General features: G+C 40.3%; 1 protein-coding gene across 2 annotated transcripts; it reads left to right on the top strand.

Moving 5' to 3' along the window:
* Positions 1-389: 389 nt before the first annotated feature.
* Positions 390-51631, top strand: cnnm4b (cyclin and CBS domain divalent metal cation transport mediator 4b). Of its 2 annotated transcripts, XM_086315331.1 has the most exons (8): positions 390-1835; positions 19175-19318; positions 19777-19911; positions 21921-22090; positions 34095-34191; positions 39338-39400; positions 44780-44958; positions 47242-51631. In XM_086315331.1, exons 1-8 carry the CDS (start codon positions 434-436, stop codon positions 47497-47499), a joined length of 2448 nt encoding a protein of 815 aa, XP_086171457.1. In that variant the 5' UTR covers positions 390-433; the 3' UTR covers positions 47500-51631. The 2 variants fall into 2 exon arrangements, with proteins under 2 accessions (XP_086171457.1, XP_086171458.1); XM_086315332.1 differs by lacking the exon at positions 39338-39400 and having other exon boundaries at positions 47242-51630.
* Positions 51632-59552: the final 7921 nt, after the last annotated feature.

Raw genomic sequence — 59552 nt, 5'->3', positions numbered from 1 at the left:
ATAAAAATGAAGTTAAAGACCACGTTAATTACTTTGTAACACTGTTTATCTTTTTTCACAATAATTAAGTTTTATTTATATATATATATATATATATATATATATATATATATATATATATATATATATATATATATGTAATCGTTGTGGGAAAATATCATAAAAGGTGATTATTGGATGACTTGTGTATTTAAAATTTGTTTATCGTGAATGTTTATCATTCATGCGTTGATTTTCGTCTGCTCCCACACGGTCCACCTTTAAAAGAAATTTCGTCAGTCGACCTTAAAAAAATGAAACTGTTGGGGCTCGGCCCAAGTTTTAGTGACGTAAACGCTTCCGATTGGGTGATATTTATATGTAAATTTGGAGGCGGGCTTGTGGAAACGAGTAGGTGACGTCAGTTCGCCTGTTGGCAGAGAGCGAAACAAACATGGCGATGGATTCGAGTGGCTGGGGATTTACGTTAACTTTATTCGTGTTTTCATACGTTTTTGCGACGAGGCTGGTTGAAGCTTCGGTTTCAGACTCGAGGGAAACCACGCGGATACTCGGCATGAGGCTAGAGAAGAGCGACAAGCCAGCCGAGACCACCGAAAGGGGAGATATTCAGGTGACCGAGGGGAGCGACATCTCCTTAAGGGTCTACGGGCTCCACTTGTTCCCCAACAGCTCGGATATCATCGGGTTCGGTAAACTGTTCGTCAGTAATAAAGAAGATGATGATTTCTCAGATAAATGGTTAAACAGGACTTGTCCCAAAGATCAGAATGATATTGATGTTAGGGGACCCATGAAGGTAAACGACGAAAACACCTCAGGGACAGTCTCCCTCAGCATCAAGCAGCTCCGTAAGAATGAGATGGTGAAAGTGTTCGGCTTGTGCGTCCTGGACGCCCGGGATCAGAAGTGGTACCTGATGGACGAAGAAGACGGCAGGCTGCGCGTGGTGGAAGCGAAGAAGTCCCTCCTGCCCATCTGGCTGCAGATTATCCTCATCTGCTTCCTGCTGGTGCTGTCCGGTATGTTCAGCGGGCTCAACCTGGGACTGATGGCGCTGGATCCGATGGAATTGCGCATCGTGCAGAACTGCGGCACAGAGAAGGAGAAGAAGTACGCGCGGAAGATCGAGCCCATTCGTAGGAAGGGCAACTACCTGTTGTGCTCACTGCTGCTCGGTAATGTCCTGGTCAACACTACGCTCACCATCCTCCTGGACGACCTCACCAAGTCCGGGGTCGGAGCAGTCGTCGCCTCCACTGTCGGCATCGTAATATTTGGCGAGATTGTCCCCCAGGCTCTTTGCTCCCGACACGGATTAGCAGTCGGGGCGAACACCATCGTCCTCACCAAGCTTTTCATGCTGTTGACTTTCCCTCTGTCCTGGCCCATTAGCAAACTCCTCGACTGCGTGCTGGGCCAGGAGATCGGCACCGTGTACAACAGAGAGAAGCTAGTGGAGATGTTAAAAGTCACCGAGCCCTACAATGACCTGGTGAAAGAGGAGCTGAACATGATCCAAGGAGCGCTGGAGCTCCGGACTAAAACAGTGGAGGATGTCATGACGCCAATCAACAACTGCTTCATGATCCACAGCGACGCTGTGTTGGACTTCAACACCATGTCCGAGATCATGGAGAGCGGCTACACCAGGATACCCGTGTACGAAGACGAGCGCTCCAACATCGTGGACATCCTCTTCGTCAAGGATCTGGCCTTCGTGGACCCAGACGACTGCACCACCTTGAAGACCATCACCAAATTCTACAACCATCCGGTCCACTTCGTCTTCCACGACACCAAGCTGGACGCCATGCTGGAGGAGTTCAAAAAAGGTTTGTGGAAATCTTGGTGCTGGTGATATGGTGTGATAACGCAGGAGTGAAACCTGTGATTTGGTTCAGCAGTGTACGGTGCCAGCAAATGTTTCTGGTACAGCTTCATCCACTTCTTAGGTGCATGGAGGAGACGATGAAGTAATCAGAGCTCCAGCAATGTTTTCGCTTATAAGACCTCTGAAAGCCACATGCTGAAAAATGCAGTAGTCAAGCTGGTGTTTTGGCATCTTCAAGTCAAAGTCAGGGGAATCTGTACCCACAGAGTCAGGGGTTAAGTTTGCTCTCAAAAATATGACTGGTCGTTTTTTCAACTCTTTTCAGTAGAAGTGTGACACTGGTTATTTAAACCTTTCCCTTTATCAAATCGCTTAATTTAAGAGTAAATGAAAGTTTAATTCCTGAGATATATCCTACCTGCACCACAACTCCTGCATGTGGGTCAAGTATTTTGTCTAGAGATGGTCTCTCAGTGGTAGATGCCCTTTTTCTTGAAAAACGTATTCGTTCAAGTTTATCAAAGTGTCGTCTTAATCATTTGCTATATCTGTCTAACAGAAGGTTGTTGTGAGGTTCCATAAGTAGGTTTATTTCTCGAAGTAGTTGTAGTTCTCTTGATCACTTGACAGACAGAAAGTTCTCTGTTGAAAGCTAGGCAGGTTTGTGTTTTGAGATACCATAACACTTCCCAGTTTTACTTCTCTCTTTTGCCTCACACACACACACACACACACACACACACACACACACACACACACACACACACACACACACACACACAGGCTCACGTGTTCACACTCGCTCTCAGGACGATTTACAAACACTGACGCTATCTCCCGCTGCAGTATATTTTTCCTTCCTCAGGCTTCTCATCTGAAGGTCAAAGACACAGACACACACACATACACACTGGCTTACTGTGTCTAAATCTTGTAGTATCATTAATATCCTGTCATTGGACTTTGTCGGCATGTTGTCTCTTTCACTGTAACAATTCATTTAGCTCTAATCAAGTGTTGGAAATTGAGTTTTGAGTTGCTGTAGTGGTGCATAGTGCTGTGTGATATTTGGCCAAGATGTATCTGCAGCTCATCGAAGTGAGCTCGGCTGGCAAGGTGGGAGGCTATGGTAATAAACTGCAGTGCATACAAAAACACACACACTGTAAATCTAGGTGCTTACAGTGTTGAAATCTTGACAGAGAGATTTTCTTTAAGTAATTTTGACAATATGAGAAGTTTGTGTGTTTAAAGTCTTCAGTTTGAAGGTTACAGTGGAGAAAATGTTCGGGCCTCTCGTTGCTGCTATGAGTCATAGTTGACTCCAGTACCGGTACTTATTATTTTTGCTCTTCTTTATTTCTCCCTCTATTGTGACAGAAAAAATAACCATACATTAAAATAGATTTCAAAGACTTTGATCTCTTCTCTTTATCACGCCATCTTGTGATTAAAAATTTGAGCCAGAGCAGAACTGATGTAACACAACAGATAAACATCTGTTTATGACATCTGTACAAGTCGTCTTATATGCTGACAAGCTGATGAGATTTAGCAAGGGCAATAAATTTGTGCATCTTTTTCTCTCGCCCCCGCTAGTTTCGGCAGATGGCCACCTTTCTGTTAGGTTTCATTTTTTCTCCCTGCTCTTGCTAAGTGCTTGCTCATGTGAGGTGGACGGATTGCTGGGGCTTCCGTCTATAACCTTCTATGATCTTCACCTAATCCTAAAAAGTGCCCTGAAATAACTGTTGCGGATTTTTGGGGGAACTTGACTAAACCTGTGCAGAGTTGAATGCTGGAACAAAAGAAACACAGCAGTCTGACCTTAAGGTTAATCATCTTTTTAACACAATTAGAAACACTTATAAATTAACTGGAGTATTGTTTTTTTTTTAACCACATTAAAATGTTAAGTCAAATAAGTATTGCTCTGCCAAGCAAACGTTATAGTCAGTGTAATTTAATTAAGGACATAATTTGAAAGACTCTCAGCAGAAAGTTAAACCAAGTACTTTCAAATGTCATGCCTTTTATGTAGATTAGCCTGCTGTGAGTAAGACTCAGTGCTAGTCACTGCATTTCTCCTTGATGACATCCTAGTCATGCAATGTGGAGGGGCCAGGATTTGCATGTAGGTTGTTGGGAAAGAGGCTTTTTTCACACAAACTTCAGCCAGTGTAGAGAAAATCTGGGTTAGACATTCTTTGAAGCTGCTCTTTCCCCACACGTAACACAAAACCTTCAGGTGCATTCTCACTACTGTTTGGTTTATGCTAGAATGTCTCCTAGAAAGAGTATCTAGGTGGCAGGGCACTTGATGCCCATCATCCTCTTTGTTCTTATATCAGAAGCTGGCCGTATAATGTCTGCTCTGACTAAGCTGAACATTCGGTTCTCACATCTGCTTTTCTGGGAAATGCAGAGAAACTTTCAGGGCTGCGGTCCACCTTGATGTGGTGAGCGATTTGTTCCATAAAACCTAGTGAAATTTGTCTGTAGTCACGAAGAACCATATCATTTCTGAATCTGTACTTTGGGTCAGTTGGAGTGGGGGTTCACAGTGGGATTCACGGAAACAGCTGAAATGCATACCTAGCTGTTCTGTTATGGTTTCAGCTAATTCAAGACAGGCAGCACAAGTAATGTTATTTACAGGAGATGATAATCTGTGGTCTGAGAGCTGCTGTTATGCGAGTTGATGTTATCTATTTCCGCTAACACATATCTGTTTGTTTTTATATGACTATTGGTATGAAAGCTGGACAGTTATAAAAAAAAACAAACCCTCAAACGTTCTTTAAAACTGTTTTTAACAGTAAGGGATGATTTAATATTTGCTATGTTGACATTCTTGCAAATACTGCAAAAACACTGCAGAGTCTGAACATACCTCAGAGTATTACCTTTACCATGTCAGCCTTCACGCTGTGACTGAGGAGCCTATGTTCAGGCTGTGGTGGACGGCTTTAACGTGGTTATAGTATGTGCAGGCTTAATTTCCTGTGCACCCCCTGCTTCTCCTGTGACCCGGCTCCCTGCCTGCAACTCGAGTTCCTCTCACTGCAGCTCGGCATCAGTTACCACAGCGATGGCATCCTGCAGCTTCGAAGCGCACACACAGATTTTTCACAGGGTTTTGCTCCACGTAATCAAAACCACTGAATTTACATTTTGATTTTAGAGTTTGGCTATTAAGTCATAGTCAAGACTGTTTTGAATAGATACCAGTGTCTGTTACACACTCACACACACACAGGAAATGAGTGTGTGTGTTATTCCCACTAGCCTTTTCTGTCAACATGACGTGACATTTCAGATGGACTATGAAGTGACCTTATTAGATGAGATCAAATTTTAATGACATACAAAAGCAGACATTTGTTTCCCTAGTAGCATTTTCCAGTTTCCCGTGGGAGATTTCTGAGGTACTCGCAGGTCGGATGAGATTAATAATCTCTCTAGTGAGTTCTAGATCTACACCGAGGTCTCCTGTCAGCTGTGTGCCTGGAAAATCTCCACAGTGGAAGGTGCCCATAAGACATTCTGATTAGATGCTCCAGCCACCTCAGCAGGCTGCCTTTGACACAAAGGAAAGGTAGCTCTCCTCTGAGCTTCTGGATATCTGGAGATCCTGGTATCTCAGGAGACAAGGATTGCACTCACTTATTTTACATAGCCCAGCCGTCCTATAGAAGAAACTAGTTGCTTCTGTGATAATTAACTACTACAGACATAAGTCCGAACACTCACTGGTAAATTAAAACCTCTCATATAAGTTTATGGAACATGGTTAAAGGCCATACTTCTATTACTCGTTCCTCTATAATTTAATGAAAAGGTGATGGTAAAATGGCCTTGCTTGTGGCTCTTGTGTAATTGGCTTAGTGCACACTGGACATCAGGCAAAATTTAGAAAGCACACAAACACAAGTGAACCGCGAATTTCCTGGAGATCCACGTGCACTCTGTCAACAGACTCTCACATGTTGTAATTCGTGTATTTTATTGGCTTGCATTTTGCCCCTGAGGAGTTGTCTTTTGAAAATGCCATTAGGATTAAGTGACAAATGCTTTAGAAAATCTTTATTAGGAATACTAATCTTGTCACAATGAAGGATCGCCACAAGCAATATCATCATGCACGAAGTTGTCATTTTAAGTATGAAGTGAGTTTACTAGTAAAATCATTATATTTTGATACTTGAATTAAGCAAAATGATCTTTATAACCATCCAGTGAAGTAACGGCACTGTGGAAGATTGATTGTGTGTAATTTATGACATATAGATTGTTGCCATCTAACCACAAGCTCAGTGATGCAAAATCTCCACCCAGTAACCACAATAGCATTACTTTGTGGGGGTTTTTCTTGTTTTGTTTGCATGTCTGGAGACAGATTTTTGTCAGTGCAATAGTGTCTAGTAGTGTGTAACTGTGCAATATAACTCAAGTTAGCCTCCTACAAAAGCACAGACCTGTTTTTCCAGATGTTGTCCAGGGTTCTTGTGTGAAATGCCTCTGGTCTCAGGTGTGTACAATAATTCAAAGCCAGATAAAGGTTTGAGTTTGAAGATGGGTGTGGCTGGACACACGAATGCAGAGTAAAGGGAACCTGTATGTCCGTCCTATGTTCTCTTTACTGTATTTGTAATTCTTTGATGTTTTCTGACTTGTGTATAAACCTATAGTATTTTTAACGATGGGTATGATCTTGAGTCTCTGGTGCTTTTGTTGGTGGTTGTCAAGGCCGTCCACATTGTCTGCAGTTTATCGGCGTTCGGGCACTTATCTGCCCCTCCCACCCACCCTGTTATTGTGTGCTCTGGTTTAATGACCGTTTGTCTGTTAGGCTGTGGGTATATTTCCAAAACAGATTAAAAATGAGATTTTATGGGCCATGTAGTGGTTAGAGTTTGGTGTAAATGAAGGATTTCTAAAATAAATTCATAAGATTAGCTTGAAATTCAAACCCTGTGAGGTGAGTACTTTTAGAACAGCTGACAGCTTTCTCCACCTCATTTGGACATAACAAGAAAATCGAAACTTCAGAAGTTTGTGATGGTGGGTTTGCACTGTTTGTTTACTTTTTTTTTTAAAATCCGTGAATTACTCGGGTAACTAAAAAAATTAAGAAATAATTAAGTAAGAAAACTATTGGCAAATAAGGATGTAGTTAAAAGCCACAGATGTCTGTATGCGTTTCTAACATCCACTGTATAAAAACATTGGATTTAATATGAAAGGCACTGATGATGTTCCATATGTGCACATAGTTTCAACCACCTGACAGCACGAGCAGCTCCTGGGACCACTGCGTTTGGGTCAAAGCCATGAAAAAGAAACAAAGTGCTGCCGATAAAAAGAACAGGGCCAAGGACTCTTATTACACTGCATTACATTCTCACATGAATGCAGTAAACAACATGAATGTCAGGTTCACTTTTCTAGCAGGCGGTTTGTTTGCTTTGCAGACAGCTCAGCGTGAAATTAAGAACTGCACGCTGAGTCCACGCTGACCCTCGTGGTCCCTCGCAGAGGGGCGAGGAGGATATTTGTTTTCTTTTTTGTTTAATCTAAACTTAACTGTTGGCTTTGACGTGCCCTGACACATCAGCCTCTTAACTTCTGTGCCTGTGAAGCAAGCACAGATACACTCGTGCTGGTGCTTGTGATACTCCCTGCACATTTGCACAGACATGGATATACAGTTGTGATCAAAGACATACACACATCACGGGGTGTTCAACAAATCCTTCTTAAGATGGCAAAGAGAAACTATTAGTTGTAATCAATCATGATCACTAATGAAAAGTAAATAGGTCTTGGCCTTGTATAGTTAAAAGACCTTGTAGAACCTTCAGCACCATTTAAAAAGGATTTAAGTGAGTGCATGTATGTAATCGAGCCTGTACGTATGCTTTTGATGCTGTGTGGATTAGAGAAAGTCTGAAATAGCTGTGAACATGAGCCCGGGAACCTGCAGTATTTACAGCTTCTATTTGAGCCTCTAAGGAATGTTTTATGATGTTGAGTAAAAGATTACCCAATCTCAACATGATAGGGCTGTCAGAACAAACCTATGTCCCCACTCCTGTTTTTATGGTGGGTGTGTCTCTCGTCTCCCGCTTTCTCGCTCTGTGCCCCCCCCCCCCCCCCCCCCCCCATCACTGCCTCCAGTTCTTTCCAGTTTCCTAGTTTTTGCCTCTTCCCATCTGTCCTTGTTTTTTTTGTTTTGACTTTCTAGAGAGGAAGAGTTCCTGTAACTCCTGGTAGAGATTGGGTTTACTGGAATACAAATAGTGTTATGGTTCTAGAAAAATGTGCAGTTTTGTAGAAAGCGGTTGCCAGGTTGTGCAATGACTGTTAGTTACAACTAAAAGCTGGAATTGTACAGATAACTGAACCTTGTACAGACATTCACACAAAAAAAATTGGTTTTTAATTAAATGCTGTTTATGAATCACTTTGAAGTTGGACCTACTTACTGCCCTTGCATTCGTTTTGCTTTATGTGTTGTAAAAATATTATTGTCTTCTCCCACTCTTTTTATAACATAACAAAACAAACTTTAATCTTACATTATATTCATATTTTTCTTTTATTGCTAAATGTCACGTCTATAAATATGTGAATAGTCCACTTTAATGGAATGCATTTATATAGCGCTTTTCTAGGCACCCAAAGCTCTTTACAATTCCACGATTCATTCACTCTCACATTCACACACTGATCCAGGCAAACTACAGTTGTAGCCACAGCTGCCCTGGGGCAGACTGACAGAAGCGAGGCTGCCATATCGCGCCATCGACCCCTCTGGCCAACACCAGTAGGCGGTAGGGTAAAGTGTCTTGCCCAAGAACTCAACGACCAGGACAGAGAGAGCTGGGGGATCGAACTGGCAACCTTCCGGTTACAGATGAGCTTCCCAACCACCTGAACCACGGTCGCCTCCCCTTTAAGACACCTACATATTTTACAGTCACAGCCAAAAGTTTTGAAAAATGAGTTTGCTGCTTCAGTGTTTTTAGATCTTTATGTTGGTTGTTTCTGTGATGTATCATGGTTAATTACACGCACTTTATAAGTCCTAAAGGCTTTTATTGACAATTACATCCCGTCTATGCAAAGAGTCAATATTTGCAGTGTTGCTCCTTCTTTTTCAAGACCTCTTCAAATCGCAATGGCATGCTGTCAGTCAACTTCTGGACCAAATCCTGACTAATGGCAACCCATTCTTTTTTTAATAATCAATGGTTGGAGTTTGACAGAATTATTGGGTTTTTGTTTGTCCACTTGCCTCTTGAGCATTGACCACAAGTTCTCAATTGGATTAAGGTCTGTGGAGTTTCCTAGCCATGGACCTGAAATATCAATGTTTTGTTCCCCAAGCCACTTGGTTATCACTTTAGCCTTATGGCACGGTGCTGGAAAAGGCATTGTTCTTCACCAAACTGTTCTTGGATGGTTTGAAGAAGTTGCTGTCGGAGGATGTTTTGGTAGCATTCTGTATTCATGGCTGTGTTCGTTGGTAAAATTGTGAGTGAGCCCACTCTGTTTGATTAGAAGCAGCCCTACAAATGGGATGCTTTACTATTTGCATGAGACAGGACTGATGGCAGCACTCACCTTTTCTTCTCCGGACAGTCCTTTATGCACTTACCCCAAACAATTGGAAAGGGGCTTCATCAGAGAAAATGACTTTAACCCATTAGCAGTCCACTCGCTGTATTTTTTGCAGAGTACTAGTCTTTCCCTGATGTTTCTTTGTTGTTGTTGTTGTTTTTTTCCACAGCGGTGGATGCTCACATTAAACGTGGTCAAGGTTTCAAATGATCGGGTCAGTGTTTGTGTCAGCAATCCTAATGAGCCAAAAGCTCAGGCTTCAGACTACTCTAATCACTGTTTTAGATTTCAAGCTAGTTTTTCCCGTACTCCTGTCTCTGTATGATGTCACAGAGAAAAGGATATGCCGCAAATGTCAGTCTCAGACAAACCACAATCTTCCTGTTCAAATCTTATCTTTGAATCATGCAAGTGATCAGAAAAAAGCCGGCCTAAAGGAAGGGGTGGCCTTAAACGGAGATGAGCTGCGGCACTGTTTGCCTCTTTGCACCTGATTTCCACTAGCGACAGCTGCGACCTCCAGTAACAACTCACAAACTTCTCAGCAAATACTTTTTTTTTTTTTCCATAGAAACCAGTGTTTCATTTACTGGTCTCTAGGCCTTTTTAATGGTTCTCTGACAGGGCTCGTTTCAGGTAGTGAGCGAACAGACCAGTTGCCCCAAATCCATTGAAAATAAAAAATGAAGTCCCCTTAAATAAAGAATTATTTTGAACTGTACCGTGTATTTTGAATTTCCCCTATAAATCTGTAAAGGTCCTGTTATTATTTGGTGGCTGCACATACTGTTCTGTCTTTTGTAAGAAAAAAGAGCACCTTTTCTTTTTCTGCTAGCCAGAGCTCACCATTTTTTATTTATTTATTTTTTGGTAAGTGTGCATGCTTGGCACTTGTCCATGTACACACACAGACCTGATTGCAGTTTGCAAATGGGTATGTGCAAGGTGGTGGTTTCTTGCGGTTGCCCGCTAAATGGGTTCCTTTGGTAAGATAAATATTGTTATTTATCCAGGATTTTGTGTCTTTTTAACATGGCAGTAATGGAGGATTACTGGTGTCGAAGCCAAACAAGTTCACACTGTAATGCTGAGGTTTACAAAACCATCTTTAGCTTCTGAAGTCTGTATATTTGGCCATGTTAGAGTTTTTGGACAAAATATTTACCTACCAACTAACTACCCAGCTGGCGCTCAACTGCAGTCTCCAGTCCTGTCATTTTTTTTAACAGGTAGTTGTGCCTGTATTCATCTGTTAACAAATATTTGGCTTTCTATTTTTAAGAGACAGACCCTCAGGTGTTCTGCTGAGTCACAGAGCGTAAATGCACACAAGCACACACAGCGACGCATCGAATTTGACTCGCTCACACGCTTGTCAGCTGACTTTAGTGTCTACAGTGACTGAATATCATTTATGGGGGATTAAACCCACGTGAATGATGGGTCTACAGCCATTTTATGGCTCTCTCCATAAAAGGTTGCTTAATCGAAAAGACAGTCAGCCATCCAGACGTGAAAATATTTGATCTGTTAAATGGGTTCAGTGGAAGATGAATTCAAAACCCGTCCTTACATTACATTTTCTATTTTTAGGCTATGATGCTAAGCATATTTCTCTCATAGAGCAGTGTTCCCATTATGAAAGAGACCAAGTTCTTACACATCTATAAGGTCAAAACGTCATGAACACTTTTGAACAAATCCTTGTCTGTGCTGGCTTAAAATTGACATGGAGAGTTCCTTCTTGTACTTGGGAGCAGCAGTCATAACAAACTTACTACAACACGATAAGCGTTATCAATGTACTGCATTAAAATTGTCACTATTTGCAGCGGGAGACAGAAGTGGCAGGGAACTTGTGGAGAACCTTTGTTTTGTCTAATCAGCACTTATGCAATCAACAGAGTTTCTCTGTTCTTATCAGCCATCCCCGTCTTTCTCTCTTCCTGTCTTGTCCCTGTGGCTGTGGCTTGAGGTGCTGACAGTGCGACTCCAAGTTGGTGTATATGTTTTGTGCACGTGCGCGTGTAAGTGTGTCACATCAACACTTCCCGGCTTACTGCCAAAATGATATCAGTCAGCACGAAGAAAGAGCAACTCAGCAGAATTGTATTGTGTCTCAAACATAGCCACACATGATTGCTTTGTCTGTCAGTTCAAATTACCCGTAAGTGATATAGCATGTAAAATAAACACAACATTGTCATTCCTGACATGTTTTGGATGAGAAGAGTGAAGGTTTTGGTTTTGGATTACACCGGCTTGTTTGTATTTGGGAGTTTTTTGGCATGTTATAAGTTCATGTGCAGTTTGGCCTCGAGGGCCGGTGTCCTGCAGGTTTTAGATGTGTCCTTGACCCAACACAGCTGGTTTAAATGGCTAAATTAGCTCCTCAACATGTCTTGAAGTTCTCCAGAGGCCTGGTAATGAACTAATCGTTTGATTCAGGTGTGTTGACCCAGGGTTAGATATAAAACCCGCAGGACACCGGTCCTTGAGGCCTGGAGTTGCCAGCCCCTGGTCTAGTCCCGCTCAAGCTGGTTGCTGAGAAGATGCTGTCCAAATCTCTAATCAGTTTTGGACATTCTCACCCATTACATCACTCTGTGAACACCAAAAGAAGCTGTTTCAGTCACAGACACCTACTTTGTGCCCACTGTCATTACGCCCACGTATCACGTCCCTGAAGGGGCTTTCAGACTGGATGCTAAAATGTCACCTTTGCACTCTGAAAATTATTATTTTCAAAGGCTTGTGCCAAGCAAGGTGTAAACATGTTGTTTCGTGAGGTTCGGGAACTCGTATGGATCAGGATTCGCATAACTTGAGCTTAGACAACTTAAGAATGAATCCTCCGTAGTCAACAGGAACATCCAGGGCATCCAGCCGACAGCAGGCAGGGGGGACAAAATATATACTATATGTGCGAGGTGGATTCTCATGCTAAGCACAGCCAAACATTCAAATGATGAGCTCAACATATCTTCATATAATCCCTATTCTGCTCTAATTTTTGGTTTCAGACAGATGTTCACAGATGTTTGATGTTGGAGAAAGGGGTTAATGCATAACACACCTTCAGCTCTGCCAATTGGAACAAAGTTGGCTGAAAGGGAGGGTGGGAGGCAGGAGAATGATTTCATTCAGACAATGAATGAAGTGAGGGTACCATCAAGTTCATGTTTGAGATAAATAGGGGTTATATTTTGAACTGTGAGCCATGCAAAAACTACTCAAGTAGAGTCTATGAATAAAAGCTTGAAGTGAGCTTAATAGATCTCTCGTTCAAGGCAGGATGGTGGAGAGTGGACAGGGAAACTGGGAAAGAGAGGTGGGGAAAGACATGGAGTAAAGCTATTAAAACGTATTAATTAAGATAATGAGCAGGAGAATTATAGTGCGGTGAGCCCAGTGATGAGAGGCGATACATGTATCGTGTCTGAAAGCAGTTAACATGTCATTCTATTTTTTATTTTTCATAAGTAATTTGTCTCAACACTTGGTCATATTTTTAAATAATCTTCTACACTACAGTACTTAAAAGCCATTTGTGTTTATTACCAGATTAAATTGTTTTACTGTGCGAAGCACTCTTAATATTCACTGCATTTCATTGTAATTTTGCTGCTTAAAGTAGAAATGCTCAGGAGGGTGAATAAAGTAGATTCTGTCTCTCTGTCGAGGGTTTTGTTTATAAAAGAATCCGCTATGCTCAGCAGCCATTACTTTCCAGCCCTGCTGTTCCCTAAGATCACAGTAGCTCTATCTGCACGGGGTTCCAGTTTTAACTGGAAAAACGGGTTTGAAGAGTTTGACCTGTCCCACATAACGAGCAAGTGTATGCATGTGTGAATGTGCGTACATGCGTCTGCTGCCGTCCGGGTTTGTTTCAGCCTCTCACAGTGGATATGTTTTGAAGTTGTTGGCTGTGGTCCTGCTGATATGTGGTGGGGTGTGTTTTGTGTGTGGGTAGAATAAGTGTGGCATTCCTTTCTCATTGCTCTCCCCCTCATCTTTTTGTCACCAATATTTCATGTCAACAAGCAGGCCTGGTTCACAGGCTGGTGACATAGAAGCTTGAGGGCAGAGAAACGAACTACACTGTCATCTGACCTGCTGGGACTGTGTGTGTGTGTGTGTGTGTGTGTGTGTGTGAACGGCATTGATACATTCAGTTTAATTAGTGATCTATCAAACTGATAAGAGCAAACTAATTTTCAGATGTCGTATGAAAATAGAGCAGCTGCATTAAACACTTTGGTACTAAATGCTGTGGAAGTGCTCCACAAAAAAGGGAGAAGCTGCAGTTAATAGTTGAGCAGAGCTCAGTTCTTATGGTAAAGGTCAGATTGTTTCTCAGTTCCTGTTTTAGCAAGCTCTCCTCCTGTGCTTTCGCATGCTTTGCTTACTTTATCTGCAGTTCTAGAGAATGTCTGTGATTAATGTTTTTTCTCAGGCTCAAAAAGAATTTACACCATCTGGCTGTGGTGGGTTTTTTGGAGGGTACAGATTTATCAAAACAGTCTCCTGCTTTGTAGCCTGCAGTCGTCCTATTCAAATGACTGAGGACATATTATGTTCTAGCCGTTTTTTTTTTTTTTTTATTGTTTTCTCTTTTTTTTAATAACGAGGTTCATCCGTTTAGTGCTGCAAGTAAATGGCATTTTCAAAGCCACTGGACAAGCTGAAAATAAAAGCTGCAGACACACTTGTTCTTTGTGAGAAAGAATTCACTGTCTTGTCTATTGGATTATTTTCTTTGAACAGGCCATTTGGTGGGTGACATTCACTTACCAGCACTTAACTTTAACCACACAAACAAGGTCTCCACAACACAGCACTGGCTAGACATTTACTTAACTGCATTTTATAAGCTAACCATTGTGATTTCTCAGGGTAGGGTAAATCACTAAATTAGCAAAGTTAAAGACAAAACGTCCAGAAAAACCAACCTGGGCTGGTAGCTGATATATTTGTACAGTTGTCCAATAAATATTGCATAGATTTGAACAGTACTGACACTTTTTTATCGATATTGCATAAGAAATTACCTTGTTACCTGTAATAGCTGAGTGCTAAATCTGTTTAGTCACTTGTAAATCACTGAATTCAGAGTTTGTTCTCTGCCACCCCATTTTCACATGTCCAAGACTATGAGAAACTCAGTTAACCTCAGTTTTTCCCATGGTTGTTGTATTATTTATTCAATTCAATTTTAATTTAGTTTAATTTAATTTGTATAGTACCAAATCACAACAACAATTGCTTCACGGCAGTTCATATTGTAAGGTGCAATATAACCCTAAAATAATACAGGAAAGACTATAACAATCAGATTAAGAGCATCGCTTGACAACAGTTGGAAGGAAAAACTCCCTTTTAACAGGAAGAAATTTCTGGCTGTATTTTCACTTTTACTAAATAAAATAATTTAAGTCATTTTTTGGGGGGGGGGGGGAGTCAAAGTCTAAAGTTTTTAAGTTGTCAAAGTCAAGGAGCTCCTAAGGTGTCAACTATCACTTCAATGTAACAGTGTCTCTGTGTAAAACAATGACAGAGGGATGGATTTTTATTAGAAACACTCTGCTGCCATTTCTGATTCACCATTTGATAAGTGAGATCTGAGTGTTTTTGTGGGAGCCTGAGGTGAGAATGCTGCTCTGTTATCCTCTTTTTTTTTTTTTTTTTTTTTTTGTGACAGATCTCAAAAGAAGATCAGCTGGGCAGACAGATGGTACGGATAGTAGCTACGTGTGTTTATTTTTTTAACCGTAGCCTCAGCTCACACAGCTCAGATAATGAATGCATTAAGCAGCCAGTGTTCGGATGAACCTCCTTGTGTGCAAAGTTTTTCGTGTCTGTTAATATCTGTAGACTCTCCAGTGACTCTCAAGTAACTGGGGCTAAGTGTATCTCCTGGGGTCCTACTTCCTCTGAAATATTGACTTGCCAATACAGTGTGGGGTCACACACACACACACACACACACACACACACACACACACACACACACACACACACAGAAACATACACACACACACGGAGCATCTTTTTCCATTACAGTGCTTCTGTTTTCATTGCTGCAGTGATCTTCTGTGGAAAGAGCAATAATCAGCTAAAGAATGTATACTTCTCAAATACCCAAACCACTCTGTTACCAACATTTTTTCCACTCATATTTCGGGATAGTTTCACAGAGAACAGTTATAGATAATATGGTGGTCTCTGCAGCTCTGAGTGAGCACAGAAGCCCCGCCCATCACCTCTTCAAATCTTCTGTTTTCAAGGGGCAGCCAGTCAGAAGAGAGTTGATGTAAAAAAAAGGGGGGGGGAACCAAGGTCCACTGTAGGATGGATAAGGATAATACTGAACTGTAGATCATGCAGATCGACTCAAGCACAGTCCAGTAATTGATACAGGGCTAAATATAAAGCGATTAGCTTATCTTTTCTATTGAGGTTTCTTAAAACTATAAAACACTACTGAGTTTGTTATTTTAATTAGAGGTTGGCTAAAATGTTAATTACTAAAGAAAAGATACAACTGAAGTGCTGAAGTAGGTAGGATAGCTACTTTTGAAGTTAGTTAAGCTGCTCTCATATTACCTCAAACTCAAAGTTTTATGGCTTCTTTTTCTTTCAGTCATAACACTTTTTTGTTTCTTTCATTTTCCCATACAGTTGAGAAAATGTAATCAGGAAGAATTTGCGTGGGAAACCCACAAAAGGGAACATATAAAATATTGTGATAGATAAATGATGACTCAAGATGAGATCCTGCCAAGATGAGAACTGCTTGCAATTTCTGTGAGCTGACATTGAACAATGTCTTCTGTCTCTCACCCCAACCGGTCTCCACCCCTCCCTGAGCCTGGTTCTGCCGGAGGTTTCTTCCTGTTAAAAGGGAGTTTTTCCTTCCCACTGTCGCCAAAGTCCTTGCTCATAGGGGGTCATATGATTGTTGGGTTGTTCTCTGTATCTATTATTGTAGAATCTACTGTACAATATAAAGCGCATTGCGGTGACTGTTGTTGTGATTTGGCGCTATATAAATAAAACTGAATTGAATTGAATGTTGAGCTTCCTCATGAACATCCAAAATAAGTAGACAGACATCATCCACCCACCCCTACTTGCCATGTCTTCATATCAATGACTTTTACTGTAAAGCCGGCCTAGTGGGACACATTCTTCAAAGCTCCTTTATTTTTAATCGTGAGTTAAAACCAGGCAAGGTCAAAGCTGAGACTGTGAAGTGTGTGTCAGTGTGCCAGCAGCATCCATTTTGCAGGACAAACAGCAAGGACATGCTCCCGGAGAGGAAAATCCCAGTGCCTTTGGTCTACATTTAATCGCTGGTCATTTGTAAATTCCATTCATCACACGCTTCCCAACAAAGACCACTGATGGACCTGTGTGGTTTCTCGCATTCAGAGCCTCTTCTAGTGTTTCATCCTTTATCACAGCTTAAAAGCTTGAAGTTATGTGAAAAATGTGAATAAATGTTGTATTTATAGTGTAGCAGATGGTTATTTAAATGTTATTTAACTGACCGTAAAGATAGCTCGCCTTTTATTTAGGAATTAAATTGTCAGAGTTGTTGGCCAGCAGCTCAGATCTAATCTCTTAATGGCTTGTGTGTGTATGACTGTGTGAGAGATGGAGTACTGCAAACTAGCAATTTGCATGTCAATCTCTATGTTATATATGCAAGAAAAATAAGGATTTGAGTCCAACTTTGACATAACACATCTCTATCCAGTTGTTATTAAACACATTGGATTTGAAGTTATGTGGGGTGGAAAAGTAAGTTAAATGGTAAATGGACTGATTCTTATATAGCGCTTTTCTACTCTTCCGGAGTACTCAAAGCACTCTACATAACATGCCACATTCACCCAATCACACCCATTCTCACAAGCACTTTCTCTATACATAGTGTTTTCTAAGTACATTCACACACATCCACACCGAAGGATACTTGACATGCAGACTGGAGGAGCCAGGGATCGAACCACCAACCTTCTGATCAAAACTTTTATTTATCTATTTTTTACCAGCATAACAGAAAGGAGAAATTTATGACAATTCACCCCAACAAAATTGTTTCATCTGTATTTATGGGATGTCTTGAGGGCCCTCTTCAGGTTGTTGCGTCACAGCTGGGTACAGTCAGGACTCTAGCTGTTCAAAAACATTTATTGCAGGCTTGGCCAAATCAAGGCTTCAAAGGCCGGTGTCCTGCGGGTTTTAGATCTCACGCTAGGTCAGCACACCTGAGTCAAATGATTAGTTCATTATCAGGCCTCTGGAGAACTTCTAGACATGTTGAGGAGCTAATTTAGCCATTTAAATCAGCTGTGTTGGATCAAGGAAACATCTTAAACCTGCAGGACACCGGCCCTCGAGGCCTGGAGTTCCCCCACCCCTGTTATTGGTTTATTTATGTGCTTTTTGTCTTGTAGCATTAGCTTCTCCCCCTCTTCATTTTATTGAACTGACCAATCAATGGAAAGAATAAACTTTGTCAGCCATCAGAGTTTGTATGCCTTTATTTGAATAAAGGCTCGAGTTTGTCAGTCATTGAGACTTTTCCTGCCAATTTTGGTTCTTCTGGGTAGAGTCAAGGAATTTACCCACTTGGGGACCATTGCTACTATTCTCTGATGCTTCTCTGTCAGGGTGGTGAATAATTCAGAGCTTCCCAAGGCTTGTTTGGCACTGCTGCCAACCAGTGACCATCTGCACTGTGACGGGTTCTTCATTTTAGGAGTTGAGCAGGGGACACATGTCTCATTGTGTACGTGTGTTCTTATGTTGTACAGTAACATTCATGACCAAAGTCCGGACCTAACTTTAACTGCAATGACCTGTACACATTAACAAGCTATTTGTGGTGCAAGAGAAAGGTGTGGGTCAAGGAGTTCATGTTAGAAAAAAGTTGTTATCAGATAGGAATACTCCGAAATGATTGCCTTGATAGCGAGACTCTGACGGGCTTTTATGTTGCAAGATAAAGCTAGACGTTGTGTCGCAAATATGTTTGTTTTTTTTCACCCTCAATAACTATGACTGAAAAAAAACAATTAATACAATAATAAAATAAAATATTGATATTTTATATTGCATGATCGTTTAAAAGAGCATGAATGAACCAGTGAGCATGCATATTCTTTTTAGAGGTTAGATAGAGCTGAAACAATATTTAGCTGTTAACCTGAATTTATTATGTCAGCATTACTAAGGCATAACTACATTGTTGACATCATAACTAGATTTTCACTTTATTACCTATCTCTGTTTATGGTGCAGTTTATCGAGTGCCAAATCAAACTATCCTCCCTCATCTTTTTTTGCTCTGTTTACAGAAGAAACCAAACATCATGGGATCATAAACAGTGAGAAAGGAATTTCGAGTAAAACATGTGTGGTACTAATACTGTCTGTAATATTTTAAATCATTGCATCATAGGTAAAAGAGCTCCATGCACCTCTTTGTTGCAACTCTCCTACTCCTACTCTCCTGCTACTCTATAATTAAATTCATATAAGTTTTTAATCAGTTACAATAGGACATTTAGAAGATTAATGAGGGAAGATGTTTTATCCCTATTCTTACAACCCTTCTTCTTGTGGATTTAATTATAATGCCTTACAGAATGGTTAAAGTAATCCTCTGATAATCCAACTAATGAGGCTCATTCTCTGATTTAGGAAAATCCCACCTGGCCATTGTCCAGAAGGTGAACAACGAGGGGGAAGGAGATCCTTTCTACGAAGTGTTGGGGTTGGTCACCCTGGAAGACGTCATAGAGGAGATTATCAAATCAGAAATTCTGGATGAATCCGACCTTTACAGTGAGTTTGCTTTTGTTTGTCTTCCTTTATCACTTTATACTAAATTTGTCTTAACTTTCAGTTTAAGTAACACTATTAAATCTTTGAAGTATTACTGTTCAACCTTTGGGATGAATACCTGACAAATGTCAGGTTTCTGTTAACTGAATGAAGTGTAAATTTCACACACGTGTAGATATCCATATTTAGTATACACATTCAGTAATGCGCATACACTCTTATATTGTACATATATTTATTGATATAATTCTCAGATTTACCCGTTCTTATACTTTGCCTGTTCTTATGTTATTGTATTTTTACACACCTCTGTTGCATGTGAAGCTTGCACACAAGAATTTCAGTCGCATGTACTGTACCAGTGTACCTGCACATGTGATGTGACAATAAAAGTGATTTGATTTGATCATTAATAAATGTTGCTTCTTCTGTTTTTGATTTTTTTTTGCTCTTCTTAGCTGATAATCGCACGAGGAAAAAGGTGGCACCCAACAAAAACAAGAGAGACTTCTCTGCCTTTAAACATGAGAGTGAATCTAAGGTGAAGATCTCTCCTCAGCTGCTGCTGGCTGCCCATCGTTTCCTGGCTACAGGTGAGAAAGGAAGTGTGGAAACAGGAAATGACACACATTCACTGTCAGTAATCGCAGTGTTACGTGTACTCAGTAGATTTATGGTAGGCTTCCTTCATTTTGATGGATGTGTTTCAAAAAAACCATCATAATGTAACTTTATTTTATTTTATCATATGAAATGCACAAAAAACACCTTTGGGATGTCGGTAAGTGAAGGATTCTGTCATGTGACCATCTGACAGGAAAGACAGGTCTATGCATGCAGTGATGAGTGATTTATTTACTTTTAGGATCTATTTAAGACCGATCAACATGTCTGCCTGTGCCTGCCATCAACTCTGGACAGACTCTAGCCAGCTGCATGTAATGCTACCAATGACACACATCTCTTGAGAAGTCGTAGGAATCTATCTGCTAAGTGTGTGTTAGCTGATATGAAGCAGTGGCTAACTGCATCGGGCAGTTAGCCACTGCATCTGGCAGTTAGCCACTGCTAGCATGACATAGCACTTCCTTCCCTGGCACACACTGTGGTATTCACGTCTGCTTTGTCTGGAGGCATAACGTCAGTGTCTGCTGACTTAGTTTCTGTTTTCTTTCTGAGGATCTTGGTCTAATGTTGCTTTTTTGATTCATCAAACAGGAATAGTTTTTTTGTTGTTCCATTTATCTCTGTAATGTGTTAAAGTTTCCATGTTTATTTGGTCCTTCTTTGTTATGTTCACATTAATGATTCTTTCCCAGCAGATTTGAGAACATGTCTCTAATGCCTTTGTGCACTGCTGCATTCCTGCAGTATGACTGATGGTCGACAGACACATTTCAGACAGTAGAACGTGCATTATCACATAAATGCTTCCGTGTGGGTTTAAGGACTAATAACTGTTAGCTTCACCAGTCTTGACGACTTTGCTTTTTGGGGTTTTTTTAAGGATATTAAAAGCCATTAATAGTAGACATAAAATTTAAAAGCTACACCTTTGATTTACGAAATCATTGAAAACACTGAATCCCAGCAACAGCAACAATACAGATGAACACTCTGACTAACTATGTAAACCATAGTGAAAGGAGGTTGTTTGCCTTTCCGATGATGAATTCCAACATTGGCAATATACAGTATGCCTCACTTCTCAGTGTGCAGTGACCATGGCTTTGTTTGCAGTTTGGGTGGGGACCAAAGCACTTACAGCTGAGCTCTGATTGCAACAGCCTGACGGTTGAGAAATCCATGTAAACCAAATATATTTCAACAGTTCTTCTTCTTTCTCATTTACTTAAAAAAAAAAAAAAAAAAAAAAGGAATGCCAAAAAACAAACAAACAAGGACACCATGCATTAAACATCTCTGCAGCGTTTTTGCTCAATAAACACTTCAACCAAGTGTTTAGTTATCAAAACAATGTATTATTTTTATAAAACTTTATTTATTTTTCATTGAAAAAGTGTTTCAATTGTAGTTAATTCAACTATTCAAAAGCTAACATTATTTTAAAAACAATCCTTTGACAAAAATGTGTCGCAAAAACAAATCTTATTAGATTGTTGGACCATGAACAAAATGTAATTATCAATTCGTCCTTACCTGAATAATCTTTAAACCTTACAGCTGTCACCAGGCGTTAAGAGCCACACATGGGTAACACAATAGTGTCATATTGTGTTTGTTTGTCTGCAGTTTCAGAATTGTTGATTTTCATTTAAGTACATCTGGATCCTTTAATTGAATAGTTGGTGGCCTACCTACTGACAACGTAACATATGATGCACCTTAAACTCAGCTTGAGTAACCTGTGTTTTCATTATGTTTATGCTGGACTGTAAATTATAGGTTGGCCTAACATGTGGATGAAATTAACCAACACTGTTTAATTTCATGTTTACTATTTTAAGAAATGCCTTGGTCTGTTTTGGTCAGACTATATACTTAAGAGTACTTACATTTAAAAAAAAAAAAAAAGTGTCCTTTAGTCTTCACTAATAAATGGTGTAAAATATCTGTTGTTCTGCTTTTTCTCTTTCGGCAGAGGTGAGCTTGTTCAACCCATCTCAGATTTCAGACAAGGTGCTGCTGCGAATCCTGCGTCACCCCGATGTGATCCAGGAGATCAAGTTCAATGAGAACGATAAGCGGTCGTCCCATCACTACATCTACCAAAGGGGCAAGCCGGTCGACTACTTCATTCTCATCCTGCAGGTACTCAGTGATTCAGGGAAATACATGTGTATTTGACTCCTTTGTTGCTTCAGGCTAGATTTGGAAAAATGGTTGGTCCGAATCCAAAAATCTGTAGTTGCTCACTCTGCTGTCAGATATTTGCTTTGAACTCTTCATTGACAGCACAGCACCAGGATTTTTTTGCATTTTGTTTAGCTGTTGTGTCAGAAAGACCTTAGAAGTACCTGTTGCTGAAGGAAACTGTGGTGTTCGATATGACAAGAGTTTTATCAGCAGATAGCATTTGTTGAATGAAAATATTGTATATCTTTACTTGATTAACAATTAAATTAATTATTAATGATGATTAATTAAGCTAGCTGTTCATCTCTGTAGTTAGGCATAGAAGAAAAGATTTTTGCCCAAAGCTTTAAATATGCTTTTACCGTTTAACATTTAAGCAACATCTTCACATCAGTGGCGGGAAAAAGAAACTCAGCAGAGACATATGATTCGCTTACCTAGGCATAAGCTGCTACGTTCATGGCACACCTGCAGTAACAGGAGATGAAACATGAACCGCACAGTTGAAAACTTCAAATTTCTCCGATGCTTTTCATCCAGATTTTTCATGAAATATTTCAGCCTGTGTTTCATGCTTCTATTTATCAAGAAAAGACTTGTTACTCTTGTGGCAAAAGGTATAGTAGTATAGGGAATGAAAAGAAATTTGCACCCAAAAGTACTGGGCCACACGCCTCTTACCAATAGCAATAGCAATTTGTGTTTTCAGTCTCATTGCCATAGATCTGTAAAATCAAGTACCTTTCCATTCAGTCTGCTTCAATTAACATTTGTTTCAATTCAAGCTTGGTACTGTAATAAGATGGCACTGTGGCAACAAGGGAGCTTGTGAAATTCCTACTCTCCTAAATAATTTATTGTTGACTTCAACTGGTGTGGTTCCAAAGTGGAAGCATTTAGGGACAGAGCAGGGTTGCCAAATGTTGAGGATTCATCATTTACACTGCAGAGTCTCAAACCTCCTCTGGTGTTAACATTAGCCCACATGCTTCATTTCTGGATTTCCTGTAGGTGTAATGTTTAGATGACTCTGTACTTTTATCCACAGTGGGAATGTGTTGCCATATTGCCGTCTGTAATTCAGTAGTAATTATAAATAGTGACCTAATAATCAGGTTTGATTGATTAAAAGGGTGAAAAGAAGATTTCACAGTGCAGTGACCTCGGACAGACAAGCGGTGCCGGTAGTAGGGCTGCATTGGGGTCCTAGACTACATGCATTATATGCCTGGAGGAACTGATTACATCACAAACTCGCTGCTGTCAGATTGCTTCAATACACCAATCCCAAAACTGACATAGACACAACCATTTTCATCTTGAAAACCACCTCCTTCTACACGTCCATACTGTAGCGCACAAAAAAGTAACTTGCCCTGATTTTGCACATCTGCTGCACTCACTCTGTGTACATATAGACGTGCACTCAAATCCCAAAGGGTGGGAAAACTACGCTTCATTGTCTTAATGTCACTCTTTCACACACACATATTTCCCAGAGATCGTTTATGTCATTGTTCCCAAACAGTCATTAGCAGGGTTCACTAATCCGGAGATCTATTTCAGCTTTCTCCCCTCCATTCTCCTCTGTGAGATTTTCCCGGTGGGAGGCCGGATACTGTAGCTTTTGTGGACCCCACATGTGGAATAAGTCGGTGGCATTTACTGTAAGCATGCGGGGCTTACAATTTTCCACCTCTGGTTTCTGCATAGAAAGATACCACAGAAGCCTCTAACTAGGGACCAAGCAGTAATGCTGAACCCACAGTACACAGTACAGTACTTTTCTGATGTGTGCAAACACAAAACAGAGATTTGTGAAGTTTGATGGGTTGCCTCAAGTTACCAAAAAAAAAGAAAATCCAGGGATATGGATTTGGAAAGAGCTGAGATTACTTAACCTACAACATCCACACTAAAACATGGGCAGGTGCAAGCAAAAGAAAAAAAATGGCTTGCACTCGCCGGGGTTCCGCTTTAATTTATTTATTGCCCAAATAAGACTGCAACACATTGTGACACATCGGACTTTCCTGGCTCGAGCCCTCATTAAGCAATACAGAGTACATAACACCAGATTCTATAGTTGATCCCATACACACTATATAAAAGCGGGACATAGGAGATCGCCCACCGATCTGTGTAGTCTCATTTTGAAGTCTTGAGCTGCCATAATGGTTTTCTAAAACCAGATGCAGCAAGCGAGAAGTTGGTCTGATTGAGAAACCAAGGATATTACGTGCTCATGTGGTCATGACTTGCCAGTCTCAGCGTAGGTCTGGCCTAAAGCATGCTGTGCTTTATTGTCTACTTTGCTCTAAATGGGACCAAAGTTTAGAAAATGAACATTGTGCTATACTAAATAAGACTTGCAACTAACATTTGAGACTTCAAACTCATGAGAATGTTTTACTGAGATTATAAAGCAAGTGAGAGACAGTCGTTTTCCCTTTTACAATCTGACATGTCTTTGCAACTTGAGAAGGAGGTTAATACGATTCTGCATTTGTTTTGTTTTTTTAACACCCCCCCCCCCCCCCCCCCCCCCCTTAAATAATGTGTGCCTTTTAGCTTGTTTCAGTCACAAGGCTGTAAAATAAAGTCAGTACCAGAAACTGCAGTTCCCTTAATGGCCACTTGAAGCGAGCCCTAAATGCGAGGTCCCATTGACTGCAATATTGAAATAGGTCGTCCATGAAGTTTGCTTTTGTGTGTAAAATTCTACTATTTTATTATTGTTCTTCAGCAGTTCATACGACTTATTGACCAAGCCCACTCGCCTTAGCTGATAACCATCTTCTTATCCAAATATGGTCTTTTCTGACTTCAAAATGCAGAGTCCAAAGACGGTTTGGGACGTCTTTAGATAAGGGGAGAAATACTTTCAATAAATCTCTGCTTGTTTTCATAGATTGACTCACTGCACATACTTTGAACTGTATGTTTATATGCAGACGTAATTTTTTTTACTCTTATGTTTACATCAACATCCAGTGTGCGGTTGACTCGTGAGAATAAAAAACCTCAGATATGATAATTCGCTGCACTTGTTCCACTCCTTTTATAGGGTCCACATGATTACTTTGCATATGTGTGTGTTTTCCTGGCAGTGATCCTTGCTGTCAGCAGACAGCCTATTTGTTTATGACCCGAGTGATTTATGCGTCTATAAAGATGCTTAGTGATTCTCACAAAACAGTCAGTATCGCAGCCCGAGTCCAACTTCTGTTGTGTTCACAGGGTTCACTCAGCTTTAGGAGATGTGCAGGCATCATCTGAACATTTTTAGATGGTGTTTTATTTCAAGTATAAATTTTCCTGTTATGTTTTGATGTTGTACAAGAGGTTTGATCATTTTATTTTTGAGAAATCTCTGTTATGCATTTGTTTCGTGGACAAAGTAGTTTCTGAAGTGCTGTACACGCAGTACATTCCAGGGTAATTACATCACATCATTATTAGAGAGAAGCTCCTTCCTGTTGTGAACAAGAGATGGAAAAATGGAGTCCTGTGAGAATAAGAAATATTCCTACACTTAAAAGGAGGCAATCTTTGTGTGTGAGTGTGTGTGTGAGAGAGCGAGAGATGGAGCCTACACCATCGACACGTTAGGCTGGGGTTGAGCTTCTTGTTAGTTGACACTGACTCACACTGTTAAATCCCACTGAGGAAATGTTTGTGTGTGTGTGAGTCAATCAGTTTGCACAAACTGTTGGAGGAAACTGTTCAGTTTGACATCAGCAGTTCATTTTATGACAAACACATGCTCGCAAACCACTAAACACAAGAGGCTGGCAGGACATACTAGGCCTCGCACGTGAAAGCTCACAACCACAGTCTCCCTCTTACACACACACACACACACACACACATACACACACACACACACACCACAATCAATGTCAGGTGGTGCATGTGTGTGTATGTGTGTGGTTTGAGGCAGAGCCCCTGCAGGCTTTGTTATAAGTTATTAACAAACCGGTGACAGTGAATCCTCAGACCTCTGCAGGGGCTCTACTGAGCTTCACACAAATGCAACCTACACAGCAGGAAGGATCCTCAGACAGTGTGGGTCCTTATCACCTCAATGTGCCTCTGAATCTATTTTCCAGAGTTGTAATAGTCACACAGAATGGCATTTACCTTTCTTTGTGACTGCAACACACAATTCCATCCCTCCTGTAAGGGATGCCTTCTTGTTTGTGACTAGATGGCTGCAATATTGTTTATTGGTTTTCTCTCTTGTGGGAGACATTATGTTATCCCAGATAGGGCGGTTCGATATAACGATATATATCGGATGACGATATAAAAACATCTATTGTTTCATTTTACGCTATCGTTTGTTTTGTGGTGTCGCAAAATAAACTGTTTATGGCAATATTTTTTGATCATTTTGATGGTCGCTGTAGTGGCTATATTAATGTCCTAAAGTTCTCTCTTTCTCTTATATTTAATATAACCACACTACAGATGGACAAGCGCCTGTTTTTATGCGTTGTCGTTAGCAACAACGATGGTAAAACCATCGCGTGTCCACTTGTTTAGTTTCCACATAAACCTTTCACAATAAAGCTCAAGAGACTTTTCAAAATAAACTGAATCATGTGAACTAGTATGCAGAGTATTGACGGATGAGAAGCAAAAAAGACCGTCAGGTGCTAAAAAATAAACCTTAGACTCAAACGTTAGAACAGGCTTTTCCCCGCAGCACGCCGTGCAATAAATACTCACAAAGAAAACGGCGGCCTTTACAACTTATGTCTAAAAATATATATTTTCACGCTACTCCAGGTACACCACGCCCAGCTGGAAACACTTCACGCAAGTCGAGCTGCCTGAGATTCACAGAATTTACAGAAAATGTTAAATTTTTGTGATTTATATCTTGTTATCGGGACGATAGATGTCTTATATCTGGATATGAGATTTTGGTCATATCGCACAGCCCTAATCCCAGAGTGTAAAAGTAGGAGTGAGGGTGGAGATGGCAGCAATGATTTTCCTTGACTATAAGAAACAAAAGCAGGTAGTACAAAAATAAGAGCTAATTAGAAATAAACTGTTGATATACTTCATATTAGGTTTTAATAAATATTCTGCTCTACGAGGGTTGTCTCCTGTGGAACTGGCTCCAGATTTGGGTTCAGGAGGCCTCTCTATTTGAAGATTAGGCTTGAAACTTTCATTTTTGATTAAGCTTACAGTTAGAGCTGCATTGGGTGACTTCTGCCACCCAATGCAGCCACCCTCTGTTACACTGCTATAGACTTAGTTGCTGCGGGGCTTCCCCTGATTTCTGATAAAACGCTTCCGGTCGCCGTGTGTGTATCTGAAACTGCTTCTCTTTCCTGAACCTTAAATATGTCACAGCAGATGGCTGCCTTTCCCTGAGCCCCTCCTGTCTGTCCTCTAAGGTCCTCAAAATGTTTCTTTAGTGACATCAGGTCCTCATTTCAACTCTGTGCCAGGACATCCTCTCTCACCTTGCTCTCTTAAACCTCTTAACCTCTGCTGTCATACTTTCACTGACTCCTCCTTTCTTTTTGAAGTCCTGCTTCCTTGACACTGCCATTGCTATGCTTTGTCACTGAAGTGTTTAGCAGTCGCAGCACAACATAAATGATCATTCAAGTTCACAAAGATCGGTTTGATGCATAAGCTGTCGTTACTGACAAATATCACAGTGCTGATGAGTCCTAACGTGGCCGCTTGAACTTTGGCCAAGACCCACCTACAGTTCAGCAAAAACACACAACCAGAAAACACACCTTCGTTGAACTTTAAGCTGAATAGCTGAACAGCTCAAAGTTAGTTAGAAATGAGCACGAGATGTGTTGCTCTGAGGTTTATTACCACCCTTACCCAAATTGTGGTGTACTAACACATTGTGTTGTGGGTCTCTTTCTTCTGCAGTAAGGCCCATATGATGTGTATGTTTATGAATTATGGCCTGTGAGAGCTCCATGTAGTGACAATTGTTTCTGTTGTCCTTTTGGAAGGACAGGCTCCGTCTCTGAGACAAAGAGAAGTGTGTAACTGTTATAGGACACTTTTTTTTTTTTAAATTTTTCCTTTTTTCCTCTCAAGTATCACTCGTCAGTCATTCAGGAACTGTGTGTGAAGAAAATTTTAATCAAAGTGGTTTTCATGTATTTGGTGAAAGGACAAGGTGCTAAATATTAACTAGAAAACAAATGAACATAAAAATTAATCATTGTTAAAACGTCGCTTTTCACGAATACTGGATCAGACATTCTAAATTCTGAAGATTATTCCAAACTTTCCTTGAATGGTGATCTTCAGTGAAGTTCCTTTTAGCCTGAGATGGGCCTTAATTTTCAGCTAGTTGCTGGCTGAAAATGTACTAGCTGTTTGAAACTAATATTTAGGGGAGAAATATTCAAAGCCAATCTTTTCAGCCTTTTTTGCAGGTCTGCTAAATATACACGTGTTTTATGCATAATTCCTTCATCCACAGCTTGACCGCAATTTCCAGTTTGACTTCTACTAGATTTTTAAATAAAGGTTTAAATAATCGTTTGCTTCACACAGTAACATGGTCATTTTTTACAGTTTTGGTTATTTAAAAAAAGATGATCGGCATGAAAGTGTTTCTGTGCTGCATTCATTTTTACAGTTAGACTCTTAAATGTTTCCCTTGTGTTTTAAAGCAGTGCACCTGCCTACTCCTTGAGCCTTTCTTAAGAGTCCTCGAGCAATGAAGCACGTCAGAAAGAAAACATTTTGTGCAACAGGGCAGATAAGACTGATTCACCTGTGTCAAAGAATTTGATTTATGGAAGTCCAGTGAGTATCAAGATATGTAAGAGATAAACACCAGAGAGAATATAGTTCCTAATAGTACAGAGTCCTCACAACAACATTTAAAGATTTTTTTTTTTTTTTTTCTGGAAATATAATGTTACTGCTCTTAAAATGTATTCTCAGTGGTTTGATCACCACGAGGCTAGTGTCACTTATGGTTCTCACTCACTTTGTTTTGGGCAGACTAGAGCAGAAAGTCTGAGCTTTTATCTCATACAGGAGCTTAAGAGGGTTTCGTAATTAAGGTTTGAGACAGTTTTTACTGCAGATCTGACTGAGACTTTTAAGAAAGACTTTCTTCTCATATCCCAAATCTGAAAAAAATGACTTTGATACCTAATAAACCAGCACTGGTGGACGGCTAATGAAAGTGCTCTGCTTTCATGATGTTTTCATGTCATGACTGTGCTTTTGCTTAACGTCGGTCAGTGCAGATCCAGGAAAACGGGTCTGATCAGAGCACCGGCAGACTTTACACCTCTCGCGTTTGTCCTCTGCCTCCCTCTGTTTCTATTCTTTCTCTCCTCCCTCCCACGTTAACCTCCATTTAAATTAAACACCAACCGTCCAGCAGCGTGTGTGGCTTATGTCGCTCGGAGTCAAGCTTCAGCATGTTTCTATGTGTGTTTCTTTTTTGTTTGTTTGGTTTGGTTTTGTTTTTAGCATGCATATGTTTCAAGCTCACTATTTGACCTTTGCCAGTATTCACATACACACAGACATGACTAACATGCCAGGAGATGATTGACATCTTTCACAGCTCTGATATACTTGTAAGAGGCAAAACGCTGGTGGCAGAGCAGGTTTAACAATTTCATTAGCAGTCATAGAAGGAAGTCTCGCTACTGTAAACCTTGTATACTTGTGGGGCAACGGTAGAGGAGTTGTTCGAGGGATGTCGAATCTTCCTGGTGGTTGTTTGTTTTCTTTTCTGCTTTGCCAGTAAAGGAGAACAGTTAGAGGAGGCTTGCAGCGAATGTCTGCTCGTCTTTCAGTAGCGGGTTGTCCTTGATTAAGGCATTCGACCTCCGATTACTCTGCAGGAGCCTGTGGGTGCAGTGAGCAGGTGTGAATGATTCTAACCAGACAAATTTGGACCAAGACATTTTGCCAAAGGGAGTCGTGCCAAGTCAACGTAGCCTTCAAAATAAAGCTAAAATGAAAATTCGCCCACTGAGAGGAAGGATTGTCCTGATTTGGGAAATGTAGTTTGATTTTGCCCCCATCCACCCAAAACATGTTCTTGAAATACAAATTTAATCTAAAAGGTCAAATAGCATTACATGTTAATGTTGGCTTGTAAACTGTAGCATGCAGCCATGTGGGAGTATCCAGGACAAGCCTGAAGGTGTGACTGTACCTGAATACCAGTCACCAAAACATGTTTAACATTTGCACAGCCATTTGATCTGACTTTTGACTTCTCCCTTATTCACAAGGAGTCGCCACAGCAGGTAGTGCTGCATATTTAATTCTCTGCTAATGCAGCCCTAAATGGATTCATGTCTCCTCCTGGGATCGAACACGTGATCTTTCATTTGTTAGATGCACTAGTGCAAAACTATAATTTGTAGGTTTTTTTTTAATCACAACTCTCACTGGAATACACTCAGACAGGTCACTGTCAGGACACCCCCACTTCAAATACAAATACATTTTCTTTAAATGAAACTTTACCAACACCCTCATTCAGTATATAGAATAAGCTTAAAGCAAATAAAACATAATGATTCAAATAACCGTTACAACTGCTGCTTGTCTTTGGCATCCATGAATTGTCACATTTCTTTTTAAGCCATGTGTTTCTTTTGAGAATCACTTGTACTCTGTTGTTGTACTTTACTCTGTGTAGAACTGAAAAATACATGAGTCTGGCAAAAAAAAAAAGGGGGGGGGGGGGGGGGAGCTGTGATTTTACACTGTAAAAAGTAGCTTCCCATTCTTAGCTGTGTCCCAATTCCTTCCAAGGACCCGTCCTTCGCGGTCTACGTGGGCCTTTGATGAGCGAATAGGTCGGAAGTGCAAAGCTGTGAAATGGGACCGTCTAGCCTTCAGATTTGCGTCACCAGCTGTGTCTGTGGACTTTAATAAACTCAGCCGTCTGCTCCTTGCTCCGTAATATATAACAGGACACTGGAGCAAATTCTCGACCATCTCGCACTTCTGTTTAATCAGTTTTCTGTTTGACGTTTATTCAGCTGTGCGAAAACTATCACCGTCATCTCTTTGTGCTCAAATCTGCTAATCTGCTGGCACTATTTGCAGTTATCCCCAGTAGGGTGATAATTGGTTCACTTTTGTATGACATATGATGGCGTGATGGTTAAAAGCTACACTTCAGAAAAGCGTCTGCCAATTAAAAAGTCGCACATTGTCTCTGGGATGGGGAAAGGATAAAAATGCTGTGCAGTTTCAGATAAAGAGGAACCTCGAGGCACCCTGTGCTGCAGTTAGCAAGCAAACAAAGTGTCAAATAATTAATCACCTGACAGGTCAGCAGATGATTGGTCATTGTTTATTGTCCTTTAGATGTTACCCCCTCTGCACCCTCAGTTCGTCAGCTCGCTGTATAACACACAGTTTCACAGGAATACACATCAGCACCATATGTAACGAATTTAACCCAGTTAACCTCAAATCGTGTGTGTGTGTGTGTGTGTGTGTGTGTGTGTGTGTGTCTTACTGTTACTGTTTTCTTTCTCTCATCTGTGTTTATGTTAATCAGCGTTTTTATCCATTCAATCACCAGATTAATCATTTAATTATTTGCAGATCAAATAAAGAATTGGCACAGCAATGATGAAATAGTCTTTTTTTTTTGAGAGCAAACAGAGTATTTTAGGAAGAGCGAGACCTCAAAAAGGTAAACAAGACTAAATATGGATACACGAATCAGGTTGTATGTGGTTGGTGTCCTAATTGTTTCTAGAGTGTTAGGCTGTGGTGTAGATTTCTGTTCTGATCACTTTTGACATCAGTTGTGAAATGCTTCAGACCGATGTTGTAAGTTTAATTCACCAGAGAGTTTGCGATCGAAACCGCCCACCTGCTAACTCCAGTGACGGATACACTCTCTCTCCCTCTCATCTCTTGTAACAACAAAGCCAGGTTTCTAAATTGGCACGCGCCCTAAAATAGCACAATGGATGGTTATATCAGACTAATTGTGTTTGTTGGCTGCTCGTGGTGAACCAGGAGGTCTTAAAGGGAAATCCACAGATAATTAAGTTAAAACAATCATTTCTGATTGTTAAGTTTTTATGATTTTGATTGCTGAGTTATTAATCTGTGTCTGCAGGTTTTACATGCTGATGATATGCATTTCTATCCACATAAATCCTTAATAAACTCCTGAAACATGAATGCAAACCTGCATTTTTAGAGCAGTGCTTACCTTCTGTTTTTGGTAAAGTTGACACTTTATTAATGTCATTTCAACATTAAACTGAAATATTAGCCAAAGACATAAAATATTTTATGGCTGCTGTGTTTGGAAGCTTTAAAATCTGCACAAAAATTCCAAATTAGGTTTAATCAACACTTAACAGCAAGCTCATTCAGATGTTAGAATTTAAGTCCTAAGCTAATTGTCCTGCTGTATTTGTCACTGCTGTAAGCACGGCCCACCCTCTGTCCTGTGCCCATCTCCTTCTTTTGTTGTCCTTTTATTTTACCACCTGTTATGTTTTCATCAGCTCAGTCCATTTGCAGCGGGGTGGGAGGATGGAGTGAAGGAGGGATGGCAGCATGGATTAACTGTGCTGTGTTGTTGCTGCAGTTCACACATTCCAGCAGGACGATCCGGGCCAACAGCCTCCAACACAGAGGCCTCCTTAACCCCCTTCTGTCCTGTCCTCTGTCCTCTTATCCCTCCATCTCCCTCTGTGTGCCCCTAATCTCTCTTCCATATCTCTTTACAAAGAAACTTGTGCTACTCTAACTCCCCTTTCTCTCCATTGCATCACATCCTCCCTCTGCAGACAGCAGCACTGCCAGATGTGTATCATGTTTCACAGTGTTTATTGACGTCTGATCAAGCCCAGAGTAAACCTATTTCTTCCCACAAGTGATGCAAAACATCTCCCGAGTATGGTCACTAATAACTGCTATATGGTTTTTTCACCTGCTATTGCACCGCCCTCTAGAGGCCAATTTGTATAATTTCACAGAAAAGAAAAGAAAGGTCAGGGCTGCTCAGCAGAAATTATGATCTTCCAGTGCTTTAGGACTTAATTAGGGGAAAGGATTGACTGATTTAACAGAAAGTAAATCAGTATCTCCAGTAATATTTTTAATCAAAATGACCAAACATAGCCAGTGAGTCTGTTTTTAAATATCAGGAATTCGTCCTTTTTATTGTCATACATGATGGCAAACTGGATAAGGCTTTGAAATACTTGATGGACAAAATCAAAGTAAATTTTTTATTTTTATTTTTAAGGTGCGCCACACACACACCACTGCTGTGTTGTTATATAACCGACACTGGGGTTAGCGTCTTACCCAAGGACACTACAGCATATGCAGGGACTTCAAATTCAAATTTTATTTGTCACATACGCAGTCATACACAGTACTATATGCAGTGAAAATACGATAACAGTGACTTGTTAGCCTGTGATTAGCGAGAACAGGAATAATAGGAAATAAATAAATGCCTTTTAAATAAAAACTCTCTCTCCTTCTCTTTCACACATATGTTTAATCAGTTTGCTGAAAGTTTAGTTCTGTCGTGAGGATATGACCTTGTCTAATACGCACAGCCCCAAAGGATTCACTACAGAACATTTACATGCCTCAAGTCATGAGGCAATTTTAGAGCCACGTTATGTTTCGCTGCATTTATGTCAAAATGAGTAAGGTCTTTTGTATTATTTTGGCATAGAAACATTAGCTTCAGATTAAATGGATAGCTGGAATCTAAGAACATAAATGTTCCGAAATGCTGCGGTCATTTAAATAGAAATAGATATTTTAAATCATCTATTATGTCTGCCTTAATTTTTCATTGGTTCTGAAATATTGCATGTGGCTCAGCACAAGGCTTGAGGATGAGTTTTCAGAGTAAATCCACATGAACAGTTGCAGCCTTAACTGTTAAAAAACATAAACGTCTGTCTTGATTTTGCAGGGTCGAGTGGAGGTGGAGGCTGGAAATGAGAACATGAAGTTTGAGACCGGACCTTTCTCATACTATGGTATCATGGCACTCAGTGCTCCCACACTGGGTGAGTCCAGAACACATTACTGTATTTCACACACACACAAAGAGCATTACACCAATATCTCAGCTGGTACAGACGGACAGCTTTGCAACATTATTATGTGGCCCAGGATTTCTTTTTAGTGCGACACAGCATGTTGCTTATCATATGTAGTATATGATAAGCAAATTAAATACATTTAACAGCTGACTACGTAAAGTTCTATTAGTTAGTAGTATTAGTATTAGTTAAATAGCAAGAAGGAACCACTACAGAGCAAAGTGTAAACATTTACAGGGACAAAAAAGAAAAAGCATCTAAAAGTACACAAAAGTACACAGCACTCTTCTTTGGCCCGTCCCCCAGGTTCCTGAAATTCAGTCTTGTTTTTAAAAAAAAACAAAAAACAAAACATACATATCACCAGTCAGATTCCTGCACTTTATTCCCACCTTGGAGAGGAATTAGAAGTCTTCCAGCTCCACCTGGTGCACAGTTTAAAACATTACAGTTGGCAACTTCAAAGGGCTCGTAAAATACAGTCTGGTGGCAAATTAAAGGAAAAAAATAAACCCGTGAAACTAGAGCGAGGAGAGCTTTTTGGTACCGTGTTTTGTGTTACTGCAAATCACTGACCTTTAACTTACATTGAAACATTTTTAGCTTGATGGGAGTGGTGTCTTCCAGAATCATAGCACCACCAACATCAGGACACTAGAGGTCACTGAATGTTTTGAGTATGAAAATGATCTCAACCAGTGAATCACCTGCAGGTCCCATACGTTAGACAGCAGTCTAAGGGATGCACCAATGTGTGCTGATACCAGTGTTTAAACATCACACCTTGACCAGTGTTGAATGTTATTCCCACGTGACTTTAAGCTCTTTACCGCACAATACTTAAACATAAACAAGCACAACTGATTCAGTAACAGATAAATATGATGGGCTCTCTCATTTGCAGATACCGACTGATATATCAATAAATATGGTGAATATTGGCCAATAACAATATTCTATTGACATTTGGTGCCTCTGGAATCTGTGCCGAAGTCCAGTGAAACTGATCTGGATGCATGAACACAGTTTAAATTGTTTATTATTCAAAAAAAAAGAATGTTATTAAAATTGTTGGCTGGCAGGAGGGAACGTGCAAAGCAGCTTGTCAACCATCATGTGTCACAACAGGAAACTGTACGTGTGCGAGTTTCTATTACTGCTTTTTTTCATGCACACAGTCACAAACGTTTTGTGCTTGAGACATTTTCATCGGATTCACATAATTTGTTCATAAACACTTGGTGCACCTCATAGTAACTTATTACATGTTTCATATTTGAAAAACAAATCTGAAAACTCGCTGTTTGTCATACGTGAACTGCTGGTAAATTAGAAGTAACCATAGGTCACGTACTTCATGTAGCTTAAGCGTTACAAACATGTAATGCACGCTCAGGTTTCTCACATCCCTTTAACAAGAACTATGTCTTCATTGTACCATGTGTTTCTGCACGTATTCAGCATTAAAAAAAACAATGTTCTGGGTTCACGGAGGCCATGGGATATCACATGTATCTGAAAGGAGAAATGACTGCAACAGTGATTGTGAAACAGCTTTGTTGATGACTTTTTTTTTTTTTCCTGTCACGTTTGGCTATTTTGCCATCAGAATTATTGTCTAAAGGCGAAGAAAGATGCCCCACGGATTTACTTTACCAAATGGACCATCCCAGCCTTGCTGTAATGGTCTATTTGATTCACCTTTTATTGTTTATTTTATTTTATTTTCACTTGTTAAATACGGGACCGACTTGACTAGGGAAAAGAAAGGGAAAGAAAAACAGCAGGGAAGAGGGACGGGGATAAAGGGCAAAAAACAAAAACCAACAAAATAAGCAGACAAAAAATACATATATCGATCACCTGGATCACCTGTTGAGAAAGAAAAAAGAGAAAACAAGCAGGAGAAAAAGAGAGCAATACAATAAACAACATCACGATGATCTATGGGAATATGACAGTAAATACTAAATATTAAACATTATTGTGCAGCACGTAAGATCGACAGCGCACAGTGTGCTGTGAGGTAGGAGCCAAAAAGGGTGTAGTTTGTGTGTGTGTGTGTGAGCATCCGTGTGTACACCTGTGAGCATGAGCGCGCCACAGCCCCGTCCTCCGGGGCATGAAGCAGATATGGAGGAGATCAAGACTCCAGACATCCAGAGGCCCCCAGAACACAAGAGACCAAGGAAGACCAACAGAGGGGCAGCCGCGCCACTGTCCCAGAAAGAGCTGAGGAGAGCCCCAGACCCAGGTAGTGTTACCCTTTTCCCTGGGGTGGAGAGAAGCAGACTGCCCCGGCTCGGCAGCAGCGGGGAGGCCCCACTTTCCAGACCCCGATCGGGCGGCCATCTCCTCCTCCTAGCCCCCCTGCTCCGACAGGCCGCAGAGAACGGGGGTGTGTGAAGACTCCAAACCTCCTTCCGCCCGCTCATATGTAGTGTTGATGCATGTGTGTTCTAAGGTGCATTTAAAACCCAGGAGGGCATTGAGCTACCTGCCAGAGAGCAGCAGGTAAGCGCATAGCCCCTCCTGATGTTGTTGATGACTTTTGAACTCTCTCCCTTCTATCATACAGTGTCTCATAAAGTCATGCTTTCAGTTCATTCAAAACTTGTCAAGAACCGTAGTTCAGCAGAGACAATACGCCAAGGTGCACGCAAAATAAACTTTATTTCTAACTAAGCGTGTCCCAGAAGGGTTAAAGGAAAACACGCCGAGTAAATGGGAAACAAAGGGGCCGGGAGATAAGCAACTCGGGAACGCCGTAATCAGGACCATGAGAGCCTGCAACAGAACGAAGAGGGTGACTGGGGAGCAGGGGAATAACAGCATACACAGGGTAGAGTTATTAATCTTACGATCAGGGCTGGGCCGTGGGAACCGGAGGGAGGGGTGAGGGTCCGTGGGAGAGCTGCAGGGAAACAGAGGAGATGATGACCGGTGGTGATCCGAACTCCAGGCGGGCAGGAGGAGGCTCAAAACATGCCGAACGGTTACCTGAGCACACAATGAAAGGATTAGCGTTGTTCAGAGCAATCAGAGTTTCACAACCACCATCACCTGGGCACCAAGTTACCGCTGAAAGGTGACTAACGGACTGACGTGAAGCAGCTGGCTGAGCGGGGTTAAATAGTCCACCTGATGACTTCCTGGAATGGGATGCAGGTGTAGAGTCGACAGCCACACCCGTGGGCATCCCATAAGCTCCTTGGACACCGGGCCGCGGACCATGACAAAACTTCCTTCCTTTCTCTGCCAGTTTTATACACAGTGTCTATTTCTGCTTGTATTCAGTTGCCAGCTTAGTCTTTGCAGCACATCTGTTCAGTATCTGCGGGGAAAATCTTGGTGTGCTCACCTTCGATGCTGGGGTCAGACAAGATATCAGCCTGATAGCAGCTTGATCTGACAGATGTGGGACGTTGCATCAAAAATCTCTCTAGACAACTTACCAGAACCCTTTTTACATAATCCAGGAAAAATACACTCGATCTAAAATACTGCGAGGCTGAACGGGTTCAAACTGAGCTTTTTCAATGTGTTTAGCAGAAAAGCAATATAACAAAAAATGTACATTTATAAAACTTAGATAAAAGAAATTAGCTGGTAATATGCTTTAAGGACTAAAGAAATAAATTCATTCTGATATTAAATGAATTATCATTTAATGTTATACTTTTTTTCCCCCATAACTCTGTTAATATATTGGGACCCAGATGAAGAGATAACACTGTGTTAGTACTGTGTTACTATGATTTAAAAAATGAAGAACTGAAAGTCTTTTGTTTTCATTCCCAACAATAAAAAGTTGTGAGAGAGAATCAGTCAGCTTTCTAAAATCATCATATGCACACACATGAACACACACTGGCATTATGAAAATATTGGACCAGAACACCCCTTCAAAGCGCTACCTCCTCCCTGTATCCTGCAAAAACCATAGCCTTGATTATTTTTCGTCATGTTTTGAATTTGAGTATATTTATCATGACGCTCAAAAGTATTGACAGCTATTGATTACTGAAAAGTGTCAAATGTGAGCACCAAATTAATGCCGGGTTAGATTTACAATGTTTTATTATTTAGTACTTAGTATTATTAAGAAGCTCTATAAAATAAAAATAAACACTGTTTTCAAATGTTGTATTCATTAGTTCTGATCTGATGATCTGACATAAGATTTTCAAGTTGACCGTACCCTAACTGATTCTAATAGATAAAAGCTTTTTGGTGCTCAAATTGGCATGTGAATAAAAGTTAAGCTCCAATTCTGTCTGCTCGCCATTGCACGGAGACTGTATGGACAAAAGCTAAAGGCTACCTAAACATTACACCTATAGGAAGTGCTCAGCCACTGACTGACTGTACAGCTTTTGTGCTGATGTTAATACCAGAGAAAGATGGGAACTGTGTGGTTATTGAGTCAGCAGACCAGTAGCACGTACACACTAATGCTGCGCCGCAGTGTCATGTGGTCTGCCACTTTGTGGCTGATTTGCTGTGGTTCCTTTATCTTCTATTTTGGTAATACCACTTACAGCTGAGAGTGAAATACTCAGAAGCATGGCCCAATACTTGCATCCACATAGTGTAGGCTGTGAAAACCCCAGAGCAGTGATTGAGTTTCCGTGTGTCTAACATTGCCACATTAAATCACAATTTAAATCACAATGAATCAGCATCTAATCTGACATAAATAATCTGATTTCTCTTCTGTATTTCCTTTCAGTTCCATATTCAGAATAAGTGGTTTACTCTCTCGATTGCCTCAGATGGTGAAACATGTGAAATACTTGTATTTTCTTATTTTCCTTTGTCATCTTCTGTCACTCATTTCATCAAATTTCTGATCAATCAGACTTTCAGAAGAAGCTGAGTAACGAGAACCTGAAAATTTCACTTCACCTTCAAACGGTGTAACCCGACGTGTGGTGATTCTTTCAGTGGAGCAGAGTTTCTCCCGGTTTTGCATGTCCTTGTCCAGACTGGAAGCAGATCTGTCTCTCACTGACTGTCCCTCCCTCACCTTCATTCCTCTGCCCCCTCTGTCTCTCCTCATCAATATTACCTCCTCTATCCTTCTTTCCTTCCTTCTCTCCTCTCCCAGTGGCTGCACATCGTCCTCGTCGCCTCTCCTTTAAGAGGTTTTCTCTGTTCTCTCGGTTGCCAGGTAAACGCCGGCATGTCTGGGTCCTTTAACACAAAGGACACATGGGTACTGGGTGGATGGGTAGAGCTTGAGTAGAGGGGGGCACTAGCTTTGACTCTGTTGTACATGTTGGGCGAATTGATGCCGGATCACTAAGAGAAGAGAAATTCTCATGGCAGTGCTCTTTGTGGGTTTAAATAATAGATCACAGATAAGACTTTTCTATACAGTCCTGTAATTTTTGCTCAGTCCTCACCTGTCCTCACATCACCATTTGATTGCCCAAAGGTGCAGCACGTTGAGGTTTCAGCCCACAGATCAGAAGTACAGCGTTAGCTTTCTTCTCTGTGTGATTCAAGGCGGATTTGCCCTTTAAGGAGAGCAAAGATTTAGAGGTTAACAGCTACTTTTTGGCAAAGAAACTCTTTGATCAACCAAAGCAACCTCAGATCAAACTACATCTGTATTTTATTGTTACAATTTTGGGCAATAAATGAGCAGGAGGAAAGAAGAAGATGATAAATCAGTGTTTTCTTAATGTAGGCCAGCATTAAGTTAAATTTACTTCATTATAAACAACTTAATCTCTGTTTAAATTAACTTATTTGTAAAAATCCGTTAAATCTTTTTATTTTTTTCTCTCTCAGCCTGAACAGTGTTGGTTTGTGTTGTTACCACAGCCCACTTTGTGAACTCGAGAATGAGGCAAAGTAGGATTTTTAAATTGATTGAAACCCAGTGAACTCGATGCCCCAGTCAAAAGTCAGGTTTTCTGGTAATCTTGGGAATGCATTAACCGAGGAAGTCATCTTGGATTTTCACATATATTATCATAGGTGAATCTGCTCGGAGGCTAAGGGACAGCACGAGCGACTGCCAGTATTTCTAGAGTGTTATGCATTCATTTAAAAGAAAAAAATGATTTTTTTTAGTACTCATAGCTTTGTTTAGTCACAGTCACATGTGTAACCAAAATGGCAATAACTTACCTTTTGACAACCTCTACACCAAATATTAGCCATAGCTCGTTTTTAACCCCTAAATATTTGAATAGGCTCTGCTTTCAAAAAGCAGCATCAGTTATTTCAATTATATGAAGTGTAAAATAATCCCAAATTGCCTTTTATTTGTCTCAAAAGTGTCTTTAAGGGTGTTTTCAAAAACGTTTTTGGATAGTTTGCTTTAGGCTGTTATCCATGTAAAGTATGTTTAGAGTGTTTTAAACTAGATTGGAGAGACTTGAAGACGGATGATGGAGATGTGGAATATTGTGACTTGGTGGTTAGAGAAAAAGAATGATTTTGGTCTGTACAGTAAGCTAATTTTGCACATTCGTTGATTCATAGTAGCACCGAGGCGATGCAAGTGTGAAACTGGCGTCTGTCGAATTTTTTGAAATAATGAAAGTTGATCAAAGAGTTTATCAACCAGAATGTCAGCACGCATCTTAAACTGGGAGGGAATGCGGGGGGAATAACACGATCACGTGGCATATCTAAAATAAAACTCAGAAGGACGGGACAACATCATGAGATGCACAGAAGGGACATGAATCCCCTCGGGGGTTAAGCTGTCTGCTCTTTGCACACTGCTCCTGATAGCTTCAGATGGGGTTGTCTTCTGTTGGCATCGCATGAGTTTTTACGTATAACTGCTAATGCAATTTAAAAAAGAAAAACACAACGAGCTCCCAAAAGATCGATTCTCTTCATCTGGACGTACTGTTTTCAATGGAGAATGTGGAGCTATTAAGAAGCAGCATGTGAGCCTTTTAATTCAGCTCTTTTTGTTGTCCTTGACCTGACGATGTCACGAAAACACTCGTTTCAAATCGACTAAAGAATATTAATAGCTGTAATAGACTGTAGTGTTTTTAAAGCACAGTAAGAAAAAAAAATTAAAATGGGTGTATGGTGATTGTTATTTAGAATTTGGTCCAATCACTTGTCTGCCTTACTGTTAAAAGCACCGATTCACTGTGCGAGCACTACTTCACAGGTAGAGGGTAGTTCTTTTAAAATTTTCAGAGTTTTGTTCTCAAAGATCCAGTAGGAGACTTTTTGGGGGGTTTGACACAGTGACCAGGGCCCGTATCCCTAAAGAATCTTTGTGCAAAAAGTGGCTCCTAGCGGCCAAATTCTAAGAAAATTCTCAGAGTCATGACGTTTTCTTAGAATTTCCCCTAAAAGTGACACGACAATCCCAGTTAATATAAAAGCTATTCCTCAAGATTCCTAGCGCTTAAAAGGGCTCCTAAGGCAAGATCTGCTAAGAGCAGGGAAGAGGACTTTTAGTGGCTTAGGAGTTCCCCTAAGCAGCTGCACAAAATGGCCAACAGAAGAGGCAGGAGTGATGTCCTGCAAACACTGGACTACAGGGAATTATTGAGATGCTACAGATTGGATCGTGCAGGAATCATGTTTGTGGTGGATCTCCTTAGAGATGCAATTACTTCACCAACTCGACGCCACAACGCTATTACACCGGAGACTAAAGTAATCACAACCCCGAGGTATTTGGCAACCGGGAAAATGCAACAATGCAGCAGTGATGACTTGAGTCTGCAATCACAGACATTGCTAAAAGCTGAGCCATGTTACCCTCGTTAAGACCACACTGGACTTGTAACGTTGTGATTTCTACTTCATTAAGGACAGCCCCTTGAGATAGGCCATCTTGTTTTCAACGGGGTCCATATGGGAGTGAAAGTACAAAATATGCCAGCTAGGATATTTATATGAGCAAATAAGACACGAATCATTATTTGAACAGGGTGTAATGAGTTTAAGTTTTCACATATTTTAGATTCTAATGGCTATAACCCCTACAGCTTACTATTCATTTTCCAGATATTTTCTTGAATGTGAAATATTATTTACAGTTACAGTCAGCATAAGATTAGAGTATATAATATGTTTATTGATTTGAGGGTACATCCTTTGCTCATTATCACCAAAAGCTCATTTCCATCAAACTTGTAGGATCAACCAATCACGGCTTTTGAAATGATGACTCATACCTAGCAACGGGGTCAACCACACCTCCTCACTAAGATAGGATTTTCCATCCATTCCTTGCTCAGAGTTCACTGAAAATGTTCTGGAATCACTTCTAAGCTAAAACTCCTGGCAAGGAATTTTTAGGTTAAGTTAGGAGCTCTCTGAGAGGATTCTCAGAATCTTTAGGGATACGGGCCCAGATCTCACAATAAGGTTTAAAACTTTTATGTTTTTAGTACACGTGGGCACAGTTTTATAACATCAAAGCATCATTAATAACTCAATCCAGACTAAAGAGTGGCTCTGTTCATCCTACCACTGAGCACATTTTGAACACAGTAAGTCAAGAAAAAGGTTAAAAATGACACTTACTTATGTCATTAAATGAGTAATAATGAGTAGAGAGCTATCCCTGTCCCCACACCTCTGAAATGGTTGTAAAACTATGTATGTGCTAGGCAAACAGCATGATTGGTTCATACTTTTCCCATTTAGGCTTTCAATTGTGTCTTTCCAGGGAGGGCCGGGGTATCGCTATCTTTAGCACTTGCGTTTTTAGCTAGCAGAGAGCATATGTATGGGGGAGAAACTTATGACCTCATTAAACACTTTCCTTATGAGCTTCCTGTTTCATTTTCAAGTGTAATTTTATACATTAAGAAAAAAACCATCATGATGTATTTAGGAAAAATTAGACAATAAAGCCGGATATGCTTTATCATTCCTCTCCCTTGAGATAATCAGATCCACTCCTTCATTGTTACATGACAGTTTCACAGAACTAAGATGATGCAAGTTGAGAATTCATAATTCTCACAGATCAATGGGATAATGTCTTTTTTTTTTATAAGGTACTTTTATATGTAAAGAAAGATTTGAAATTAAATAGGGTGCTAACTTGTGAGTGGTTGAGTGTCGTTTTCAGTTGTGGCTGCATAATAAGTTGACAGGATACAACTAAAGAAAGGTTCCCTACTGGATCTTAAAATGATTATTTTAGACAATTATTGTTTCCTGATGAAGTGACATCTAACCACTAACTTAAAAAGTAGCCATAGACAACCAGGATTAACTTTAGAGCTCAATTTCTTGAAAGCTAACACACTTGACATGTCTAGGTAAAACCGTTTCCTATGACTCACTGAGGCCCCCTACTGGAAGACTCACGCCAACTGGTAATAACACACATCTGGTAATGAGCTTGCGTGTGAAGCGCGTGTGTGACACATCCAGGAGTATCATCAGCTGGATGACGTCCGTGAATGTCATCATTGTGATTACACTATGAGTGAGCAGAGGGTGAACATAACAAGTCTGAGGGAAGTGGGAGGTGCATGCTGCATGTTATGGCCATCTAGAGCTAAAATGAGCTGAACTAATGGCTAAGCTGTACTGGTTACATTATGATTGTTATTATGTGTCACTTTATAGAGTTCCGTGGAGGTTATTGTATGTAACTCTATACGTCATATGCTCTTGAGTTGAAATAATGTGTCATTTAATCCATTAGTTTATTATTGATTAGCTCTGACTGGGAGTATTTTATGTTTTTCTCAGTTTTATTTCATTCTAAGTCAAATCTTTTACATTTTTCAATAGGACTTAAATTTCTGTGACTCTCAACCAGTTGCTCTTAGAACTGAAGAAGCTTCTTGGATGAACTGTCTTCAACAAAATTAAAGAAGTCCAGTCATTTTTTTTAATATGTCACACAGAAATATTAATTATTCTAAACACAGAAACCTTTCTTCTATCAAAAATTGAATGTAGGAAAGTTTTGTCCAGGGAGTTTCCACCTGGAAAGTTTTACAATTGTTGACTAACCAGTGAACAGTAAAATTTGAGGTTTTCAGCAGTTTGTTGTGAGTTATCACTTGAAAATGTGACACATATTTAAACATTGACTCACACTTATGTTTAACAGATTACAGCGTCAAATATTGCTTTCAGCTCTCTTAATAAGTCCTTAATAAGTTTGATGGTGCTCTTGGAAAACTTTTAGATGTTGTTGGCTTTGACCACAGCAGGATGCACGTCTTTGCTTCGGTGCTTAGAGTGGATTAAATACCTAAATATTAACTACCTTTTTTCTCCTTTACTTTCATAGGTTTAACTTTATTTCTGTTTAGGTGTTACTGCTGCTATTGCTGTGCATCCATTACACATTGTGTGTCAGTAATCACTCTCACTCGTTAATTATTCTTTATATTAACCTGCATTTGAAGCTACACTGCATCTTGTGCCTCTGAGGTCTCCACCATCAAAGGCTTTGAAACAGTAACATCAAGCCCAACCAACGGCATGGTTGGCCCGATAGGTGTTTATCACACAACCCTGTCTTTAAATGCGTAACAGGACCTGGTGCTATTAACCTTTCCTGCATGTGTGTGGGTGTTTGCAGAGTTTCGTTCACCATCCCATATCAGCGGCTTGAACCGAACAGCCTCGATGAGCGGAGCCGACCGGATGGAGTCACTTTCGGTCAGCGGCAGCAACAGTCAGCTCAACAACAGCATCCCCATGCAGCAGTACATACCAGACTTCTACGTCCGAGCCCTCACTGACCTACAGTTTGCCAAGGTTGTTTTTTGTTTTTTTTTTCTTACCTCCAAATTAACAATCAAGGCCTTTTGTCACCACATAATCTTTCTCCAGGGACTAGAAACCTTTAGGGGAAGTCTTTCCGCCATAAGGACCAGAGTCTAAATTATGTTTTAGAATTCCATTTTTAACTTTTTAACCAGTTCATGGGGAGTGGGTGGAGTGGGTTTGAACAAGCCTTTCCAAAGTTCATGCAGGATTTATGGTCCTGTGTTGGTTACTATCTTTGGCTATCTAAATAGTGGTCATTCAACCAATGCAGTAGCTTCAGAACATGATGGTGCTATGAATATTTATCTCTGTGAAGGTTCTCAGTCATCCGGGTCATCGTAATCTAAGGAGCTTGGGAAGAAAAGCGTGTGGACTTCTTTGAGTTGCTTGAAGACGTTTCACCTCTCATCCGAGAAGCTTCTTCAGTTCTAGGGTCAAATGGTGGAGAGTCCCAAAACTCTTAAACACAAACTTAACAATGTGGTGTATGCTGTACAGTGCAGTGAGGAATGCCCAGACCTCTACATTGGAGAGACCAAACAGCCACTTCATAAACGTATGGCACAACATAGAAGAGCCACCTCCACGGGACAAGACTCGGCAGTCCATCTGCATCTAAAGGACAAAGGTCACTCTTTCGAGGATGCCAGTGTTCACATTTTGGACAGAGAAGACAGATGGTTTGAAAGAGGAGTGAAAGAAGCCATTTATGTCCACTGTGAGCGACCATCTTTGAACAGAGGTGGGGGTTTACGACACCAACTGTCTGCCATCTATGATCCAGTTTTGAGATCCCTTCCCAGACACCTTAACGCCCACTCACATCCTGGACCATCTGACCTCAGGAAATCACGTGATGGGGTGGGGCCAGTTTTCACAATGAGCTCACCTGAAACCCTGGCTGATTGTGACCCACGCCCATTTTCACACCTTGGCTCATGTGATTAGTTAGAGGATCATTAGGGGGTCCATTGTATCTCTCGGTGGGTCACTCCCACAGAGCTTAAATCTGGGACTCTCCACCATTTGACCCTAGAACTGAAGAAGCTTCTCGGATGAGAGGTGAAACGTTTTCAAGCAACTTAAAGAATTCCAGGCGATTTTCTTTCCAAGCTCCTTAGACTATGAATTGTTATCATTCTTACTGGGTGAAAAGCTTGCTGAACGGGAAAAGGGGTTGAAGAGGAAGAAATGCATCAAAATCATATATTAGAAGCAAAGACCGTAACCGCAGTGGACACTTTTAACGGTTGGTTTCGCATCACTGCAAAGAAATATATCATAAATATTTTCTTCTCTGCAGAACAGACCAAGCTAAAGGACCTACACCAATACAGTGAATGAAATGAGCTTATGTTACCAGTTTTTCTGGAGATTTGTGACACTGGTGACGGTAAACAGCTACAATATGTAGACATGGGTCTATGAAGTTCTCAAAAGTATAGGAGCTCTGGGAACAAGTGCTAAAAATAGTTCTGATTTTTATATCAGGTGGCATTTAAAATAAAAATAAGGCTTTGACCTATCAGCGAAGCATTGTACTTGATTTACACTCGCCATTATTGCCTTCACAAACAGATGTGCATGCAAGAAGTGACATCACAGCTGCTGGAATGGTGTCTTTGGTGTCGTTTTTTACTACTTTCACTTCTCATGCTCCTCTCAGTTCTGATTACCTGGTGCAACCGACACAAATGCCTGATTGTGTGGGTCTTTACCAGCATTTCAATGGAGTTCAGAGATTCCCAGTTGATACAGATGGATTTGAGAGTGCAGCTTCCTTTGCAGAAGACTCCAGCAAGTGTGGTGAACGATGGCAGTGCTGTGGTGATGTCCCACAATCAATATAGTGATAGGGAAAAAGTCTAACAGATGGACTGACCAGAAACATACATTTCCTTGCAGCGTCAGGAAAAAACTTTTCATCACACGCAGCAAACAAAGGGAATGATTCACTTTAGCCTCTTTGTCAGTAAAGAAGTACAGAGTTTCCTGGACAAATCACACAGTTACGTGCACTATCCTTACATTGATCCAGTTAGACATCACAGTGACGTTATCCAATTTCTCGTAAAGTCAGACAGAAATTCTGTTTAAAATGCAGGCACACCTTTGGTCTTTAAAATTGAAATTTCCAGGACATACAGTTCTGAAAAGTTCTGTTGGCATGCAGTTTTAAAAGTACTCAGTAACTGATAGAAATACAACTGTGCAGGTCTTTGCTAACATATTAAGAATGATAACTATTCTCATTATCCCTCATTTTTTCAGATCACACGAGCTCAGTACCAGAACGGCCTGATGGCATCTCGCCTGGACAGCACGCCGCAGTCCCCCGAGAGCAGCCACAACACTATTCGTATGGATCAGACGCCTCCCACCACCATCGGTAACACCACCATTACGGACCTGGGAGCAGACTCCACCCCTACGGAGAACGGCCCGGACGAGACGACGCTTCTCCTCCTCAATGAGCAGAACTCGCCACACACAGGCAACCACCACAGCCAGGTGGAGAACAGAATCTGACAGCCTCCACTGGTACCAGCCCTCCATACTCCTACATTGGCCCACGTGCACTACTACGCCCGGTTGTATGCCGAGGAGGGGAGGATTGTGTGTGAGTGTGCGTGTTTGTGTGAGTGGGAATGCAGGCACAAGCTGATGAGGCCCAAAGAGTCAAGCCACGTTCATACTGTGTAAATATGCAAAGATTAAACACACACACACACAATCGCGCACACACACAGAGCAAACACACACTGATGAGCCAAAACATTTTGACTGTGCTTAAAGGATGAACAGGATATTTACGGCCATAATGTTTGGGCTCATCGGTGTACACACACATACCAAAGTCTCCACACCTCTACCGATCGATGGAACTAGTATCGCGTCAGTGTTTGCACATGCCTCTTGATCTGAAGGACCTGTTTGTCTGGACCAGAAAGCTCCTCCATTTCTCGTTCAGAGGTGTTACCGATTATTTAAGTGTGTGTGGTGTAGTGTGTGTGAGAAAGAGTGTGCGTTGCTTCTAAATCACTGTCCCTAATCAGAGACTCAGGGAGACTCCGCCCTCCTCCTCATTTCCGGATGTACGTAAAAGCAAGTGTGGTCGAAAGCCCCAAACCAGCCCATCGCCGCATGTGTAGCAACCTGCATCCCCCTCCTCCATACAGCTAGAGGACAAAGACAACCCGAGCATGTCTGCGGAGTTCACACAAAGTAATACGTGTACCATAGAAATTTATAGTGAGATATTTATTGGGGGGATATTGTGGTTAAATGAGGATGGGGATGGGGTGGATTTCTATCTATAGAGATATATTTTCTCTTCCTTGTTTCCTGCATAGAAACAGCTGGTAGCCCAGAGCCTTTATCCCAGAGTTGTTAAGAGATTTGCCGCTGATAGACCACCAGTCTGTATTGTGAACAAGACAATCAACATGAATATTTTGAATGTGTTAAATTAAATATATAGGGTACGTTAACTGTGGCTGCCCTGCTCTCCAAATGCCATATCTGTGTCACCTTTAATTCTGTTCCTCTGAGGACAGACGTGGAGTTTCTAGATGGGTTGCAGAGACGAAGGCGTTCGAGAGCAAAGAATCCTTTCCTACTTTTTTTTGGGTTTTTTTGTTTTGTTTTGTTTCTAAAGACGATGGGTAGTCTGTGTCTGTGCGTGAGTTTGCGTGTACGAGACCAAAGCTGGCCATCATCTGACTTGTTGGGAGCAGAAACCAAAAGTGAGAAGCTTGATCACCTCCTGACTGGAAAATACTTTAAGAAATCTGAGAGTTTATTTATTGAGTTTAATGTCTGTGTATGCGTGTATATATTCCTGTTGATTTGAAGGGGAGAAAATGCAATTTTATTTCACCGTTTTGGGAGATTTTACATGTTAAAATGTTTCTTTCCATTCAGTGATTATGTTCGGGTTTGCTTTTTGTTTTTAATGTAGGAAAAGGGGGTCACTCTAACATAGTTTTTGTATTTGAGTCTCCAAATGCAACATTAGCCACATTCTGTCCGGTTTTTTTGTTTGTTTGTGTGTTTTTTGGTTATATTTTACCAGTTATATTTTACTGTACGCTCAGACAACGTCTTAAAGAAGAATCTGAAAATCTGTTTTCTGGTGGATTTTTCTTTCCCTGAACTCTAACAGGAGCACAACCGTGTTTCGTGGGTATTTCTTTATTTTGTGATACTCTGCTGCTTTTAAGACACCCGTTGTAGAATTTTATTTACACACTAACAACTACATGTAACAGATGTTCACTTTTTGGTACTTTTTATTAGGCTATACTTAAAAGATGGTCATAGCCTTTAGGTTTGAAACATAAGCCCAATGTGGAAGTGCCTTAATCCTGTGTTCTTTCTAATGGCCAGCAGGGGTGACTTCTCTGGTTGCAAAGAAAATATAATTATATAAAAGTTTATGAGGAAATAAATCTACTTTAAGACCACAGCAAAAAGGTTCCTTTTGAGTTTGCAGTCTGAATTGCAAGTTTTTTATTTAGTATAATTTGATGTTTGTTTAGTAAAACAAGGTCCCAATTAGAGTAAAATTGTGAATGCATTAGCTCATGGCTGTCTTTTGATAAACAGGTTGGCAGTCCTTGGGCTCGCAGTTCCTCCAGTTGTCAACAGTAAAAATAAATGCACAACTTCATTGAAGATGAAGATGATATAAAGTTTATGGTTGCACAGCCTTTACTTTTTCTGTCATCTTTGAGTAGCAAAGATTTTTTTACAAGCAACAAGTTTCCAGCTTTGCTCTAAAAGATGTGACCAAGTCTTCTGGGATATGCAGGACACCAGGAGTATGATACGAAGCAAGCGAAAGGAAAGATGATCACAAGCTGGTGTTAAAAAAAATTGATTTTTCCTTTTATTGTTGCGGTTTTTGAGATCGGGAGCATTAACATAACACCCAGCAGCAAAAATGATTTTGAAATTTGAAGAAATTAGTATTACTACATCTACTACTACTTGTTTTCTGGATGAGGAAATCTGAAACCAAAAGCATTTCCGTTATTGTGGAATTTCCTATCTTGTTGAAGTGAGATGTCAATGAAAGTGAGTTTCAGCAGTGGTGGGAAAGGCCAGAGAGGTCAGTAAATTTCCAAAACTTCAGCAAGTGCAACACATGATTAGAATTTTAGTGTCTTTAGAAAATAAACATTTTTGACGTAGTTACATGTAGTTGACTTAATGTTGTTTCACAAATTATTATTATTTTATTTCTTTCACCAAATACAAAAGTGATCCTCTAACATTTCAATGTTAGATGATGCATTTTATGTCTCAGTTGGCAAACCTACAACTTTTTGCACCAAACCAGGTGCTTTGTGAGTGTGACTTGTATATTTGAATCATTTATTTGGCAGGTTTAATTGCATGTTACTGCCTACCAAAGACTAAAGTACAGCACTGATGCTGCTTATAAAGAGGCTGTGGCTGTTGGCTGGCATCTTCTGTGCAAATATTGCAGCTAAACAGTTTTGGGGAAATGCATTTCAAGCAGGCTGTGAATGTATTTGAGCACATGGAAATATATTTAGAAGGAAAAAAAGTGCTGCTTGAATGAGATTTTTCATCTCTTTTTCACACTTAAAATGCCACTAGATAACGCTAATGGGAAGGATTGTCAATAAATGGTAACTGAAGTCATCTATTTAATTATTCATCAATCAACTATCCAGGTTAGTTGACACCAATTTAAATCAAATATTGAAAGAAAACCAGCAGCCTCTCCAACGCTTTAATGACAAGCCCCAGTGAGTAAACACTAGTTCTACTTTTGAATCTGCATTAGCTTCATGTGCTCATGTTTTACTCCGTTTCCAAGAAATGTTTGTATTTCTTGTCTTTTAGGCAAAAAGTAAGAATTTTGCAAGTGACAAAGATTCAAAGAGTCCATGGTTTTTGTGGTCTAAAAACAGAAGCAACACACAGTTGTGTCACAATGCTGCTGGTAACCCAAATTTCATAATCATATTATCACTGACTTCATCAAGTGACTGCAATAATTTCACTCCCCTGTCCACACAGAAGCTAAAGGACTTTCTCACTGCTGTGTTGGCTTCACTACTTTTTAATGACTGTACTTTTTTGTGTGTTCATTCCTGTTTTTCCTTTTTCTTCCTTGTTTTTTTTACTTAAACACCACAGAGACACACGCAAACACACACTCCTATTTCAAAGGACTGTATTTTTTTCCATGTTCATGTTGGAGTGGCCCCCCATCCCACAACCCCTGCTTTAAATTGTTCTGGGTTTGGATTTATTATGGTGCACGTGAATGTGTTTGTCAGTGCCTATATAATGTGTGTGTGTGTGTGTGTGTGTGTGTGTGTGTGTGTGGGGGGGGGGGTTCTTTTTTTGTACCTCAGAACACTGTTAGTGATTGTGGTAATAAATTTTTTTAATTTTTTTTATTTTTTTTTGTCTCGAGTTAAATTTGGGAACAGAGCGAATGGAGCGACTGGCATTTGGGAAAAAATACTGATTGTCCTTCATTCTCTCTGGCATGCTTTAACTTAAATATAAATAGACACAAGGTGTAAATACTGTTTTATAATTTCTGTCTTAATGAGTTTTGAAAATGAAGAAAGTTATTAATAAACCTGAGATATATTTCTCTACAGAGCTTTGTGATTGCCTTGTTTTGTTTCTGGGGCTGATCTGACATTTTTTTTCCCAATAATGGACACATACAATACTACGCTTTTTAGTCCTCTATACTGTTTAAAGCTATAAATATATTTAATGCAAATCTAATTTTTCACCACTGACTCACAGATTTGACTTCTTGTTTTTGATAAAAACAAAACATTGCCTCAGCAATCAAAAACATATTCCTCTAGCTCAGAGGTTCCCAAAGTGTAGGGCCCGCCCCCTGGGGGGGGGGGGGGGGCGCAGGGGGGCGCAGAGCCATTGCAGGAGGGGCGCAGTATGGGGGGAAAAAAAAGAAAAAAAGAAAATGAATACTTGGACACTGCTAGCATAATTGACAGGTTTTTGACGGGGCTCGCACGCAAACGCAAAGCAGGATATGAAGCATCGCCAAATATGTTTCCAAACCAACTTCATTCTAAGCCAAAGACAAGAAAATATGGTGAAGCTTATCTTCCCTTTGGCTTCACCTGCACAAGTGTCAAGGCAGGTCTCCCCTGCAGAATTGGTTTTCCCTTCGTCGGGAGCAGCGCTGGGCTCTCCAAATAACAAACAGAATCCCACATTCTTGATTTTTAGTTCACAAACACTTCTTGGCTAACTACTCCTGACATTTTGGAGATGTTTGCTCTTTATACAGTAAAGTTACAGCGGGATACAAATAATATCAGGCTGATCCTGCCACAATTTGTCCCGCGGTTCAAATCACGGACAAACAGTATCCCACAGTTGTTTATGTTTTTAAACCCATTTTGCACAGAGAGGCATTTTTTTGAAAAATGTATTGATAGCAATGTTGAATATTAGTTATTAGCCATGAACCATGAAACAATTGGAAGAAAATTCTATTTTTGGAACCTTTTGATCTAATACAAAAAATAAATAAATCTGAAATTGCATAAAGAAGTTCACATTTGTATCGTATTTACTACATCAGGCATTTATTATTTAAAATGCATTGTGCATTTTTTTTTATTTAATTTTTTCAGGGGGAAGAAATCAAACGGATGATGTAGAAGTCTTAAAAACCTGCATTTCAAAAATGATACACTTGGTTTTGAATGGTTGGATTTAAATGGTTAGGATATGGTGCATAATTTTTACAATAATTCCAACTAGTTTTCAGAGTTTTCAGAAGCACAAGTCTGGATTGATCACATCTGCATCTGTAGATGTGATAAATGGGGAAGAGTAGAAACGCAAGGAGAAGAATAAAACCAAAGAGCCCTTTGTGGTATTGGTCACCATGTTTTTTTCTTCTGACTTGGAAAGAAATTAAATGATCATTCGTTGAAGCCACAATAACGCTCAAAAAATCATTTTTTTCCATCACAAACAAAGTTAGACTTTGGTTAGAGTAAAATGCAACTAAAAAAATGTAAAAACAAAGATTTACTTTAATAATTAATCATTTTACATGAGTGAAACTCCACTTTATGCCAATGTAAATACATTTAACTACACAATCCTTGATTGTGTTTCTTAGCCTTTTGTGTGACACCCCTGCAATTGCCCCCATGGTGATCAATCTGTAGAGAAACAAAATGAGACAGAAAGACACACACCAGGCTGTCAGGAGGTTATTAATTTATACAGAGTGGCCTACTGTTCCCTCTCACTCCCAACTTTATTCAAGTGTTCAGCTGGAAAAAACTGGTTCTCCCCAGTTCGCTGTTTATTGCTTGTAGCCGCGTCACTCTCAACGGCAACACTTCAGCGTCTCACCACATGCCAAAACGTTCCCCTTTGATGGATGCTGTTCGCTTTGGATGTACCCATACACACCTGATTCACCCAGGCTATGGTGCGTGCACACACACACACATTCTCGTTTTGCTATCTTAGTGAGGACATCTAATTGACCATAACATAATTGGAACCCTGACACTAAAACCAAATTTTCAGTTTAAAAATGCCTTCAAGCTCGTGGGGACAGGCACTTTTGTCCTCATAAGTGACTGTTGGTCCCCACAAGTATAGTAACGTTCCAATTTATGGTCCCCACAAAGATGTCTAAACAGGCACACACACACACACACAGAGCTCACCTTTTTTGTGCAGCTACTTGAACATAAAATCTGAGTCACTTATTCTCCAAAAACACTGTTTGTTGTTCCACTTCTAAATGCATGAATATATGGAAACTCAAATGAAGTGTCCTATATTGCTAATCTCATATAATACTCCAGCATTTATTAGTATTTATTTTATAATGATTGTTCTTCAAGATGATCAGTGATATTTTCAGGTCAGAGCTTTTAATGTTGTGGCTAACCGGTATTGATGAAAGCATACATTTTCCCTTTTTTTTAAATGACCAATAGAATTACACTGAAACTATACTGAATTGGTGTCTAATGTCTTTTAAACGTAACCTTGTTAGGTCAAATCATCCACTCGGGTTTTGTTCTGGTATTCTTAAGTTTCCTAGGAGGCTAATTGCTTTGTGGTGAGCCTGTTGAGGCTTGAAATTTTCCTCTTCCGTGTAGTTCACCAGTCATCTGTTGTACAGAAGCACTTCATTTTAATGATTATCTGATGTTTCCTGTTGCACCGGTAGTGGGAGAAAAATTTCCCTTAGGGTAAGGCTTTGGAAAGGCAGCGATGAAGAAAGGTTTCAGCTGATGAATGAGTCAACCTACTTTTAATTCCTGTGTGAAAACTTAAAGTCAAGAAATTGAGGTTAAATTTGTTGGAGCATTAAAAAGAGCCCAAGAGCGTCTTACAACTAAAGTCTGATGTTGTCAATTCTAATGAAGATGCAGTCACTTTGGAAAAGCTTCTTTTGTTTTAAACTTGATTCATTTGCATAAACACTGATAGGACATTTTTTTTAATTTTATATTGTCATTTTTGCAACATTACTTGGTATTGCTACAATTGAAATACATTAATAAAGTAGTTGGAGCTGTGTCACCTCGAACACTATTTAAGTAGATTACGTACAGTGGCTGTAGACTAGATTTTACTGGAAGTTGCTTATATCTTTTTCTTTCCTCCTTCCTTGTTGATGATTCTCAGAAGTTGTCTAATACAAAAGATTATCAGCTGAATCTGATACTGAAGCATGGATTACACACTTGTCTGTACTGTCCATTATTTGTTATTGCTAGAGCATGGTGTATTATATAGGAATGATGTGAATCAGTTGTGAAGGAAGTAGAAGGCGGATTGAATTTCAAACCGAAAAAATTCCAAAGCTACTGGCTGTGTCAACACCAGGGATTTTAATTGTGAAAATAGCCTAAGGGAATAATGTGATCTTGTATAATAGAAACAGTATCAGGTCTGATACATCACCTAGACCTGCTATTAGAAGGTGGAGAAAGGAGAGGAGTAATGATAGCTACGGGGCCAACCTCATCGTATTGTCATTAGCCGTAGTGTGCCAAGAGAGATTTCCGGATGATTGCGGTTTCACTGTGATGCAATCTAACCCTGTGTTGCAGTCAAACTCAACTGGCTATATCTGGTGTGCTCAGGAAGAGTCTGTGACCAAAAAAGGAGTTTGTGTTGGAAAATGTAACAACATGTGTAAACACACCTGTTGCCCTATGTAGTTTGAATTATCACTGATAATAAATTACCAGCAGTCTAAATACTTTACATGTTGTCTAGGAGTTAATTTAACAATACCCTACACCAAGGGTGTCAAACATAAGGCCCAGGGGCCAGAATCAGCAGAGCAAACATTCCAGTCCGACTCATTGGAAATGCTGTGGAAAATGTAAAGGATTGCATAGATTTTGCACTTTTTACTATATTTTAATACATTTCACAGCTTAGAGTGGCTGGAGGGCCAATCTAGTGATCAAATAGCAAAATTAAAAAAAAAAATAAAAAATTTCTGAAAATGTCATGTTTTTTAAACTACTCTGCCACAGAGGCTTATAGTGTTTACCAACACAGCAATGCTGTTGAACAACCTCTTTTTTTGGACATCAGGAACATCAACAACTAATAACATGCAGTCTTTCGGAAATTGCCCTTGGGTGAATGGCTTTCCTGCTTTGGCGATTGATTCACTAACTGCATAACTTCCATCAACAGCAGCATCAGTGTCCTTAATGGCTTTGTGGAAAAGTTCTTGTTTCTTCCTTTTGGTAGCTGCTCAGCTAGTTTTTTCCTGTCATTGGTTATATTCCTTCAGTATGGCAAGTTACACATAAGGCAGCTCGCACTTTCACCAAACTGCAATGTCCATCTTTCTTGAAATATCCGGTCTTGGTCTGTCTGACATGTCTGATTTTGCTGCTGCCTACTTTGATGACATAGTCATTTTCAGTTCTACCTGGGAAGAACGCCTGCAACACCTGGAGAAGGTATTGGCGCGTCTTCAGTCTGCAGCATCGCCTGTAAATCCAGCTAAGTGTAACATTGCCAAGGCTGAAACTGAGTACCTTGGGTTTGTGATTGAAAATGGAGTGAGAAAATCTCAAGTCAATAAAGTCACCGCCATAGAATCCTGTCCCTTGCAAGAGACCAGAAAACAGCTGAGATCATTTTTGGGTATGGCAGGATTCTGTCACCGGTTTATCCATCATTACTCTGCCGGGGCAGCTCTGACAGCTCTGACTGGTTTCTGAAGTCCCAATAGGATCCACTGGATGGAGGAGGCTTTTCAGGACCTACGACAATCTCTGAATAAGATAAGATTTACTTTACCAAATTAGATAGGCAAAAAAAACCTCTTAATACTCCAAAGAAACACATGACAAGCAACAGGGTTGGGTAACGGGTGACAGACAGCCAATGTAGACAGTGCATCCGGGCCTGCAGCATAAGCGCTGGTCTCCTTGATCCACCGTCAGCATCGGAAGGGAATAAGCGTCGAAGGCGTTTGGAGGGGGAGGGGGGATGAGTGTACATCAGCATGTGTATATATATATGTCTCTGTGTGTGTGTGTGTATATATGTCCAGAGTTCAGCTGAGACAGTGTCCTTCGCCCTGCCAGGCTAAGTAAACAGTCTTCCAGTCAATCCAGGTGGCCTTGCATAGAACAGGGAGGAACAGTCTAAACACAGAGCCCAGTCTTGCACAGCCCTGATTTTGAGAGACATTTCACTCTTCAGACGAAGCCTCCGAGAGAAGTTTGTGAGCTGTTCTGTTACAGGGACCGCTTGGAGAACGTCATCCAGTGGCCTTCATCAGCCGCAAGCTGTTTCTGAGGGAAGTACGATACTCAACCATCGAGAAGGAGGCACTGGCCATTAAAATGGGCCCTGGACTCCTTTAGGTATTATCTTCTGGGACAGAAGTTCGTATTGGAAACAAACCACAATGGATAGAGAAGATGAAGGACACAAACGGAAGGATCACGCGATGGTACCTTGCGATCCAGCAATTCCGATTCACCATCAACCACATTCCCAACAAGCATAAATGCACTGCAGACTGTCTCTCTCGCAGTCCCAGTGAGACAAGAGGGGGAGTGTGTGATGGGCTGCAGTGACAGCCACACAGTGGTAATATCCACTAAGTATTAGTGTAGAGGCTTATACATAACACAACATTCACATTTTTTCTTTCTTTAAATATAGGATTTAATTCACAGGATAATAAATGACTGGTTTTGGTTTAGAATTAATTCACATACTCGCATAACACTGTATTCTAAAATATGTGTGCACGTTTTAGTTTATACTGTTATCAGAAATAACAAATATATTCAAAATAATCACTCCAGCTGTTAACACATTTTTTAAAAGAAAAGAAATTTTAAAAATTAGAAAGAATGAAGGCAGAAAGAGGCAAGAAAGCTGATTCAGCAGCCAAATGAAAGGCCAAAGACACAAACAACGTAAGACAACTGAACTGCATCATCCCATTTCCTGCAAATGTTTGTGAAGACAATGTTTGTTTCTGTCCTGATGCGTGGTTTTCAGAAGAGAGAACTGAAATTTTAGGGCGCAGGAGGAAACAGACAGAACAGAAAACGGTCAATAAGTCAAACCAAAAAAACCCACCTGGTAGAAGTTTGAGGCGCAGTACAGCGAGCTAAACGGACTCTATGAAAAAGACCAAAGAGAAGACAGGACTATACCTTATAAACACACTGAGTCAGTGGGGATGAGATGTAAGACACAACTTCTACAGTGAAGTGGGGAAACAGCCAAACTGCACATGCTAAACAGTATAAAGAAGACTCACACTAAACATAGCAGAGATAAAAAGGACAGTGGGACGCGTTGAGTAATAAAAGGATCAAAAACACATATTAAACAGATAAAACTACAGTTTTATGTGAAATTTAAACTGTTTTCAGCAAATCCATGCATGTCCTCACACCCCCCACCCCTTCAATTCACCTTCCTTAACCCCTTACCCAACTGCAGATTGGATGGCAGTGAGCCTATCCCAGCCCACGCTGGGTGAGACATGACCTAACATGCATGTCTTTGGACTGTGAGAGGAAACTCCAGAGTGAAAGCCCCAGCTGAGCAAAAGGTTTAAAATCAGGATCCTCGAGATATAAACCAGCAAACCTGTCAGCTGCACTGCCTTTCACTTCCTATGTCAAAAAACATTCTAATGAAATCTAATATATTTTAGTGGAAGATACATGTCTGGTTATCAAGGATCATATCCTCAAACTCTGTTTGCCAAAGTTTGTCGTATCTCTGTGTGTTTCCCTTTGATTTCATCATAAAGGAAATGAAAAAGTAAAGTGAAACTGCCAACCAGCAGCACAATGCTCATTTGCTATAACTGCTACCTTTAATTGTATTTATTTATTGCTTAATTTAGTCTCTTCTTCTTGGCTAATGGTACTGACACACAGTCAGGATTTGTTTTTGTTTTTCTTGCTTTTTTTCCACCGTGATTTTCCAACAGTGTTCTTGTATGTCTCTGTATGATTGTTTATTTTTATTTTTTGGTTATCTGTCCCAGATCACACACGTCGATTCATTTTGTTAGTAAGAAGAACCAGTGAAAATTCCAGGCTTTTATCTTTAATTGTTTTCAAGTTATTCACGTTGCCCCAGATTTCAATGTGCTGGAAAATAGCCTGAAAGCGGGTCAGCTGACCATTTAAAAATCTATATCTTGAAAAGTATTTGCTACATGAAGCTAGAATTTCACAGCACTCATTATATGCTTCCAAACTTTGGACCATAAAACCATTATCTGTTCAACGCTGATATTACTGAACCCTTTGTTACTGTTTCAATAGCCTTTATTTACCTTCAATATGCTCAAATCATCTCCTTAAAAATTCTGTTTTTAAAATCATAAATCTGGAGTCAAATGTGCCTATTATAGCTGCAAAACTAGTCACACAATGAAACTTTTATTTGGAGATCGTAGCATTTTTAAAGTTTATATGAAGCAACAGGATGTAAATATCATAAACAGTATATTTAAGTGGAGCCCTTCCCCTGCCAGGCACTGATAAATTACTCAGAGCTTTCAACTGTGACAACTATGCCTGACACACTCGGTCAATAAAAAGGCTCTAAGAGCATGTGGCAGCAGGGTGTGGTTTTGGCTCACCTGCAGAGGAAGCACCAGGAAAGTGGAGAAATAAACAACCCAACTAAACCACGTTAAACTGACTGTATGTTGAGAATTCTTGGTATCAGCTTTGTAACATACCTAACACAAATAGCACCAGTTGCACTACACTTCCTATTTTCTTTCCTCAAAAAATATCAGCAAAACCCCACAGAGTGCTCAAATAAGTGAGAAAAAATAACAACTTTCAAACAAGTAAATGTTGGGTTTCATGTGACGAGCCATGCGCTTCATCGGCTTTCTGTACTTTCTGTTATTCCCGCTGTGACTCCACATGACTTACACTTTTAAGACGCTGATATTACTCAACCCTTTGATACTGTTTTAATACAGGGCCAACAAAGAGTTTACAGATGCCAATCTTACACCTTTATTTACCTTCAGTATG

The sequence above is a fragment of the Aulonocara sp. 'chitande type north' Nkhata Bay genome, linkage group LG12 (genome assembly GCF_057382095.1).
Source record: "Aulonocara sp. 'chitande type north' Nkhata Bay isolate Kocher_YH1m ecotype deep benthic linkage group LG12, A_spYH_male_GT1.1, whole genome shotgun sequence".
Lineage (NCBI taxonomy): Eukaryota > Metazoa > Chordata > Actinopteri > Cichliformes > Cichlidae > Aulonocara > Aulonocara sp. 'chitande type north' Nkhata Bay.
Note: the sequence above shows the minus strand (reverse complement) of the source record. Positions and strands in the feature narration are given on the sequence as shown.

What these genes read in the sequence shown, in the direction of transcription:
- cnnm4b (XM_086315331.1), top strand. Translation starts at nt 434, where the DNA reads ATGGCGATGGATTCGAGTGGCTGGGGATTTACGTTAACTTTATTCGTG. An exon ending in ACTTCATTCTCATCCTGCAG is followed by an intron (nt 22,091 to 34,094) that starts GTACTCAGTGAT and finishes TTGATTTTGCAG; the next exon opens with GGTCGAGTGGAGGTGGAGGC. An exon ending in ACTCAGTGCTCCCACACTGG is followed by an intron (nt 34,192 to 39,337) that starts GTGAGTCCAGAA and finishes CTCCTCTCCCAG; the next exon opens with TGGCTGCACATCGTCCTCGT.